Source organism: Lycium ferocissimum, chromosome 9 (genome assembly GCF_029784015.1).
Source record: "Lycium ferocissimum isolate CSIRO_LF1 chromosome 9, AGI_CSIRO_Lferr_CH_V1, whole genome shotgun sequence".
Classification (NCBI taxonomy): Eukaryota; Viridiplantae; Streptophyta; class Magnoliopsida; order Solanales; family Solanaceae; genus Lycium; species Lycium ferocissimum.
Genome location: NC_081350.1, coordinates 20,720,121 through 20,775,142, shown reverse-complemented (window position 1 = coordinate 20,775,142; position 55,022 = coordinate 20,720,121). Strand labels below are relative to the sequence as shown.

The window sequence follows — 55,022 nt, the reverse complement described above, 5'->3', positions numbered from 1 at the left end:
TTCGAATGATCAAATCGTTCTACAAAAGTGATGCCCAATAAACACTTCTCTTTTTTTTTTTTTTTTTTTGTATACTCCAGAAAAAGAGCTGATTCAATAGACAAGAACCTCTTGTCACACAGTAGATGTTGGGTCATTCACTTCTCCAGAAATAGATTTCTCGAATACTTAAAATAGTATGTTCGGATAATAGTGGAAGAGGCTTTTTTTTTTTTTTTTTTTTTTTTTGCGAGTCAGGGAGTGTGTTATATCAGTAACAAATGAAGGCATACTTGACCTCCCAACAGAAAAAGGAAAGAGGTGAACATTGGATATGAGAGACTCCTGTTTACACTTGAACAATCCATTCTCTACTCTTATCAGAATATACAGTTAGCTTACAAAAAAAAAAAATTTAGCTTTGTCATATTGTATCTTGGGAGTTACCATTTATCCGATTGAAAAGTTCCTTCTGCATCTCTTGGTAGCTGCTGAAACACAAATAGGAGTTTTGCTGCTTCTAGAGTTTTAGCATATTTTGCTAATCCATCTACCACTTAATTAGCCTCATATGAAGCAATGTGAGACACTTGCTTATAGTTCAACATGATGCGCTTATCCATCTATGTTGGCTCCAACTTTCAGTTACTTGTAATCTTACAACATATTGGAGATAATCAGAGTCCGGTTCAAGAATAAAAATCAGTGATGACTGATGCCATTTCAAACATACCATTAAGCTCCAAACTTGGCTGTATAGGCCTCACCATCTTGAGCAAAGGGCAGTTTCATCAGGCAGTGGAAAGGGCTGCTTAATATTATATCTTTAATAGATTTCTTTTACAAGTTTTTCATTCACAGGAAGGAGTTGCTTGTTTACTGAAGAATTCGCGAACTTGCTACTATTTGAGCCACATTTTTTGTGTACCAACAGGTGAACAAAATGCAACCAAAGTAAATGTCAAAAAATCACATCTAGACCAAGCCATGTTTCCCAATTCAGATCAGAGAGGCAAGGAGTAAGAACAAAATCACTATTTTTTGTTCACCCATTGCCACACAATTCTTATTTTCTCCCTGGATGCAGTAGCATTTGTTCCTGCAAAATGAAGCTTAAAGAAGGGCTTTGTACAAATTGGTTTTCTTATTTAACCAATGGGATTAAGCAGAATAATGTTTAATGAAATGATAACATCTAATCCATATCTTTTGACAAACAATTGGACAAGTATTTGTATAAGGCAAAAATAAAAAACAAAAAAATACACACAGGTATATCAATCTTATATATGTTACATCAAGAATTTCTACCCTGAAAGGACTTGCTGCTACCTGCAGCCTTTCAAGAGGTAGTAGGAAGAAGGACTTGAAAAGCTGTTGTTGCTTGTGCCAAAATTTTCAGTTGCCTTTCCCTTTCCAGGTGATTCACATTCACTGAAATCAAGCGTACGCCTCTCACTCTGCAAATCAACAGACAATAGAAAATGAGGAACCTTGAACTTGTTGGAGTAATATTTGTCAGAAAAGATTTACTACAAGCAAGATATTACTCTGGTCCAAATGCCTCAGTTCCAATTAATATGTGATGTTTGACTAGATACAGAGTTTGAGAAAGAAAAAACAGACTTTTTCCACGCACCAAAAGTATCCTTAGGACTTGTGGTCCTAAACATAATAGGGCATTCCTATGGATATAAATGTCGTTGAGAATAAAATGGGAAGTTTCAAGCTAAAAAAATTTACAAAGATAAAAAAGCGTCATTCTTTGGAACAAACTCTAAAGGGAAGAATAACAGTATTTTTCTTTCAAGTTCATTTTCCGAAAGGATTACGAAAAATTAAGAGGAAAAGATGATAACATTTCTGAAAAAATGCAATATCTGAAAACACATTAACAGAACTGCATAGTTATGACATCTGAAAACACTTCCAAAAATTAGCATAGGATATTAAAAAAAAAAAAAATCACAACTGGGCACGAGATTATTTTGCAATCATCTTGACATTGGGATTGGACATACCATAGCATTTGCGGACAAAAGAGAATGATTTTCATCTGCTTTCTGGTTTTTGGAGTTCCTCCCCCGTAGGATTGACTCTGGAGTATCACCTCCCAAGACCTCCTGGGCATCTGCAAATGCTCCTGCAGTCTGCTCACTCAATTGCTTCATTAATCCAATAGCATCATAGCTTCTGTCACCTGGGCTCATAAACAGCGCAAGATCCTACAAAGTTTCAAAGTACTTGAATATGAGCGCAGAATTTGAACAGAAGAAAAGAGCAAATATAAAGATATTAGTCTCATCGTAGCATGTAATTTCCGAAATCCTATTTACCTCAAAAGTAAGTTCATTATCAAGTCTCGGGCTTGACAGGAAAGAGTTGAGGAACCATGGAGATTTCCAAGCTGACGGAGATTCAATACTCCTTTTATAAGGTGTTTCTCCAGATCTGCGAAGAAATGGGGTCAATGGGCCGTTAATTTTGCGGGAGAGCAATGCTGTGGAAAGGGTATGAATCAAAAACAAAAGAGAGTAAAGAAACAACAACAATCTTACATGCTTACAGTCTCAGTTCCAACTACATTTCCTGAAGTCTCAGCTGCGTTCTCCAAGGCAGTTGATGTTGGAGCGGATTGCATTGATGTAGTGATGACAAAACTACTTCCATCCTTCTTTCCACGTATACGAGGAGAGCAAATAACAGAGAAACATGAAGTCTCAAATGAAGATGAAACAGAACCTTGATTCGATGCAGCTTCAAGCCGTCTAGCATACTGATTTCCTATAGCTTTATTGCTTAGATTTGTAGCTCTGTCAGACTTGGCTCCAAAACGATCAGGAGAAAAGAACAGGTCACTTGCGTTCAGTTCAACTAGAACTCCAGAAGGCTGTTTTATCTGAAACAGGCAGAGCATAAAAGTCATTTCCAACTAATGGATTCTCTGTCGAATCAGTTCAATGGGTCTTGCAAAAAGAATTTGAACGTCAACCCAAAATTAGATTGACTATAAAAGATGTTACAGTATCATGCAACAAGACTATAAAAGATTGTAGAGCACCAGCACATTAAGAATAATGGAAACAAAGGAAATGCAGATATTCAAGATCTTGAACGGAAAGGAAGGAATTTCTTAACATCGAGCCCCAGTTTTTTGGTTGTGTAAATTTTCCAATGAATGTTTTTTCACATATTGAATATCAAATGGTATTGCCAAATACTGACACCAACCACCACCACTCTCAGTCTCAGAAAACACAAAGTGGTGCCAAAGGAAAATAAAATGACTTGACTCACCTTTCCAACTGCTTCATTGGCTCCAAGCTTTTTTCCATCCCTTGTTCCTTGCTCTTTACAGTGAAGTTCACCTCCATCTAACTGTCTCTCAGAAGTTCCACAGCCCGAAAGTCCATTGCGTTCTTTGTCGTCCTCCTTTCGTCCATCTTCAGTTGGATTTATGTTTTCTTTATCTTCAGATGAAGCTTGAAGTTCCAGAGTTTGATCCTTAGTTAGGGAAGACATTGTTGCTTTTTCATTTGCAGAGTCGTCAAACATAACATCTAGTCGAGAAAAATCCTTAGCCAGACTAGAGAATGATTCTTGACGGAGATCACTTTCAAGCTTCTTTCCACATCTCTTTTCTGACAAAGGTGACACCAGATCACGGTGTCGCTTCTTTAATATAGAAGGTGTACTGGTGAAAGTTTTGGCAGCACTTCTCAAGACAGCATCTGGACTACCATCTCTTGATGGTGAATCCCACAACCTAAATGGAGTAAGACAGTTCATAGAACTCATCATCAACTGTCGGATGCCAAGAGGGCTGTAGTCTTGCTGTGGATCATTACCAGATTGTATAAGATCACAACTGAAAAATGGAACATCCAAGCTCGGAAAACGAGGAGGCTCATAGCATAAGGCTCCCCCATCCTTCTGATCTTCTTTTACACCCGAATTTCCATTCACCAATGGACACGTTTGAAAAGTATTTGAAGGAGTTGAGCCAAAATCATCCACAGAAACTAGCTGTGCAGAATCTTTTGTTTGATCCAGTGGGTCCTTCAGGAGAGGATCACCCATTATGTTGTCACAAGGAGTATCAGATTCAGTGGGATATAGAAGACCATCACATTTACTCGTTTCGGACTCCTGTGCTGGGTGTCCTTGTGAAGGATTATGAAACTGATTTGAGGCAATACCAAACATGAGTGAGCTTTGCTCTGAAGGAACAGAACATGGTTGACAGGATGAAGTTCCCATAACATCTGAACAGAGAGGATTTCCCTTTTCTATAGACATATTTCCACCTTCAGAGATCTGATAAATCAAAGAACCCGCAGTTTCATCTACACCATTCATACCAGTTTCAGAAGGAAAGCGTTGAGGAATTCCTGCCTCAGGGTATATCATCGTGCAACCCTCCACAGAAGTAAACATCTCATTCGGCGTATCTAAACCCACAACCATACTTCCGTCATTAGTCGTTTCGAACTTCATTGCATCTTGCTGTGGAAAGGTTACCATGTCATGATTCCCATTACCAGTTAGACACTGCATGAAGAGCCCTGAAGAATCCTGCATCAACTCTAGAGGAGAAATATTAGGTATGTCATCTGGATTAAACTGCCAATCTTTTCCCATGGATGCTGCCCAGCCACTGGGTACTTCTGCCATTGAAAAAGTAATATCATCAAAATTTGGGGCATAGTATTCAGAACATGGTGCTGAACTAGAGCTTGGGTCCTTCCAATAATTTGAATCCTCCAGCAATTTTCCCTCCTCTCTTGTATGTACAAATGCGTTTCCCATGTCACTTGTAGATTGGGAACAGCCAGCAAGATTTGAACCTTGACTGCATTCTGAAACTTCCTCCATTTCTGCTCCTTTACGAACACTATCATCTTCACTACTCTGTTCCATCTTTGTCGAAGAAGGGATTGATTGGATCTGATGGTTGAAATTAGGAAGAGAAGGGAACTGTGCAAGTAAACCTGATGCCAAATACGAGTCCAATTTCTTTTTGACAGAACTATTCCAGTGATTTTTAATTGCATTATCTGTCCTGAAAATCATAGCAAAATCTTTACATGTCATATAGAATAGTGTAGGAATTCTCAGCGTAACAACTCAAAGGGAAAAAGAAACGAAAACACTCTTGTTCTTAAAAAGAGAATGACCGACAGCTTCAAAGTACCTTCCAGGCAAAAATTTTGTTAACTCTGCCCACTTGTTCCCGTAAATTTGATGGGCACGAATGAGAGTCAACTCTTCCTCTTGCGTCCAAGCTTCCTTGTTTATTCCAGGATTCAGATGATTGTGCCACCTGAAAATATCACTCTTAAAAATTATTATAACATATTCACAAATAGAAGTGGAAGATAATGAGCTTCATATTAATAGAGAAATAGTACTTGCAATTTCAATTATGGTAAATAAAAGAAAATCGAACACAAATGACACCACAGAACTATTCTTCCATTGGCAAGAAATAGATGCCTCTACATTACCATGCCATTGACATATATTTCTTATATTTTACTGAGACTTGTCCAAACATTAGTTGATGAACAGCATCTAGCACTGGCTTTAGATGGAAAACAGCAATCAAGTAGGTTAAAAAAATTAATACTCATTAGGAGTGTAGAGCTCTAATTTAAACTGACTCAAAAAAGTTAGGAAGAATTAGGAAATTGAAAACCCACAAGCTACCTCATACAAGCTCTCGAAACTTTACTCACAAGAGAAAGTTGGAGAAAAACTGAAACCATATCAAAGTAAAAAAGCAAATACACACATACCAATTACCATTTAGGAAAACAAAAGAAATCAACTTGCTTACCTTTCCCGACATTGTTTTCCAATACGTCCTGGCAAATGTTGAGCAATGGTGGACCACTTTTTGGGTCCATATTTCTTTACTAATTCGGTTATTACTTCATCCTCCTGGAAGTCAAAAAGTAAAATAGTTAGTAGCAATATAAAAGACATGGATGCCAAGTTTTCCAGAATAGCCACGTATGTGTATTATTCAAGCACATGTATTTACCTCTTTAGACCATGGACCTTTGACAAGTTCAGGGTTGAGAACCTTCTGCCACCTGTGCAAGCATTGTACATCAGTCCGATCCTTAAAACATTCCGCTGCATGGAGTAAATTTCTCAAATCAGTGCATTCGAAATGCTGAAGTAGCAGAAAGCTGATATTATGTCAAATAGTTTCTGCTATAATGATTGGTTGTGTCATAGAACTTCAAAGACAGTTGTACCAATTCAACGTGGCATATATTATAACAGGAAAGACTCTGATGACAAAAACTTAATCCACCAAATATTTCTAAAGAAAATGATAGTGGAGAAAGGTTAAACAAACTGGGAAGACCAACTCATTTAACTAGCACATCTCTAACCCAGTGCACAACCAATTTATGCATTATTGATGTCTGGAAATATATGACTACCAGCTGCTGCATCCTCTTATCAAATATGGATACTGTGAATAAAAGTATGAGCAGAAAAAGTAAGGACAAGTGAGCAATGAACCGTTGATGCAGAAGACAATAGCAGTGAGTGGGAGCTATCAAGGTTAGAGTTGCTCCGAACAGACAAGGTTTACCTCATCCAGAGCAAATGTCATTTTTTGACTTAGTACTGCTATTAAGATGTGCAAAAGAAAAGTGAGTATGTAATGTCAAATAAAAAACAATGTGGACGCGACGAGTTAACTGTTACTTTAGAACTTGTTATGCGAAAAGTAGCATTGCAAAGAACCTCCATTCAAAGAGTAAAAGAAACATAATACAAATCAAGAGAAGTTGAACCCTTGGAATATGAAACGCTTTTCTCTTTAAAAGCTCCATTAAGCATATTCCTGCGGTGAATCTCAAAGAACTCAACCAAATATAAACACACCATATCCTAATTCCTAAAACAAAACTGCCTCCCTATGAGGACCTCTAGGTCTTATTCTTGAGCTATGATCAACTTCCAACTCAAAGTAAATGTTGGTTTCCGCAGGATTGACCAAAATTGAGCTAAGAGGATGTGTTTGGGCCAATTTTTCAGAGACTTGAACATTATTTCACTTATTCCATCTTGAAACAACCACTACCTGTGTCTTAAACTTCGAACAGCTGCCCTGGTATGGCCTTTATTTCTTGAACTACGATTGACTTTTTCCTTCAAAGTATATGTTAACTCTAAGCATAAATGTTAATGAGGTCTTTTGTCCTGAAATTATGGCTTAGCACATTATAGTAGGTCAAGACAAGTAGAAGCACTAGTGCGCACATCAAGAGAAACTGACATTTTACAGAAGCCGACAAATAACTTTTACTTCCTGTGTCTGTAAAATGACAACTCATTCAAAGAAACTCAAGTTAATGTAAAAACATCACACCGCTGTATAACCCAAGTGATCCCAAGTGGCAGGATAGCGTTTATCATTAGCATAGTGTGTTAAAGGTGAAAGATCAGCAGTGTGCCCCACAAATGTCAAGCACATTAGTTTCGTGTTTTTACCTATCTTTTTCCAGTTTTTCCCCTTAAAACGTTGGACTGCTTTGCGTAGGATTTCATCCTGAAAGAAGGGATTTATGTTGTTAGGACGATATAAAACAAAGAGTTGAAATGTATACTGAAATTGATCATGCCCCAGCACATGTAAATATGTATAAAACGAAAATCAAAACCTAGTTCAGAAGGAACCACAGAATTCAACAACTAATGCTTACAAAACTTTAAGTAGACGTCCAATCAATAGCCATCTACCACATAGGACGCTGATGTTTTTTCTACATAGTGACTTTTCCATCAAAATAAATTCTCTGCTATTATGTAGATTCAAATTGAGTATCGCTCATATGTATTGATCAGGATAATCAGCTATAGAATTCTCGGGGAAAAGGGAAATAAGATATTCTTGTCCTAAATTTATAACAGTAAAGGAGGCTATCAGCAGCTGATGCGTAGGAAAGTGAACAAAACACTCAGGCCCATATGATTCACTATCTCTGCCTGCATCCTATGTGATACAGTCATACAGGTGAACGAATGAAAGATGTTTTAAGAGCTCAGCAGCTGCAACGCTTACACACAAGTATGTAATATAGTTTTTTTGGACAAACCAATAGACACAATCTTGATAATCCTTTTGAGTTCTTACATAATATAGTAAGTATACCTGAACTGTAGGATACCTCTCTTTCTTTTATCACACTAGTGCATATCAGTATTTTCTTATTGCCATATCAATTGAGTTATGTTACTTACCAATAACAGATATTCCTGGGCTAACTTTACGAGGAAACAATTCCCAGAAGGAGTTTTCTTACAAATTCAGATGTTTTTATGAATACGAAACAAATACCATAAACCTATTTAAAGTTTCGAAATATGTAGCAGTTAGTAGTCAATCGCTAGTGCCGCTTAGCGTAGTATTCTTTTTTCTCAAAAGCATGGGTAAATCGACTATGCCACAGCGCCAAACTAGTTGAAAGCAGCAATATGAATCTTCCACATAATTCTGCTATATGAGGATTCATCATAATTTAATTATTGTTACACTCCCTCTTTTACTTTTACTTGGGACCTACACCTCATAGACGCGGACAAGAACTTTTTATTTAAGAATCACCATTCCCACCTTATTTATAGCGTTATAGAACCTGGAAAAAAGTCTCCATCCTAGGTATGGATTACCACCGTCTCCCAACGGAGGAAGAGTAAAGCTTAAGAGTAAAGAAAAAGGAACAAAAAGGAAAAACACATACATTAAAAAAGACAGTAACTATCCATTGCTTACCAAGAAGGAAGGCAATAAAAGAAATTTAAAATAAATAAATAAACAGATAAAGAATAGCTTGAGTGCATGAAATTTTGACTTGTTCTATATGGAGGAAGTGCCCACTTACTTCTTCAGGAGTCCATTGCCCCTTTGTGGAACGTCTCGTAGGACCGCTAGTTCTCCTGTTAATATTAGCACCAGATGAGTGAGTAGTTCAACATTCCACAGACTATTTGAGTGAGATTTACCGAAGTAGAGGATATCTGAACTCAAAACTCATCCACTAAAAGACTGAAGGATTTGTGTAACATAGCAGAAAATATTCAATAAGCAAAATGCACAAAATCACGTAATGGCACTTAAAATATATAGTATGAGAGAAGCAATGGTCCAGTGCTTTGAAAATTACCCATGTAAAGGTCGAACTCTTTGGAGACTATTGCTTTGGAGACTAGTGCTAGTGCCATCTGAAGGAGTGCTTATTCTATCACTTTCCATGGTTTTTTGACACAAAGGCAAATCTACATAACCCAACGCCGAAAGGTTGATAATTTTCTCCACAATGTCTTCCCCAATTCATTATATGCCACCCGAAGATGTGGGTTCTCCTACCTGATCTTATGACAAAATGAGAGGATAAGGTCAGAGAAAAAACAACAGCACAATGGTTGCTAAAAAAGCATGAGATAACTATTAAAGAAATAAAACCATTCAGAGAATTTCCTCTGTGGAAAAGGAGGAAGCAAAATATACAAAGAGGCCTCGACTGCCTCATTTATCATTATACCACATCTGATCTTTGATGAACAAACTAGAAGCCGAGTTTCAGCAATTAAAAGTCTGTTCGATCCTAAATTATTTTTAGTTTTGGAAGTAACTAGCTTTAACTTAGCGCTGTTCAAATTGTGAAACATTCGAATTGTGCTTTGTTTGAAAAAATCCATTTCAAGCGAAGCTTATTTTATCAGAAAGCAAGAAATTCGAACCAACAAAGAAAAGAAAATATGGCATATGAATTCTGACTGGATCAACAAAATCAAAGAAAACATCCACCCTACTCACAAGCCCTTCAAATATTCTAAGCCACATGGGATCAATAAATATTATTATTATCATGCAATCAGCTGATCCTTTTAGGTGTTATGATCAGAAAGACAAAAAGAAAGCTTACACTATAGTCTGATATAAGAAGCTTAAATAAACTAGGCGATAACAGCATTCAAAAAATCTGTTATCAAACTCATTGATCTTATTTTTTGTCTCTCTTTGAAGCCTAAAAATCTCATGTAGATTTTCTCACCTTTTGATTTTCTTTCTTCATCTTTTGATTAATAAATTTCAAAATCACCTTTACAACTACTAGAACAAAGTGAAAACACAGCTTCATTTAATAACTATAGCCAGCATACTTCAAACTCAAAAAGTGAAAGCAAAATTTTATAAAACATACATTATCATAGACACCACAGTCATTAAAATTGAGGTTTAAGTCAGAATTAAACAGAAAAATTTGGGCAAATAATACTCTAAAATGAACAAAAAGAAATTAATAAATGATCAAACTAATTGGGTTTGCTAATCCAAGGTGTCATTTCACATAAACATAAATTAGGGTTCAAGATACAACTTTTAACAAACAAGATTCAAACTTTACAACTACCCAAATACCAAGAATCATAAATTAAACAAAACCCACAACATAAAAGATCAATTTCATTCAACCAAACCCAAAAAATAAACATAAACAAAGAAAATTAATTACCCATCATAGAAAGAAAAAAATGCACTTACCAAACTCAACTTCAAAAAATTCAACCAAACCAATGGAATAATGAGAACAAAACACATTTGCAGATCCCCAAAACACAAAACAAAGGAAAATTCACAAATAAATTTGAAGATCTGCAAATGAATTTTAGTGAGAGAAAGTGTCTAGAGAGAAGTGGGTGTGTTTTTGTTGTTTGAAGAAAATAATGAGAAAAAAAAACGGTCTGTAAGGAATTCAAATGTTTAAAGAGGGCGGCCAATGAGGATTTAAGGTTTCAAAAACATATTAGGAAGTGATCTGAGCCGTTGGATTGGTTTTATATTTGGTAAGTTTTCAAATATTTTCAGCGTTAACGGGCAAGTTTCTACCTGCTACCTGCTTTTGTGGTTTCCTATCTCTTTTTCACTTTAAAGGCATGGAAATCCTTTTTTTTTCTTTTTCTTCTTTTTATTTTCTTTTTATTTTCTTTTTCAAGGAGGCTAGATTTAGTAAAAAAATAAAAATAATTCTGAGAAATGTCAATTTATAAGATTATTATATGTATTTGACCTCCCAAAAAGTTTCACTTCTGCAACATTTAGAAATTAACGTTTTCTATAGTTTTTATTATATCACTAGAAGCCGTAGTATACACGATGTGTGTGTGTTCATTAAAAATTTTAACTTTAATATTTTAAGATATAAGCTGCTAAAAATTTGAAGTGAGACTCATCTTTTTAATTTAAAAAATTGAGCAAAATAAGAGAATTATGTAGAGGAAAATCCTTCGATAACTAATTCAGTTCGGATATTGAGTAGGATTCACCAACCGCTAGATATAGCACGTAAGACTATAGTCATATGAATTTAACATGAATTACTCGGCCTCTTTTAAAAAACGGCCTTTCAGACAAGAAACATTGTTAATCCTGCTAATGGGAGCAAAGGAAGGTCTCTTTCGCCATGACTCATGAGCATTTGCACAAAGAAAGGAATTTTGTATAAAAGGTCGGAAAGAAAGCTTTTTATCTTATTTTAAGTGGTTCTTTGTTTTTGTGTGAGCGCGGATGCGGACTATGAGAAGACAGAAAGGACTGAATGATGTCAACCAACCAGACAAAGACATTCAGATATGAAAAAATTAAAAAAATAAGTGTATTAAGCTTGTAATTTCCTAGCTAGCTAGCTCATGACCGCCTTTTTTCTAATGAGAAGTTAGAATCCTTAAAAAAATAGTAGCATCTTGTAAGGTTTTTTAGTAGATAAAACGATTTCTTTCACTTTTAAATCTCAAACAATTTTATCTAGAGACAGTACATAAAGATTTAAGGTTATTTCTTCAAATTGCTCTCCATTTTGAACCACGTTTATTATAAAAACGGTTTTTCTTATGTCATATCAAATCATAATATTAGAAAAAGAGATTTATAGAGAATCAAAAAATAATTTTTCCGATAGTATAGTGTGCTCGCAAGATTTGAATAGTCCCATAGAATTGGATGGCTTAAGTACTAAAGAAAGATGTGAGACCTAGCTGACCATTCGATGATTTGCATTTTTATTAGCATCACAAATTAAAAAATAATCATCACTAATGCGTTAAATTGTGCTAAAAAACTGAAGTGGCTCTTTGGCGTATATTTCAAAAATATCAGACTGGGAAGTTTGTAATTTGTCCTCATTGATTCTAAACTTACAAAAAATGTTGACTGATGTTTTTTCTCGGCCAATTTTGAATAGAGTGATTATAACGGTTCAATTGGGATATATGTTGATAATCAAATTGCTATATTATTTTCTTATTTCAATAAATTGCTGAAATTTTCAAAAAAAATTAAGTATTATTTGGTATCCGGCTCGTCGAGATGAACTTTCAACAAATGAAAAATCATTCATAAATTGCAACGGCTTTTTCTACTGCATTTGGTGTATGAATAAGTCGGTGAAGGAATGAATATTTCCAATGACTGTTAATTGGGTGAAGTTCATGAAAAATTTATAACAGCTTAGTCATTGAGATATTAAAATGCTCATAATCGAATAGCTATATGATCTTCTTATTATATTTCAATAACTAAATTGCTGGAATTTTTAATTTTTTTTAAATAAATATTAGCTATCCAGCTCGTCGATCTGAACTTTCAATGAATGAAATGTCAGCAAGAAATTGTAATGGTTTTTTCAAATGCATTTGTTGTATGAATAAGTTGGTGAAGGATTGAATATTTTCAATGATTGTTAATGGGGTCACGGACAAATTTTTAACGGCTTAGTCATTGAGATATTAAAATGCTCATAATCAAATAGCTATATTATCTTCTTATCATATTTCAATAAGTAAATTGCTTGAATTTTTGAGTTTTTTAAAGGAATATTCGGTATTCAGCTCATCGAGATGAGCTTTCAATAAAATGAAATGTCATCAATAAATTGTACTAGCTTTTTCAACTGCATTTGGTGTATCAATAAGTCGGTGAAGGATTGAATACTCTAGACGGTTGTTAATCGGTGAAGTTCACAGACAAATTTTTAACAGCTTAGTCATTGAGATATTAAAATGCTCATAATTAGATAGCTATATTATCTTCTTATCACATTTCAACAAGTAAATTTTCGGAATTTTGAAAACTTTTAAGGAATATTAGGTATCCAGATTCTCGAGATGAACTTTCATCGAATGAAATGTCATAATAAATTGTAATGGCTTTTTCAATTGATTTGGTGTATGAATAAGACGGTGAAGAATTGAATATTTTCGATGATTGTTAATCGGTGAAGTTCACTGACAAATTTTTAACAACTTAGTCATCGAGATATTAAAATGTTCATAACGAGATTGCTATATAATCTTCTTATCATATTTCAAAAAGTAAATTGCTGGAATTTTTGAATTTGTTTAAGAAATATTGATATTCAGCTCGTCGAGATGAACTTTCAATAAATGAATTGTCATCAATAATAATGGCTTTTTCAACTGCATTTGGTGTATGAATAAGTTGATGAAGGATTGAATATTTCCAATGACTGTTAATCGGTGAAGTTCACGGACAAATTCTGAACGGCTTGGTCTTAAGGTATTGCAATGCTCAAAATCAAAGTGCTATATTATCTTCTTATGATCATATTTTTAATTAGTAAGTTGCAGGAATATTTTTTTTTTAAAAAAAAAAAAAAGAAATATTCTCTATCCAGCTCGTCGTGATGGACTTTCAACAAATAGAATGTCATTAATAAGTTGTAATGGCTTTTTCAATTGCATTTGGTGTATGAATAAGTTGGTGAAGGATTAAATATTTCTGAAGACTGTTAATCGGTGAAGTTCACGAACAAATTTTTGACGGCTTAGTCATTGAGATATCAAAATGCTCATAATCAGATTGCTATATTATTCTCTTATCATATTTCAATAAGTAAATTGTTGGAATTTTCGAAACTTTTAAGAAATATTTGGTATTCAACTCATCGAGATGAACTTTCAACAAATGAAATGTCATCAATAAGTTGAGATGGCATTTGGTGTATGCATAAGTTGGTGAAGTATTGAATATTCCGACGATTGTTAATCGGTGATGTTCCCGAACAAATTTTTAATGACTTAGTCAACGAGATATTAAAATGCATTTGTTTCATTTTCAACGGCTTGTTGTCGAGAAACAAAATGAATCTCTAAAATACCTTCCTTTAACTCTGTCCACTTGCTCCCCTTCACTACTTAATACAAATTTGCGACATACAATTTTTGGTGAAAATGGGATCTCTTGCCCTCTTGCAATTTGAATAGAAGAAAATGGCTTCCAATTTTTGTCTCTAAATTACAAAAGATCATTCTTAATCCTATTTAAGAAGGGATGATCAAAATTTTTTGTTTATCTACAAGTTATTTAACGACGAATTAGCAATAAATTTCGTAGCTAATTCTTTTTTCTTTTTGGAGTTTGATGGGCATGAATCAGAGTCGTCTCCTCCTCTTCCTCTTGAATATAAGCTCCTTGTTTATTGCAGGTTTATGGCACCTGAAAAGATCACTCTTAAAATAACTATAACAAACTCAACAATAAAAGTGAATAAATTAAGAGCTTGGAGAAACAGTCACTTGCAATTTTAATTATACTAAATAAAAGAAAATACAAGATAAATGACACCACAAAACTCCCATGAGAGTTAAGGACATAGTTAATGAACAACAACTAGCAGTTAGTGGAAAAGGTTCATAAACTTTAAAAAACAGAAATTAGGTACATAATATGTCGTTAATCGTTTGTAGCTAATAACATGTTGCTAATCCATCACTAAATAAGATTAGCGACGAATTTTATTGTTTAGCTAGAGTTTGTCTGTTGATAATCCCTATTTTTAAAGTGATAGGGAGAACAACAATCAATAAATAGGTTTAAAAAATTAATGTTCATTGCGAGATGGCTGCATATAGAGGAGGGGGACCTTATGAGGTTAAGAGAGTAGCTAGGAGTGTAGATTATTTAAACTGAATAAAAAAGTTAGGAAGAATTAGGAAGTTGAAAGCTCATAGTCAACAGGAAATTATAAAGTTGGAAGAATTATTATGGAGTTAAGAGAGTAGCTACGAGTGTATGAATGATCAATTGGTGAGAGTTTGAATATTTTTGACAACTGTCCATCTTTCATAGGTATGTGTGGCTAAGTTTCTTGTTTTACTGTTATGTGAACTTAACGTAATTGTTATGGATTTTATATTCTTTAATTGATTTTATCGTATTGAGCTATTTATTTAAATTTTGTTCTTAAGTGTTCAATTGCTTTCGTAACAATGGACACTATCATCTTTATTCGAACTTGAAAAAGGGGTTTTAGGATTAATGATGTAAGATCAAATTTATTGAGTCCATAAACCTTAGGCATTAGAGGGAATCATTTTTTTGCACGGATTGCCCTTCTTTTGGGGTGGTCTTTAAATTTCCCCCCTCATATTTGTGGTCTTTAAATTATGCCCCTCATATTGCTGGTCTTTAATTTTTGCCCTTCGCATTGGAACCCTGAGCATTCACGCAGAAATTATGAGGTTCTGGATTTGAACCCCCGCTCAAGCATAAATTAAAAAAAAAAAATTGCAAGGCAAAGTTTGGGTCGCGTGTATGCCGGATCCGGCATCACTTGTTAAGGAATTACCAAAGTTATGCCGGACCCGGCATACTCATGCCTTGGCGTACTTGGCATAAGTAGGCGGGTCCGCATCACTTTGCGCACTTAACAAGTTTATGCTCGGAGTCGCATACTGGGTTAGAACTTTTTATGGGCAAATTTTTAGTTAAGCCTTAACTAAAAGTCTTTTCCTAGTTATGCCTTATGAGGCAGACTTTTAGTTAAGGCACAACTAAAAGTATGCCCCATAAGGCGAAACTTTTCCTTAAGGCATAACTAAAAATTTGCCTTATAAGACAAAGTCTATATCTTAAGGAAAAGTTATGCCTTATGAGGCATACTATGTCTTGGAAAAGTTATGCCTTATGGGGCATGCTTTTAGTTATGCCTTAACTAAAAGTCTGCCCCATAAGGCATAATTCATAGAAAAGACTTTTAATTAAGGCTTAACTAAAAGTTTGCCCATTAAAAGTTTGCCCATAAATATGCCGGACCCAGCATAAACTTGTGAAGGAATGACCAAAGTTATGCCGGACCCGGCATACTTATGCCAAGTCTGCCCATAAGGCATAAGTATGCCGGGTCCGGCATAACTTTGGTAATTCCTTAACAAGTGTATGCCAAGAGCATAAAATTTAAACTCTGCCTTGCGAATTTTTTTAAAATTTTTGATTGAGTGGGGGTTCAAACCTAGAACCCATGGATTTTAGCCGAAGGGCAAAATTTAAAGATTTCAAATATGAGGGGCAAAATTTAAAGACCACCCCATAAGAAGGGCAATTCGCAAAATCATGTGTGAATTGTATATGGATATGAATATACCTAGTCATCTTAGCTAAGTAATACACGAATTCTTTATGCATAATTCTTTTAGATCTAATCCCATAATAAACCTATAAGTCAATAATCCAAATAAATGAATACCATTAATTAGACGAATTTAAGACACAAGATTGTCATAACCATCATTATAGGTTTGTTTGTTCATGTTCATATTGAGGAGCGGAATTAGCGTAGAGTTTATGAGTTCAGTCGAACTCAACATCTTTAGAATAAAGTTTGTATTGTCTTAAAAAAATTCATTGAATTTATACACATTATTAATTTAGAACTCACTAACTTAATAGAACTAAAATCCGAACCCATAAACTTCAAATCTTGACTACACCTTTATCATTTTTTTTTGGACGGATTGCCCTCAAAAGCGTTGGTCTTTAATTTTTGTCTTTCGCTTAAAAAAGTGGCCCGCTCAGTCAAAAAAAAAATGGCAAGGCAAAGCTTTGCAAAAAATTTGCCTTATAAGGCAGAATAAGGCCAAAAAAAAAAAAAAAAAAAATTACTCTGTTGAGCCGGATTCAAACCAAGAAACTCGGGATATTTTGAGCGAAGGACAAAAATTAAAGACCACCCCAAATAAGGGCAAGGGTGCAAATTGCCCCACTCAATTAATATTAGTTTGATGCTACTCATTCTTTGACACCTTAGCTTTCACGACTAAGTAATTATTATAATTATTTATAGCTTGATCACGATTTGTGGTTTATAGTCTGTTCTAGTCAGCCCTAATGGAAATAATACTTGTAACAATAATTACATGTGCAACCACGTATATTTGTTATTCGTTTGAAAGACATAAATGTAATGAAAACTTTTACATCGCGCCTCGTTCAACCTAATCTAATATAATAATTAGTATAATAGATGGGATAAGAGTCAAAATTATATACTAGCTCCAAACCGCATATCCAAACTAGGGTTGGGTATAAACACCGAGAAACAAAAGAATCGGACCAAATAGAATTAATTGAGTTTTTCAGTTTCGGTTTGGTTACAGTTCTTGTTTTTCTAAAAGTTCGGTATTTGCTTATGGGGTTCCGGTTCTTCAGTACTTGGGTTTAACTTACCGTTGTTCTTTCCTGTATATCAAATTTGCAACTGAGGAATAACGAAATATAACATGACATTGCTCTCCCTGTATACTTATTAACCATAAAGAAGTTAAGTCAGATATACTAAGAACGCAATTGTTTGTAGGGAGCTGCTACGACATAGTTGTCGTGCAATAAAATTATCATTACATACCCCAAACTGTAAGCCTGTGCAGAAAATATGTTAACAAGAAATGAAAATTGAGAAGTAAATGACTCCCGGTTTGAATTATACTTTGGAACACAACTTAAAATAGCTTTTTATGAATTAGAAAGCATAAGTAACCTATTTTTTAATTAAAAAAGTAACTTATTAATCAAGCCCATACCCTAAAAAGGAATTAGAACAGCCGAACCAAACCAAACCGAACTTCATACAACGCCCCTCCCGAACCGAACGCCCATCCCTAATTAAAACGGAAAAGTATCCACAATGTTCTTCAATATCTTTGTTGAAGAAACCTGTGAAACAAATTTAGGAACGTGTAAACAGAAAGAACGGACAATTTCTTTGCTAATTTTGTAAGAGGTATAAACAGAATCTAAAACAAACAATTTTCACTAATAAAGCAAAAGGTTGTACATATCTAAATAGTCTAAACGTTATAATCAACATCGATAATCAACAACCACTACAAGTTATCCTCATCAGATTCAATTTCATGAAAAATTCATAATCAACAACAATAACCACTGCAATTTAATCCTCATCAGATTCAGTGTCTTACAAACTTCAAGTCTCAATAATCTAAACGTGATAATCAACAACGATTACCAACAACCACTACAATCTAATTCTCATCAGATTCAGTCTCTTCCTCATCATCGGATTGTATTACTTAAGAAAAGATGTAAGAACTAAAAAATTTGGTGACATGCTGATTTTGCTCTGAATCTTGATGTTTTACTGGATTTTCTGGGGGTTCGGTACAGATATAATCGGATCCCTGGCAAGCTTTTCTAAGATAGTACGGCTAAGTGTTGTTCTTGGTGTTTTATCTGTATTGTCTTAGTACTGTGCTTCATTAATAAAATTACCCTATTAATAAAAAAAACTTACGTTGGTTTCAGTTCTAATTCGACTCCTTCGTAAACCAAGTTTTGGTTCACAATGTTAGCAGCATCTTCTTCACTGGAGAACTCAACCAGAGCAGCGCCACAAAACACCCTTTTGTCAGCTACATGACGAGGCAGTCTCACACTGTTAACCTAAAATAAGAAGCAAACAAAAAATCATTGACTGGCAGCACACATGTTACTCTCTTGGTTATCTTTTCTTCGTGCAGTCGCATTTTGGAATATCAATACAAGTAATGCAAAATTCACAGTGGTCAGGCGGAATTATGGATATGTCAAGAAGGATACAGCATAAATCAATCGTACTGGAACACCAAAACAATCTCAATAGCTGCTCATCATGCTAAGTTTCTAACAATGTAGAAATATTTTTTTAAAAGGAACAAGAAAACATTTCAATAGAAATGTTTTATTTCATCCCAGCCCACCCTCTATTCTCCCTTTTTACCAATAGGTCAGTTTAACAAATAGAATAAAGATAGAAAATTTCAATATAAGTAAGGCAAGAACAACACTTGAAAAGTAAGGCAAGAGCAAAGTTACAGACGTCACCTTGCCATGCTGACTAAAGGAGGACTCAACATCTTCAAGCTTGACACTGTATTCCAATGGAGAAGCAGCAATCGTCCTAACATCAATTTGCTCAATAACCCCCTCAGGCTTGGCAAGCTCGCTAACTCTACCAACTCTCTTCCCTATAATATAAACCAAGTATAATCAGCCAATTTCCTATTATGTCATCCAGTAGTGATCAAAGAGTACAAACATTAAAAGCAAAACCACAGAAAGAACCTACCATCGTCCGAAATCTTAAGAAAAGAAGAAGCTTTTAAAGCTTCAACAACAGATTGTATAGTATCATCTGATATATCTTCTGGCTTTGCATCCCCCAAACCCAAGTGACCCCTCATCCGTGAAAACGAACATATCAAAGCTAAATTGACCACTATAAAGCTTTAGTTAAGTACTACAATACATTTTACCTAAGAAAACATACAACAAAAACAATCATTAATATCCGTTTCACTTCAGTACCCAGTATTATGAGGATTCTTTGAAAATTGACTGGTTTTATTTTGCCAGTCTACTTATTACAGCTCTCCTTCAATATCCGGTTTTGCACCAACAGAGTTATCCAGAAATACATACAAGTCCATAGTTAGGTGAGTTTAAAAAAAAAGTACAAGTCTTGTGCATATACTTCCTGAATTTTAAAAGACTTGCACAACTTTCGGATCACATTATAAACAACATTCTTCCAATACCTCAATGATTAAAGAGATCATCTTTTTTTTTTAAGGTTAAAGAGTTCATCTTTAGCACGTATGTCAAAGAGCTCATATACTTCCAGAAATAAAAAAAAATTTAAGGTTAAAGAGTTCATCTTTAGCATGAATGTCAAAGCTAAAGTAACCAATATTTAGCCTTTTGTTCAGTACTAGTCATAAGTCAATTTTCTTGGAACACAACTTAAAATAGCTTTTTATGAATTAGAAAGCACAAGTAGCCTATTTTTAATTAAAAAAGTAACTTATTAATCAAGCCCATACCAAAAAAAATTAGAAAAACCCAACCAAAAAACCGAACCAAAACAAACTTCATACCCATTTTCAAGAAACCGAAGAACCGAACCGAACACCCATCCCTAATTAAAACGGAAAAGTATCCACAATGTTCTTCAATATCTTTGTTGAACAAACCTGTGAAACAAATTTAGGAATGTGTAAGGTATAAACAGAATCTAATACAAACAATTTTCACTAATAAAGCAAAAGGTTGTACATATCTAAATAGTCTAAACGTTATAATCAACAACGATAATCAACAACCACTACAAGTTAATCCTCATCAGATTCAATTTCATGAAAAATTCATAATCAACAACAATAACCACTGCAATTTAATCCTCATCAGATTTAGTGTCTTACAAACTTCAAGTCTCAATAGTCTAAATGTGATAATCAACAACGATTACAAACAACCACTACAATCTAATTCACATCAGATTCGGTCTCTTCCTCATCATTGGATTGCACCATGTGTTATCTTCATAAATTTCTGCAAATTTAGCTTCGAGTTTATAAATTTAGCTTCGAGTTTATCACTTTTGAATCAACTCTGCAATTTGACTTCGTATCGCTTCCATTTTTTGAGAAGTAGAAGCATTAGACTCCACGAGAGACGCAGAACTCCAAGCCCGTAGACTCTATGGTTAGGAGAGGGTGACGAGGTTCGTTGGCATCCGAGATTCGTGAATATTGCTAGGATATTGTCAGGACGAATGAATGCTTCAGATGTGAATTCATCAAAGCTCTCACAAAATCTTTTAATATCAAAATCTCAGTGACTCAAGATAATACCTGTAATAGAAGACATGACGGATTTTGTATTTGAGGTAAGACCGGAAATCCCCTTGCCTGAAGGATTAGTTGTGGAGATTTGGAATGGTTGTCGGGTTATGACATTCGATACAATGGTTACCGAGCGTCATTCGGGGGAAGTGCATCCGGGATACCCTATATGGCTCGAGAACCAACCAGTTGTGAAAGTTCAGCCCAAGAGATCCACAAAAGGGCCAATAGATTATGAAGCCGAAATGGACATAATGGACATAAACATCGTGATGGCGATGCAGGAGCACCATGCCGCTAATCAAATCTTAAAAGCAGATTTAGAGCGGCATCTATGACACAGCGTATGAAATTATTCCCTTTGCAAAGGGCTTCCCTTTGCAAAGGGCATCTATGACATATCTAATAAATTATAGAAGCCCAAATTCTTATACAAAGAAACCGCAGTCGAAGATCGATCTAATACAACAAACATAAGCAATCCGCAACATCAAGTTTTACAACATCCTTAAACTCAAACCAGAAGCTTAGACAACTCTCACCCTGAAATCCTAATTTGGAAAGAAAACGTAAGAAAGCCATTGAGGCGAAGTGGTCAGTTCTATGTGGAGGAGGCAGAGAAGATATAAATAGAATATAAACGTGTGGTTGCTAGGGTTGCTGACACATGAAAATTTGAAAGTAAAGCACCTCGAAATTTCTCAAATTCCGTAACAGCTCTATAAGTTTTACTAATGCTATAAATAATTTACGGAAAAGGGCCAAATATACCTTGTACTATTGGAAAAGGGTTAAATATATCCTTCATTATACTTTGAGTTCAAATATATTCCGTCGTTATACTTTGGACATAAATATACCCCTCCATCGTTAAATTTGACTAAGATGAACATTTAATCCTATGTGTCACTGACATTTATTTAGGTGAATGTCACGTGGCATGCCACCTCATCACCCCTAACACATTTTACTCATCTCCTCTTTCTTCACTAAAATTTCCTTCCCCTCCACCACCATTGCCACCGTACCGCCACTAATGTTGGCGTGCTGTGCATTATAAGGAAATAACAGAGTATTCTTAAATCACAGAGAAAAATTGGTTCTTTTTTTTTTTTTTCCTTTCTTTTAACCCATTTTTGGTAATCCTATGGAGATAGCCATTATTGATTGGAAAACCATTGATTCAAGATTCGTTAAGGACGATATGTATGAGCATTATAACGCTCCAAAATGGGTTGCCCCTGATGTTCCTGTTGATGATGCTTGGTTCTGCAGACCTGGTAAATTATAAATTTTAACCAATGAGTTCGATTTCTTTCTTTGTTCTTTCTAATTATTGATGTGACTTAATTTTGGGGCTTCTTGTTTTGGAGCAGAATATAATCATCCAAAGACAGTAGAAGATTTCTACAGAGTAGCTACCCCTTCCTCCTCCTCTAAGGTTTGTGCTTTCTTTCCCATTTTTACGTCCGAAATTTTGTTATTTAAGTTATTAATTGCGCTTCTCATCTCTCGGTTGATGAAATGTGGAAAAGGGTATAGTAATTTGAGTATTTCTGATAGTTTTAAGATAAATTCTTGTGGGGAAGGGTTAGTTTCTCCATTCAGTGTCAGAATCAAAGATTTGCTATTCTTTATGTGGGAGAGGGAAATTCAATAATCATCTTCATTTTCCTTTTAATATTTCCAATTTTTCTATGTGATTTAGGAATACTCTGTTATTTCCTTTTAATGCACAGCACGCCAACATTAGTATTGGTAATGGTGGCAATGATGGTGAAGGGTAAGGAGATTTTAGTGGTGGAAGATGGGAGTAAAATGTGTTAGGGGTGATGAGGTGGAATGCACCGTGGCATTCATCTCAACAAATGTCAGTGTCACGTAGGATTAAATGTCCATCTTGGTCAACTTTAACGGTGGAGAGGTATATTTGTGCCCACAGTATAATGGTAGGGGTATATTTGGACCCAAAGTATAACGAGGGGTGTATTTGGCCCTTTTCCAATAGTACAAGGGTATAGTTGGCCCTTTTTCGAATAATTTATACTCCCTCCGTCCATAATAAGTGTCCCCTTAGCCAAATTTTTTTGTTTCATAATAAGTGTCACCTTAAGAAACCAAGACATAAATTGATTAGTTTTTTCTAATTCTATCCTTAGACAATAAAGTAACATCTAAATGATGATTGGAAAAGCCACATAGTAACTTTGATATTGTTGGATTCTCAATGTCAAAAGGTTTACTTCTTGTGTATGCTCTAATCAAAAGGTAAAAGTAATTTATTTTTATTATATAGGGTAATTTAGTAAACTTCACATTGTATTATTGATTTCTTAATATGCGTGTTTTTGGCTAAGATGACACTTGTTATGGGACGGAGGGAGTATAATTAACCAGGCCGTATCAGATAATTATAAAAAATAAATTTTATATTAACTATTAATTAATAATCTAATAAAATAATTCATAACTAATTTATTATCACATGTTAAACTACTTGGCAATTGGCATAAACAGATCTTTAAACCTTTTTCTCTAATATTGTGCTTAAAAGATGTTCTTTTTCTTCTTCAACTAATAAAAGGAAGAGATCTATGTGTTGGTAATAGGGGTGTGCGAATCCCGGTTTAATCGATAAATTGAATTGGAAAAGGTGTTATTGGTTCATCAATATAGGTTATTGGTTTATCGATTTTTAAATTGCTATATATTTTTTTATAACGACCTATCTGATAGGTTATTAGTTTACTTAAATGTTAAATCGATAAACCAACATTGTCCTGTTATATTTATCTTTTTATCCCTTATTATATAAAAGTGGCTTTAGAATTCAAAACTCTATCCCGAATTTTCTATTTCCCTTTCCTATATTAGCTTGACTATAATAAATTGAAGTTTGTTATATAATTAAACAGAAATGTGGTTCATAACTTACCAAAGACTTACTACTCAGTGAATGATTGCATTGTTATCTCTTCAATAAAAGACAAGTGAAATTTACCATCTTATATGATCCATTTAGTAACACTAAATTTCCTAAAACAACTTCACCAAAACTAAACTAAATTGATGTTACAAGGTTGTGATTTTGCATTAGTTGTTTGTTGTGGTAATACATGCTAATGTGGAACCCAAAGAAGGTAAATTTGGCTTCGAGGTACACAATTGAAAAAAAGTACATATTAACATATGAAAACAAGAAACTAAAAGTACATTATCTTGAAAAGCAGATTGTCCATTGGCCCATACTAGACATCTTCTTATCGGTTAAAAAACAACCGAACCGTTAAGAATTCAGACCGATAACCAATACAAATCAACGAATAACTTATATTTTTTTGGTTCGATTGTCATGTAGCATATTTAGAAACCAAACCAAATCGACCAGCTAACAACCCCAGTTGGTAAAGCAAGCAAAGTTGAGATACTAAGGCGCTTTGAGATTTTGGATTCTACTACTCGAAGTCATTAGACTTTTTCATACTTACTGCTTCCAGTAGGTAACTTGTAACTGTCAAATGATAGTCTGCTATTTCAAACTATTTCACTTGATCTATGATATCCTCAGAGTGAATTTATGGGCAATTTCTTCATTCAAGGAAATAAGAAAGAACGAAAAACAGATTTAAGCAAGAAATTTCATTGAGAGACCTGTGAAAAATAACCACTTTATTCATGTGTACACATCAGACCAACTCATCTTCTTTCGTTATTGTTGTTTTATTTCCACCCTACCCTCAGAACAAGGGGGGTTGGGAATTAAAACAGGAGACCAACCTTACAGATCCCATACAAATTAGTTTGTAGTTTAGGCTTTTTCATAAGAAAATTTTATTTTTATACAAGAAATCTTAATAAAAAACAAGATCTTTCCAGTCATTATCTTCTATTCACATGATTATATAGAACCATTTCCTTTAAACGCCCCCTAGAACCCAACAAAAAAAGCATGGAGACACTATCAACAAAGTTGTACTAAATATATCACTTTAACTAAGGAACACAGAAAATGGGTAACAAAACCATTTTATGATATTGAGACATAAATTAAGGCACAAAATTGCTAACACATTACAACGAAGAGAGTATATCATCGTAGTAATGTGAACCTGGATAGGTTAACATGTCCATCGTAAATGTTACAAATGATAAATTCCTCATCCCCTAGCTTTCTGGAATTTGTTTGGACGTCCACCAAAATCGTTTCCCCTTCCTCGCTTCCCGCCTCTGTTGAACCTTCCTCCCCTATGTCCGTGAACAATAACAAGAGTATCAAGCAAAGCATACAAGCCCACATAAAACCTAAAATATTTTTTTTGCTCCAAAACGACTAATGATAGCATTAAAGAGAAGTTGTCAATTTTGGCTCTATACAACTTTCGCAAGTAACAGTATATGGGCATTACATTTCTTTTCTCTTCACCATCTTCTGGTACTTAACATCTATTTAGTATTTACTGCTTGCTTATCTTTTTTCAAGAGCCCACAAATTAGTGGGATCATATAACCTAACATGCTTTTTGAGAAAGAATACAGCAGAATAACCTTGTGACTACAAATGCGTGCCAAGTCAAGCAATAGACAGCGAAGGGCTTACCTTCCCCTGTTCCCTTTAAAGTCACGGCGTTTGTCCTGTTGGTTATTACGGAACATGCTCCAGTATTCCCTCTCAGCATCACCTGATAAAAAAGCCACACACAAGTACCTATCTTGTTAGAGAAGCGATTCACACACAAAAGGATTAAGATATAAATAATAAAATAAAGGAAAATTGTTATAATTAAAGTGCTAGGTCAAAAACAAAGGTTTATTCACCCAAAGAAACTATATATAGCTTTGACAATAAACATTGGCCAATTAATAATATTAATGCAATTCTAGATAGAACAAAAGCACCCACCAGTTACAGGGTCTAAGGCAGCAATGAAATTTTTCACTGCCAAACCACCTTCCTCAGCAAGTGCACCAGCAGCACGTGCTTTTTGTGCAGCCTCTTCATTTTCAAACCTTATATACCCTGATTCTGCTCCAATCGTGAAATCGATGAACTGCACAAGAAAACACATGAAACTAGAAATGTCACTCTATGCTTGCCTGAAGCATTTACAGTTCTATTTGACATAGATATCCTGGTCTTATACAACTTTCAGGAAAACAACCATTTTGGAGTTCCGACTATAGATAAAAATGGAATTGTGAACCAAAACCAGGAAACATGGTATCATGTCCTTAATATACAAATATGCTGCAACGAAAATCAACTTTATAACAGGTTCATTACTATAATATGTAGTCCCAGCAAACTGCTATATAAATTAATAATTTATTGGCATTGCTAAAAATCTTGTCATATTTTTCCAGTTAAATAGCAATTTTTTTTTTAGAGCGTGCAAGACCAACATGACACTGCTCCATACTTCTCTTCCGCAATGGCAACTGATTTAATAGGCACAAAGGGGTGTTTATCCAAGCAGGAAGAAAACAACTACATTCATTTTGTTAATCCAACAGAAGGATATAAATCAAGACATCAATAACTAATAGAAAGAAACGAACCTAAGAATAACATATTTAAAAAGAAAAATGACTTATCAAAAGAAGAACATCTACAGAACAAAATGATGCATGACTAGTATGAACAAGTATCAAACAAATAAAAAGGGGAAAATTTACCTTCACAGTGCCAAATTTTTGGAATACGCTCCTCAAGTCTTCACGCATAACAATGTCCTTGTTATCCTTGCAAGCAGCAATTGATAATTTTTCTTCAGCTGGAGCTTGCTCATCATCTTCAGTTGGACTGTCCATGGATTTCTCTGCAGCTTCAGGATTCTGAACATCAGGCTCCCCACTTCCATCCTCTGCATCTTTTTTTTCACCCTTCTCAACATTCTCATTGGTGTTCTCATCTTTAATATCTTCTGCCATCTTCTCATCTGTCACTTCGACATTGTCTTTTGTTGTATCTTTATTGCCTTCGGTTTCAGGCGCGCTTGCGCTTTCAGTAGCCGGTTTATGGTTACCATTCTGTTCCGTAGAGCTTTCAGCAGAGATTCTCTTCAACTTAAATGCAATGATCAAGCCCTTCGGATAGCTGCCACCATCACATCAATCAAGTTAACCAGATGGCAAGCATGCTAAAAGAACTCCAAATTAGTAATGACCATTTAGCAGTAGTATTATACTCACTCTGGTTCAGCCTTCGAATTATTTTTACTATTTGGACCACTACGAGGATGGTTAATCTCAACTTCTTCCTCCTCTTTGGCTCTTTCAACATCGAAATCTTTCCTGAGTAACCAAAGATCATAAATATCTATGAGAAACTATTGAAAGGAATACATGGATGGAACGCCTACAACTTAAATCTATGAAAACTTATAGTTCAAAGTAGTGGCCATCAAAATGAACTGTATCATCCACTGAAATCAAGTCATCATCATGATCTAGAATTGTTAAATAAAACCACATCTTGTTTACTTACTTAAAAGTGAGCTACCAGGTTACACAAGCGAAGTTTGGACATGTTTAACTGAAAGAGCACATTTTATAACTTATAAACCCCCTATTCTAGGACAGCAAAGCCTAGACAAATAGAATATAAGATCTGCCCCTAGGGCTCACAAGTTTGAGCGTTGTGCCAAGCAAACGAAGTTTGGTATTTAAGTGTGGAAGTATAGAATGCTGGCTCATTATCCCAAGTTTCGAGGTCTGTGGTTGACCCGACTTCTCGATCATAAAAAGATAGAATTTAAGATCCACGCTTTCCCAGAACAAAGAAGTTAATAGATTATACACCATAGATTTCTAAGCCCTGGTGACGACAATGAACATCCCCTGCTGCCCGACCGGGACGAAAATAAATATTATCCCCCCCCCCCCCCCCCAAATTTCATTGTATTAGTGTTGGATTTGTTTAAACAAGTTATTATGTATGAGTTTGATAAACAGATGTTAAATATTGCCAAAGTTGGGTTTTAGTTTAAAAGATAGATAAATCTTTGACGGTAGAAATCTACCAATGTATGGGAAGAGTTTATCATGCTAGTTCATACAGACGATATGCCACTAGAAGTTGTTACCTTGTAAAAAAATGTCACTAGAAGTTGTTAACTCTAAAATAACATAGAAACCAAAGTACCCCAATTGTCACGGTATTACAGGAAGTAACACCAAAGAAAACATCATTGAACTCCTAACTTACTTTGGTTCCAACCAATGTAAAGCAAGCTTTGCGTGGCTGGCAAGACCAGAGGATCATAGAAAAAGAATTGGAAGACCACCACTCTTTGCATTATATGACTGTTTGGTTTGAAAGGAGCCATAAACGTTTCGAAGCAAAAGAACGTATTGTATTACTTCAGAAAAGATGTCAGAACTAAATATTTGGTGTCATGCTGATTTTGCTCCAGATGTTGCTGTAATGCTGGATTTTCTGGGGGTTCATTACAGATACAATAGGATCCCCGGCAAGCTTTTCTAAGATAGTACAGCTTAGTGTTGTTCTTGGTGTTTTATCAGTATTGTCTTAGTACCGTGCTTCGTTAATAAAATTGCCCCACTAACCAACAAAAACTTACTTTGGTTTTAGTTCTAATTCGACTCCTTCATAAACCAAGTTCTGATTCACAATTTTAGCGGCATCTTCTTCACAGGAGAACTCAACCAGAGCAGTGCCACAAAACACCCTTTTGTCAGCTACATGGCGAGGCAGTCTCACACTGTTAACCTAAAAGAAGAAGCAAACAAAAAATCATTGACCGGCAGCACACATTTTACTATCTTGGTTATCTTTTCTTCATGCAGTGCCATTTTGGAATATCAATGCAAGTAATGCAAAATTCACAGTGGTCAGGCGGAATTATGGATATGTCAAGAAGGATACAGCATAAAAAAATTGCACTGGAACACCAAACAATTTGAATAGCTGCTAATCATGCTAACAGTGTAGAAATGTTTTTTTAAAAGGAATTATGTAACCGTTTGCAAAAAAAAAAAAAAGGACTAAGAAAACATTTCTATTGAAATATTTTATTTCATCCCAGCCCACCCTATTTTCCCCCATTTTATCAATAGTTATCGGTTTGAAAAATAGAACAAAGATAGAAAATTTCATTATAGGTAAGGCAAGAACAACACTTGAAAATTAAGGCAAAAGCAAAGTTACAGATGTTACCTTGCCATGCTGACTAAAGAAGGACTCAACATCTTCAAGCTTGACACTGTATTCCAATGGGGAAGCAGCAATTGTCCTAACATCAATTTGCTCAATAACTTCCTCAGGCTTCGCAAGCTCACTGACTCTACCAACTCTCTTCCCTATTATATAAACCAATTACAATCAGCTGATTTACTATTATGTCATCCAGTAGTGATCAAAGAGAACAACACATTAAAAGCAAAACCAAAGAAAGAACCTACCGTCTTCCGAAATCTTAAGAAAAGAAGAAGCTTTTAAAGCTTCAACAACAGATTGTATGGTATCATCTGATATATCTTCTGGCTTTGCATCCCCCAAACCTAAGTGACCCCTCATCCGTGAAAACGAACATATCAAAGCTAAATTGACCACTATAAAGCTTTAGTTAAGTACTACAATACGTTTTACCCAAGAAAACACACAACAAAAACAATCATTAATATCCATTTGGATCCGTTTCACTTCAGTAACCAGTATTATGAGGATTCTTTGAAAATTGACTGGTTTTATTTTGCCACTCTACTTATTACAGCTCTCCTACAATATCCGGTTTGGCACCAACAGAGTTATCCAGAAATACATACAATTCCATATTTAGGTGAGTTTTTTTAAAAAAAAAAAAAAAAGAACAAGTCTTGTGCATATACTTCCTGAAGTTCAAAAGACTTGCACAACTTTCTGATCACATTATCAACAACATTCTTCCAATACCTCAATGATTAAAGAGTTCATCTTTACCACGTATGTCAAAGAGTTCATATACTTCCAGAAATAATTTTTAAGGTTGAAGAGTTTATCAGTTTTTATAAGGAAAGTTAAAGAGTTCATCTTTAGCACGAATGTCAAAGCTAAAGTTACCACTATTTAGCCTTTTGTTCAGTACTAAGTACATTTTACTGACAAAAAACATATAATCCCATATTTAGGTGAGTTTATAAACATACAAGTCCTTGTGCATATACTTCCTCTCAACAAATAACTCATTCACAAGATAAACAACACTCTTCCAAGACCTCAATAACACTAATTAATTTCTTTCATCATATTTTTTGGTTAAAGATTCAATCTTTAGTACAAATGACAAATAAAATCAGCAAATAACGTATTCACAAGATCAATAACATTCTTCCAAGACCCCAATAACTCTACTTAATCTTTTTCATCATTTTTTTGGTTAAAGATTCATTATTTAGAACAAATAAGATCAACGTGGACACAAAAATAATGGCGTAAACCGTCAAAAAAAAAAGGATTTACCCAAATAACTTATTCACAAGATGAACAACATTCTTCCAAGACCTCAATAACTCTATTTTATCTCTTTCATCATTCTTTTTTGGTTAAAAATTTAATCTTTAGTACAAAAGATAAATAAAATAAAGTAAAAATGGAGTAAACCGTTAAATAGCGTACATAGGGGTTAAAAAGGATACACCCATCTTCACTTTCTTCCACAGTTTTCCTAAGAAACCCATCCTTTGGTAGATTACTATCACTAAAGTAAAACTCAACCTTCAAGGAAAAAATGGTTAGAAAAAACAATCAGATAGACAAAAAAAGTGCTAGGATTGTAATAGCTGATATTATAAGATTGAAAGAAAAATGGATAAAAACTAAAATACTAACCTGTCTAATGACCTTCTTGACGGTTTCTTCGTCCAAAGTTTTGGCCATTGTTGTAAAGGGACAAAGAGAGGAGAGAAAGCAGTAACTAGGGTTTTGGGTTTTGGAAAAAAGGAGTTGAGTTTTTATTTTATGTTGTTTTGAAGTTTGTATAAATAATAACTTGACCCGCAAAACCGGATGTTTATTTGGGCTATTATTGGTCGGGTCCGGATCAAGCTATCCCCATGAGGCCCGGGCTTATACGTAAATTTAATTAAAAAAATATAACTTATGTCACTTTTTTTTATTGCACAATTATTTTAATCTAATGTCACATTAATCATGTCTCGTTGGTAAATTTTGATAACTATTAAAATTTCTTAGTCACATAATTGAATAACTTTTAAAAAACAAATTATTTATGAGAAAGGAAGTTTGGAAGGAGAATTAGCAAATAACAAGGGACACAAGATTTGACATTCGCTAAAGAAGCAAAACTTTGGAGGTTTAAAACAAAAAAAGATCGTGTTCAGTATGGATTTTTCAATTTTCTAATGTTTGGTTGGTTAAATTTTTTAGAAAACATTTTCTCTAAGAAAAATAATTTCCTTAAAAATGAAGAAAATCACTCCCCTAGTGGTAGTAAGAAAATTAAGTTCCACACGTGGCATGGCATTTCAAAAAGTTGCACGGTTTACCCTTCAAATGGGTTGGCCTTTAATTTTTGCCTTTCAAATGGAACTTATGTCTTCAAGGCATAAGTTGTTTAAGGAATACGCACAACTTGTCTGGGATCCTTAAAGAACTTATGCCTCAGAAGGCATAAGTTCCATTTGAGGGGCAAAAATTAAAGACCAATACAAAATAGGGGCAAACGTGCAAATGACCCATGGCATTTCCACATTCATTATGTTCCCCCTGCCGTCCAATACAACTTATCTTCACCCCGACTCCCTTAGTCCCCATCCCTACCATTCACCACCCCATAATGTGGCACAAAAGTTTTGAGAGTCAAACAGTTTAATTTTGACAAAACAGTTTAATTTTGACCATGAATACATGCATATAATCTTTATTTTTTTTTAATAAAATTTATATATTTCAAAGCTATGTAAAAAGCAAAATATTCAAAAGTAATAAAAAAAATACAATTAAAAAAGACTTGTTTGAATCTGAAAATCCGAAACGTATCACATAAGCCAGAATGAAGAGAGTATATATAGTTCAATATAAGTCCAACAAAGGCCCAAATGAGAATGATCATAAGAAAATGAAATGGGGCAATATGCAGGGAAAAAGCAACACCGCGTGTATTAGCCTGATAGGATCAAACAATGCTGTGAGGACGACAAATCCTTATGGTTCGCGCTTATATATAGTTAAAATAGCCAGTTTTAAGTATTTGGGATTTTGGAGTCGTTTGGTTGCTGGTTAGGAGTAAAGTTATTCATGTATTGAATTGTGTATTAGTAGTATCATATTTGATAGCATTCTTTTATTATATATAAAAGTCGACACATTTAATGCGGTGTTTGGTTTGCAATTTAGAAACTCACATAACTAATACATATAGAAATTATGAGAAATTTTATACAGTATGAAATAACATAATACTTATAATCCTTCATAACTAATCTCTGCATTATCACATGCATAACTCTAACCAGCTACGAAACAACCCCTTAAAGTATAGCTAGTTTTTAAAATGTATTTAGAATTCAACCTCATAGAGGAAACTTTAGATTGCTTGTTACCACTTCTCCTCCTCCTCCTCACAAATAATGATAATTGTGAACACCTAATTTTGACCATACATAAACAATATTTACCGTTTTGATGTTAGATATTTCTTTTAGGTCTAATCGTGGCATTTTCATTTTTATGTCATTTCTTTGATAATTTTACTTAAAAAGAAAATTAAAAACTACAGAAGTAGAATCATGTTTTGGGATATAAGTTTTGCTTTTATTTTCTAAAGAATAGAATTTGCAAGAAAAAGATTATATTCTATTAATCTAGGTTTAGACAAGCAAACTAGTGACTTCAGTACTTTTCTCAGTTACATTTTATTTTAGTCAAGTTTTTTAGGTTTTTTCCATATTTTTATTAGTCTAGAATTTGTTAGCTAATATTCTTATTTTTGTATTTTATTTTATTTCATTTACTATCTTTAAATTTAAAAAAAAAAAATACACACAAAAAAGGAAAAGGCAAAAAATAAAACAAAACAAAAAGAAGAAAAGAATCTATCCTAAAAGGCTAACCTGCCTGTAATCACCAAACTTGCCCATTTTCCCTTTAACCGTATGCACGTTCCCATTCCCATTTCCCCAATAACACACGATGCGCACATTGAGCACTCAAAATGCATACATAAAGAAGACTCACGAGTCAGGCACAATGGGAAAGGGAATGAATATCAAACATTAATCATTTCTATGAGGTAGAAAATTAATTTGGTACAAAATTAAAATGATATAGCTTGAGACAAACATTGCAACACAAGTTGTTGGTGGTTAACACAAAAAGAGGTTTGTTGTTAAGTGCGCCATAGAATTGAGGGGCCATGTCAAAGGCTAGATCATAATTTTACATGTTGAGGTGCATTTTGAGTTAAAACGCAACGCACAAAATCATGTAGTCTCAAAGGTTGAACTAGAACGGACAATATCTTGACACTTAGTTCTAAGTCATTCAAGTGTGTCATAACTATAACCTTCCCTAGCACTTGGTGGCGCAAACTTCAGTGAGAACCCATAATCTTTAAGGGGAAATGGGTGAGGTAAACACCCACAGCTAGAGGTTGAACTAGAAAAGGGATTCACTACGCTTGTCTTATGTAAACCCCACCTCAAATGGAAGAGAAAGTTGGGAACAATATAACGTGAGATTACATATTCAATTGTTAAATGGAAAAAGGACATACAACGGCCAACCGGCCAAAGGAATCCCACATTTGAGCTTAATACCGTGAGCTGGCCGGTCGTGATATAATGGCGAGCGCTTACCGGCCCAGCTCAAGGCAACAACCAAATTTCATTTTTTTTGCGCGGATTGCCCTTCTTTTGGGGTGGTCTTTAAATTTTGCCCCTCAAATTTGTGGTCTTTAAATTTTGCCCCTCATATTTGTGGTCTTTAAGTTGTGCCCTTCGCTTGGAAAGGTGGGCGAATACATGAAGTTACGGGTTCGAACCCCGCTCAAGCATAAAATAAAAAATAATTTCGCAGCGGGAGTAGGGGAGTGTATGCGGATCGACATACAATCTTTAAGGAAAAGCTAAAGTTATCTTGGATCCGGCATAACTAAAAATCTGCCAATAAAGGCGAATTTTTCCTAAGACATACTTTAGTTATGCCTTATGGGGGGCGAAATTAGTTAAGGCATAACAAAATTATGCCCCATAAGGCAAGAACTTTTCCTTAAGGTATAGACTTTGCCTTATAAGGCAAAGTTTAAGTTATGCATTAAGGAAAAGTTCCGCCTTATAGGCATACTTTTAGTTATGTCTTTGCGGCATACTTTTTAGTTAAGGCATAATTAAAAGTTTACCTTGAAAAGTAAAAAAAAATAAAAGTATATATATATATATATATATCGAAGGTAAAAATACGCACCAGTGGACTTTTAGTTAAACATAACTAAAAGTACGTCGGAGGGGAAGATATAAAAATTTAAACTTTGCCTTATAAGGCAAACTTTTAGTTATGCGTTAAGGAAAACTTACGCCTTATGGGGCATACTTTTAGGTATGTTTATGGGGCACACTTTTAGTTAAGGCATTACTAAAAGTTTACCTTGAAAAAGTAAAAAAAAAATAATATATATATATATATATATATATATATATCTTCAAGGCAAAGTACGCATACCTCCGGCGAGTTTTAGTTAAACATAACTAAAAGTCTGCCGGGGATAAATAAATTTAAACTACGCTTTGCAAATTTTTTTTTAAATTTTTTTTTCGAGCGGGGGTTCGAACCGGAGCACTATGGGTTTTTTAGCGAAGAAAAAAAATTTAAAGACCACAAATATGAGGGAAAATTTAAATACCACCCCAAAAGAAGCGAATTGCCCACCAAATTTTGGCCTTTTCTCCCTTCCCTATGTTTTGGGCTTCTTATTCAAAGAGTGAGGAATTGAAGAGAAGTTGGGCTGAGGGTTGTACGTCTTGTATTATTATTATTATTATTATTATTATTATTATTATTATAATAAAAATAATATTGTGTTCAACAAAAAAAAAAATCATATTTAACCTTAAGAAGATCCCAAAACATGTATAATATGTGTATAATTAGTAAGTATATGTTAATTGAGCATTCAAGAAATATCCCAAAATATGTATAATAAGTGTATAATTAGTAAGTATACATTAATTATACATTTATTAAACATAAATTATACGTTGATTTGTACATTTATTATACACAAATTATACAACAACGATACATTTTCTACACTAATACATTAGTGATACATATTTTATACAACAATGATACAGTTTCTATACTGATACATTTTCTATACATATACTTCAGGGATACATATTCTATACAATAATGATACAGTTTATATACGTGTGATACATTTTTCTATACATATACAATAGTGATACATATTCTATACAACAATGATACAGTTTCTATACATATGATACATTTTATATACATATATAGCAGGGATACATATTATATACACATATGATACAGTTTCTATACACATGATACAGTTTCTATACATATACAGCAGGGATACATATTATATACACATATGATTCAGTTTCTATACATATGATACATTTTATATACATATACAATAGTGATGCATATTCTATACAATAATGATACAGTTTCTATACATATGATACATTTTATATACATATACAGCAGGGTACACATATTATATACACATATGATACAGTTTCTATACATCAAAGCTTTTTCAGTCCTGCAATGGCGTCTTCATATGAATCCTCTGCCATTTTCGTAACCTGCAACTCACAAAAAACAAGGACAATCATATTAAAAACAACAACAACAACAACAACAAAAACGTTGTTGCACACAAAACCTTATGTTAATTTCACCAAAACATCAAATCTTTTTTTTTTTTTTTTAGGGGAATAGGATGGAGAAACCTGAATCTGTATCAAATAAAATTGAAAGGTGTCCTCTCAGGGCATCAAATAAAATTGGAGAAGAAGGTGGAAGAGGAAAGAGGAGGGGAAGATGGAGAAGAAGGTGGAAGAGGAAGAAGAAAAATGGAGAAGGCAGAAAAAGAAGGGAAAGTGGCTAAGGGCTGGAATTATTTTAGTAGCTATAATTTGGGTTTGTACAAACGTGGGTCATTGGGTGGGATAAGTTTGGGCCGAACGGCCATTTGTGTCTTTTTCCCTTGATAAATTGCCTTTTGGGTAAAAGTAAAACCCAAGAAGACAAAACCATAAGGCCCCAAATATTGGATCAGAAGCACAATAACTTAGAAATCGAAAATGTATCATATTATCAATTCTATATTAGAGCATATTAATTTGTAAATAAATATATCTATCACAACTTATAGATGCTCATGTATTTGCGATTACATACTCGACATGGTCGATAGATAAATGGGAAAGCCTAGACTATAATTTAGGGGAAAGAGCGCGTGTGCTCTCTCAAATCAAAATATTTATCCGTCCATACCCTCATTAATTTCGTACCCCCAGGAAAAATCAAAACTATTTACCCATGATGCCCCTAAAATTATGATACTAACATGATATATAAATATACTGAGATGGTATTATGAATGATCATGTTTATTTATTCAAAAAGACACACTTTACTCGAAAAAAACCTCTATGATACCATCTTCTTATATACATATACTGTGATGGTATCATGGAGGAGTGCTTCAGTCCTTCAATGAGACACTCCTCAGGACTATGGTACCATCGTGGTATATAAAGATTCTCATATGGTATCATGTAGGACTGTTTCGGTCCTTCTATTAGTCATTCATAATGATATATAAATATACTGCGATGGTATCACGGAGGAACGGGTTTGGGCGAGGGGATATGTCAGATAAATATTTTCTGTCAGCTGGGGTAGAAGCGAAATTACTTTAGAGGGACATGGAGCGGATAAATATTTTATATTTTAAGAGTATTTGGTGTTGTTTGCCTTATAATTTACGGAAGTAAGGCTCATAACTTCATTTAATCCTCGATAATTTGTCAATTGAAAATTTGAAGCTATAAAGTTTGATTTGTTTAACCAGCTAGGCTAGGGAATGATATTTTTCAGTCACATAGGAATGTTGCATGCGTTAGAAAAGAGTAAGGGAGAATTGGCACAGGTGTACAATATTCTCACCTATTTACACCCTTTTAGCAAATAAATACATTTTGCGAGAAAAGGACCAAAATAGTACATTATCTTTGGGTTTAGAACTAATACCATACATGTTCTTTTGCATGGAGCATTAATAGTCCATTATGTTTGCATAAGTGGTGCACTTTTAGTCAACTCCGAAATAATCTGTCAAAAAATTTAACGAAAAAGGCAAAAATGCCCTTGAACTATTAGAAAGGTCTAAAAATACCCTTCATCAATCTATTTTGCTAAAAATACCCCTTAGTTCAACTTTTTGGCTCATTTATGCTCTTAGACAGTCAGCATTAAATTTAAAAAAATTATTTAAATCACACATGGCATTTTATTACTAGTCCGATTTCCTAAATCTGAAAAAATCGGATTTTTATAAAATCTGGAACAACTATTTTTTTTTTTTAAAATGAGGTAAGCCCTTTTTTTAAAAAAAAATAATAATAAGGATTGGATTTTTATTAACAAATGTGGAATTTTTTAAATCTGAAAAACTATTTTTTTTTTTTAAAAAAAGGGTGGAAAACCTTTTTTATTTTTTTTTATTTTTAAAAAAGGATAGAAAACCTTTTTTTTAATATGGAAATTGCATTTTTTAATTAAAATTTGGATTTTTTAAATCTAAAAACTGTATTTTTTAAGTAAAATGTGCAAAACTGATACTCCATAATTTTCTTCTAGATTTGTTATAAAAAAATATTTTTACGGATATTTTTTTTAAACACAATTTTTCCACACTTTCTGTAAAAAATTCATTTTTTCCAGATTTTATACAAATCCAGTTTTTCAGATTTTGAAAAAAAAACCACTTTTTCCTTCTTTTTTTTTTAAGTGTCCTAAAAATAAAATCATGAAAATATAAAAATTTTAGGACAAAAAAAAATCAATATTCCTGATTTAAAAAAAAAAAATCATTTTTCCAGATATTTTAATTTAAAAAATCCAGTTTTCCAGTTTTTTTTTTCTAAAAAAATAGTTTTCCTGATTCTAAACCATTTTCCAGATTTTTTTAAAAACAAAATCAATTTTCCTGTAATAAAATGTCATGTGTAATTTAAATAATTTTTTTTTTAAATTTAGGGTTGACCGTTAGTCAAAGGGCATAAATGAGCCCAAAAGTTGAATTGAGAGGTAATTTTAGCAAAATAGATGAATAAAGGGTATTTTTAGATCTTTTCTAATAGTTCAGTGGCATTTTTGCCCTTTTTCGTTAAATTTTAAATAAATATTTGGGAGTTGACTAAAAGTGCACTACTTATGCAAATGTAACAGGCTATTAATGCTCCATGTAAAAGAACATGTATGGTTTTAGGTCTAAACCCAAAGATAATATAATATTTTGGTCCTTTTCTCTACATTTTGCACTAGCCATAGGAGCTCTCGAGTCAATTCTCATATGGTCACTCAACTTAAGGAAATTATCTAGTAAAGTCATTTATTTTATGTTTGTTCAAGTTTATGCATTTGCCTTATAAAGTAACAACGGCCAAAAGTCATTTTAAAAAGAAAAGAAAAAAAGGTCAAAGTAGTCCCTTAAGTTTGGACTTTGAGTTTAAATATCCCTTACTTTTTAACACCGAACAATAACAGTCCTCCGACTATTTTTCACTTTCTTACTTCGTAAATTAGATTGCGTTCGTCCTATAGGTAAGTTCATAATATGGATTAAAAAAAAAAAAGAAACAAATCATAATGTTTAAAAGAAAAAGAAATGAAGAGTGTTAACGTAAAGGGTAAAACGTAAAGGGTAAAACGTAAAGGGTAAAATAAGTACTAAATTTTTTAAATGAGATAAAGGGGAGGAACAACTATTTTTCAAAATCGGGAGAGATATTTAGATTTTTTAGCAGGGTTGGAGGGGGGAAATAATTTTCATCCAAATAATATTACAAGATTGACAAAAATGATATTTTAAAACTTAAAAAAAAAAAAATTAGTACACAATGATGATATAGAATCTCCTCATTTTATGTGGTCGAATAATTTATATTATTATTATGATGTCCTTCAATATGTATGAATTTTTTTTCTTTATGACCCTTTATGGTTAATCTTTACATATCATTTTTTTTTTTTTTTTTTTTTACTATTAGGACCTAATATTTTTTTTTGTTTGAAGGAATTCATCGTCTTCCTTATTTATTATGAATTTGCTGGCAATACTTTCTACCGTAGAAGAAACTAACAACTAATTTAAACTATTTTATCAAAATAAAGATTACTCATTAAATGAATAAATAGAAAACAGTATTTTATTGTTGAACTCCTAAGTTCCAAGCAAATAGAGTACATAGAGGCTATTTCATATTCTTTTTTTTAGCAGTGATAAAATAAAAAGTTTTTCTTTTTCATTTCTAAAGTTATCAGTCTTAATTTTTGCGAGTTTCGTCACTTTTAACACTTTTAATACCACAATTAGAGTTTTACTAAAATTGTATTATTTTCTATCATTAAAAGGTTGTGAGTATTTTATGTTAAAAAATAAGGGATATTTTAACTCAAAGTCCAAACTTGAGGGACTACTTTGGCCATTTTCTTTTATTTTTAAAGTGACTTTTGGCCCGTATTACTTTGTAAGGCAAATGCATAAAACTTGAATGATCATGTGAGAAATAAAATTAAAAAAAAAAAAAAAGATAAATGATTTTATTAGGTAATTTGCTTAAGTTGAGTGACCATTTGAGGAATTGACTCACGAGCTCTCAAACTAACGAAAAAAATACCATCACTTTTTATTCCTCATCCTTCTTTTGATATTCTCTCTATCTCAGACTTTTACGCCACAGACTCTTCATCTAAATAGGCCTGTGGAGAGATAACACCATGAAGCGAGTGTTCTCTTCTTCGTTTTGGTACCTTTGATTGAACATAAAATGTCAATACTCTAGGATTTAACGAATAGTTGAAGAAAGTCTTGAAGAACCACTACTAATGGCTCATTTGAAGCTTCATTTACAAATTTGAATTTTTTAGCAGTTGTTTTGAGTTGGTATGGCTTAAATTTACTGAACACCTGGACAAGAAATTTGAGGACGATTCATTGTGATTTGGATTGGTTTGAAGTCAAACTTTAAAATTGAAAAAGGGCACCTCTACACTGTATATAAGGTGTATATCATGTATATCACTATGTATCACAAAAAAATATACATGGATATGCATAGATATGTAGGTGTTGTGCTACACGCCCTACGTTCTATCCTAATTAATATCAGATTTTTTTCTATGGAATAGAACACGTTACTCTACATTTTCCAAGCTAGCGTTTGCCGAATAGTAAAGAACAGTAAAGTAAAAGACACAACAATTTTTACGTGGAAACTACCAGGCTCATGTCACCCCCCGAAACCCACCCTAAACGTGACCGGCATCCGACGTCATGAACAACATCGGAAGGACCTAAAAGATGCAATAACGACAGTTGAACCCGCCAGGTTCAACATTCGCCTCTAACAGTTTAATAAATAAATTTAAACGAATCATGATATAAGAATAAAATTAGCGGAAGTCTTTATAACGTAAACCTCAATCAAAACGTAATCACATGCCCAAGAGTTAAACAACTCAAAAACTACCCACAAGAATGAATGCTATGGAGCTTCTAATATAAAGAATGACTGTCTAACACATCGGGACGCAGCCCGCTAAAATGCTAAACTAATGAATAAATATAATGAGGGTGTCCCACGAATGAACATGTGGGCTCACCAAGTCAGCAGCAACAACAAGTCTTTCCTAAGCGCCTAAAGTATCAAAAACACTTCTTTCTTATAAGTTACCTAACATACCATAAAAAACAACAATGGTATGCCTGAGTACTTCGTACTCAGTGAGTGCCTCGGGGACAACAAGTAATATGAAAATAAAGTACAATAATACGTAAAGAAGTCAGTTTTGAAAACCGTATGAAATCAATGTAAAAACAGATATTCAACTAATGTATCTCAATAAGCATTATCAAAACCAATTAAGAAGCCTCTTGTCAAGTCGCAACTTTCAAATATGCCTTTAAATTGATCATGATTATCAACAACAATTCCATGAGAGAATAAGAATATCACACATGCCAATACAGGCCCAAGAATCAAGCATGTCGAAGGGATGACCGTAGAGGTTCCCTAGTCACAGCGCACCACATCGGAATATGTAATTCTCGGTGGCTATCCTTCCTCCCGAATAGCTAGGCATAAACCGCACTCCAAGTCGCGAACCCGGTAGTGGCCATTCTTCCTCCCGAATGGCGAACCCGGTAGTGGCCATTCTTCCTCCCGAATGGCTAAGCAATTACCATACTAGGATCCATAGTGGCTACCCTTCCTCCCGAGTAGTTAGGCCAAACACAACAATAAAGTTCATAGCATAAAAGCCGATTCACAATTTGTCTCAAAATAGTCACACCATCAATTAGCATTAAAGTTCATTATGCTATATCGTAAAGATAAACCATTTCAAAGAACGTCTTGAAAACGTTTACACTTCTTTAACCAAGATTTCAATGTCATAGTTCAATATGAAAATATTATCACCAACCCTTAGCCATCCTCATTGACCATCTCTTATAGAAGAAAACGATTATGATTTCATATACATATATAGAGGATAATACAATCAAGGTTTAATGTGGGCTTGTCCCCTCACGCACACTAACCACAAACAAAACATGAATTAGGTTTTTTTTTAGAGTATGAGATGTTCACCTCTCTATTCAATAAAGAACATTTGAAAAAGAAGACATACATCCAGAATAAGGTTTTTAAAAGGGAGACATACCTTAATTAAGCGTTACGTAATTCAACAATTTACTTTTACAACAAAGAGCATCCAAAACCCTAGCTTGAGTCACCTTGAGAAGGATTACTTTGCAAACCCTAGGTTTTTCATTCAAGAATCATGTTAAGAGTCATGGGTTTAATGCTAGGATTGATTAATAATGTTAAAGATGCTCTTACCTTTATGTTTGGAGACGTGGAGAAAAGATTTTCGTCCTTAGGGTTTATGGGAATGAGAATAAGTCATAAAAATAACTGAATCCCGCTATTTCTATACACAGCTGGCGGCGGGTGAAATACGGCCAGAAATACTGACCGTATTTCAAAATATGGACTACGGACCGTATTCTGTGGCCGTAGTTAAAGATTAACAAAACAGTGAGCAGTCTAGGGAACGAGTGAAATACGCCCAGAAATACGGGCCGTATTTCAAAATACGGGCTGTAAACTCTAGCCGTATTTTATGGTAGCAAAAACAGTGAGCAACCTAGGAAAGTGGTGAAATATGCCCAAGGAATACGGACCGTATTTCAAAATACGAGCCGTATTTTACATTTAACCAAAAACAGTAAAGTCCAACCCTCCAATACACTTTCACACTTAACTCGGTTATACGGAGTGTCACAGCTCACAAGGGTGAAAAAATCACGACCTACACCTCTGTAGGATTTTTCCCAAACTCCACTACAACTGTGAGCTTGTGCAAATTCAAGTAAAAAACTATATAATCTAGGAACTAACCTCTAATTCCTATCTTACTATTCTCCCTAGACTAGCAAGCACCCTTCAAGTTATCCCAATTTGAAGTTGAATTTGACTAACTGTTTATACCTACAATTTATGTTTCTATGAAAGCAGATAAAGATACAACTCGATAAACAAACCTAATACACAAATCTGGACTCAAGAACTATAAAACATAAACTCTGTAGAACAACGTCTTCAATCTTCTTTGTAGTATCAGGTGGCATTTTTGGAATCAGAACATTCAATATAGCATTGACTGTTTTCTCTCAATATTCCAATTTCTCTCTTTGTAAATGTGCAAACTTTCTTCTTGGTAAGACTTGGATATATATAGGATTGAGTGCGCAGCAGGTTGTCAAAACCTAAACCCTTCGTGAATCGGTCCATTAGTTATAATAGGGTTTTAGTTGACTTAGGATTCTTGCCTTTCCATGTGGCTTCATTGTCCTTGTAGAAGTCTAAAGTATCTTGATAATTATGGCAAGGAATCTTGCAAATCTTGACCGCCAAGTCTTTACCATAAAACACAATTCTACTCCGAGTAAGACTGTGATCTAGACATGTTCTTGAACCTGGTCCATGCACCTGGTTCTTTCTTCTCTGAATCTTCTCACTTGTCTGAGATGGAATATGTCCAAAACCTATTTCACTTCCCATTGTTCTGCATCTGTCTCTGACTCATCTTCTCCTAGCTCATCTTTGCTTACTCCTACAAATTTCTTCCCCCTGTCTTCTATACTTGCTCACTTCTGCACATCCTGGTTTACTTGCTTTTGTTCATTTGCTTTGTTAATCATCAAAACTCACATGAGTTATGCCAATAGTAGATGTTACCTAGATATAGAGTGTGGATACACAGAGACATACACCACCCCTTCCCTTCAAGATCACCAATACACAGTGATCTCTCCACCTAAACTACCGCAACGCCATCTTCCCACTACCATTAGAGTACTAACACATCACCAACAATTCTTTTTTTCAAAAGAAAATTATTATATAGGGGGTAGGGGATTTGAACTCTCACTAACAAGGTGAAAGTTCAGGTAGTCAACCTGTTAACATTATTTAGGGAAATTAGTTGGCTTTCCTTTTGGTGTAGATCTGTTTTTAAAGTATAAATCAATTAGAATATTCTGTGGGATTGTAGTAGCATATTCTTTGGGATTGTAAATATCTTCTCATATCTTTGTAATCCTATATATTGTACAGCCTATGCATAATGAAAAGTATTCAATTCTAACCATTTAATTTGGTATCAGTAGCAACTGTTTATTCTCTGATATTATCCTTTTGTATCCTAAATATATTCTACCATTGGTGACTCTTCTAAAAATACAAGCATCGTTTTAGAACCTGTAGCCATTCCTTTTGGTGTGAAACTCAATGGAAAAAAAATTATTCTCTTTGGTCTCAACTTGTTGAGATGTATGTTGCAAGTCATGAAAAATTGGGATATTTGTCGGGAACAATTAAAGAGCCTACCACCAGTGATGCCACGTATGAAAAGTGGAGCATGGATAATCCTATTGTTAAAAGTTGGCTCGTCGGTGCCAAGGAACCCGACATTATGAGTTTATTTGTTTGTCTTCCGACAACCAAGAATATTTGGGACACTGTGTCTCAAACCAATTATGACGGGGCTGATACATCAGTTATTTATGATCTATCTTGTCAAGCAATGCATATGAAATAAGAGGGAAAATCAGTTTCCACATATTTTGCAGATTTGCGCAAAATATGGTAAGAACTGGATCATTGTAAGCCAATCTCTTTCACCCAACCTGATGTTGTTAAGGCCCGCCTGAAGGAAATTGAAGAAGAACGTGTGTATGTCTTCTTAGCTGGTCTGGATGATATTTATGATCCTGTTCAAAGTGATATTCTTCGCACAGATCCTTTTCCCAATCTAGAATCTGCTTTTGCTATGGTTCGAAGTGAAGAACAACAGAGGAACACTATGTTAAACAATAATACAGATCCCATCATGGCTATGGCAGCAAAAGTTAATTCTTTGACCCATAATAGAAATTACCATTCAAAAGCTCATAGCAATGGTGAAAAAGGTTGTACTCATTGTGGCAATCTTAAACATGTTGTTGAAAATTGTTTTAAATTACATGGCTATCTAGATTGGTGGGATGATTTTAATGAAAAGAAGTCTCGGGAATGATGAAAGGATGGTAACAAATATGACGGGAAAGCTGCTGTAATGGTTTCATCTAACGCATCATTGCCAACTGAAAATGACTTTGGTTTCAAGCGTGACCAGCGATTCTGATTTACATATGGTCAACCACTCATCAGGTAATATTGAATTAGCTCTCATTAATATGGATTCTAATAAAGATACAGGATGGTTATTGACTCCGGAGCCACTGATTATATGACCTTTGATCAGTCGCTTCTACAGGCTCCTAATAAACCACTTCGTTCACATATGTACAATGCAAATGGTGTATCATCTCTAGTTACTAGTGTTGGAACTGTTATTTTGACACCTTCCTTATCTCTAGAGCATACATTATATGTTCCTTCACTATCAAATAATCTTTTGTCTGTGTCTCAAGTAACTCAACAATTAAATTGTCGAGTATTAATATATTCTCATTTCTGCATTTTTCAGGACCTCAACAGCAAGGATATTATTGGGCGTGGTACTAATAGAGGAGGGCTTTATTATGTTGAGGATATATGTCATGGTGTTGCTTTAACAAGTCAAGGTTCCTCTTCTGCTAAACAACACCAAATATGGATGTGGCATTGAAGATTTTGTCATGCTTCTTTCGGCTACGTTAAGCACTTATTTCAACTTTATTTTCAGATGGCAATCTCTCTACTTTGCATTGTGATGTTTGTGTATTAGCTAAAAGTCATCGTGCTACTTATCCTTTAAGTACTAGTAAGGTGACTGAGCCGTTTGCATTGGTTCACTCTGATGTGTGGGGTCCTTCTCCAGTTCCTACTTCAACTGGATATCGGTGGTTTGTAATCTTTGTTGATGATTTTAGTCGTTTGACATGGCTTTATCTAATGATAATAAAAGTAGTGTTTCTGAATGCTTTCTCTCATTTCATAAGATGATACAAACTCAATTTTCGGCCAAAATAAAAGTTCTTAGGTCGGATAATGGTAGAGAATTTGTTAATCAAATTTTGCAGTCTTATCTCCAAAATCATGGCATCATTCATGAAACAACATGCTCTTTTACACCTCATCAAGTGTCTGAATGCTTTTTCTCATTTCATAAGATGATACAAACTCAATTTTCGAGAAAATAAAAGTTCTTAGATTGGATAATGGTGGAGAATTTGTTAATCAAATTTTGCAGTCTCATCTCTAAAATCATGGCATCATTCATGAAACAACATGCTCTTTTACACCTCAGCAAAATGGCGTAGCAGAGAGAAAAAATCGTCATATATTGGAAGTCACACGTGCATGTTTGATTAGTTCTCATATGCAACCTGCATCTTGGGAGGATGCTATTTTGTATGCTGTTTATTAATAAATCGCGTACCTAGTAGTATTCTCCATTTTAAGACTCCCTTAAATCAGCTCTCCAGTTTTACTAACCTCTCATCTACCTTAAACTTGGAACCTCGAATTTTTGATTGCTTTGTTTCTGTTCATCTCCCTAAACACAAACGTACCAAGCTTGATCCATGTGCATTACGATGTATCTTTGTTGGGTATTTACCTCATAAAAATGGCTGCAAATGTTATCATCCCCCTACCAAAAGGTTTATGGAGACGTGACTATGGATGTTACTTTTTCTGAGACAGAGATGTATTTCTCTCCGAAGATATATTCTTCTCTTCAGGGGGGAAATAAGGTTGAAGAGCATAATTGGATGGTGTTACTACCTGATAACAGTGGTACAACTTCAGATAATTAATGGATTAGCTCAACAACTCCGGACACGGCATTACGCCATGGAAACGGTACAAAAAAAAGTGAAAGAATCCCCCTACTGCCGGTACCTATATTACCCCCCCCCCCCCCAACGATCTTCGCTGACGATGTTGTTAACGAGGTATGTGTTAATTACGAGGAAATTTAGTCCATAAGGATCGGACACCCATATTCGGGACCATCAAGCTCGTTACATGAAATGCACCAAAACCAAAGTAAGCCACCCACGAGAGAAATAAATGAATTCCCAAAGATCTTTGGCAAATCCAAAAGGGTTTTCACCGTTCATCACAAAATATTTCTAGATCCCAATACACCCAATGCCAGATAGCTGCCAAAAAGCATAAGCCAGAAAATACAATATGTGCTCCAGCTACACCTTCGTAACTCCAAATACCCTCGAGTGCAAAGGCAGAAGGGAGCTTGACTGCAATACTAACAATTTAATTAATGAAACTACACCAGTGTTTTCTAGTGATGATAACAGGAATAGGTATCAGTTACCTCCTCGGACCAATCGAGGGAAAACACCAGAGAGATACTCCTCTGATAATCCAAAGGAAGTCAAATATCCTATTGCTCATTATGTTTCTAGTAGACACTTACCAAGTGCTATCCAAGGCTTTGTGAATCAGATGTCATCGGTTAAAATCCCTACAAAATTTGAAGAAGCATTGAAAGATCCCAAATGGGCAGAATCCATGACTGAGGAGATGCGAGCACTAAAGAAAAATCAGACATGGGATATCGTGATGTTACTAGAAGGAAATAACCCAGTCGGATGCAAATGGGGTTTTCCAGTGAAACACAAGCCGGATGGTTCAATTGATAGATTCAAAGCAAGACTAGTTGCTCGTGCCTTTACCCAAACTTATGGTGTTGATTATCAGGAGACTTTTGCGCTTGTGGTAAAGATAAGTACTGTTTGTGTTCTTTATCTATAACTGCTAATCTTGATTGGTTTTTACAGCAATATGGTGTGAAGAACGCATTTCTGCATGGAGATTTATCCGAAGAAGTTTATATGAGCATACCTCTTGGTTACAACACTTTGGGCCATACAAATGTGGTGTGCAGCTAAAAAAGGCATTGTATGGTTTGAAGCAATCGCCTAGAGCATGGTTTGGAAGGTTCCGACTAGCGATGAAGAAATACGGTTATACTCAGAGCAACGCGGATCATTCCTTATTTTTGAAGAGACAAAATGGTAAGATAACTGTTCTTATCATCTATGTTGATGACATGATTGTTACTGGTAATGATGTTGGTGAGATGACAAAATTGAAGACTTGCTTGTCCAATGAGTTTGATATGAAAGATCTAGGCGGATTAAAGTATTTCTTGAGTATTGAAGTTATTAGGTCCAAACAAGGAATATTTTTATCTCAGCGCAAATATGTTCTTGATTTGTTAAAGGAAGCTGGTATGTTAGATTGTCAACCTATTGATACACCGATTGAACAAAATCATAACTTAGAGGAACTTCATGATCAAGTTCCTACTAACAAAGCGAGATATCAAAGATTAGTGGGACGCTTGATGTACTTATCACACACACGACCAGATATTGCTTATGCGGTTAGTGTGGTAAGTCGATTTATGCATAATCCAAGTGAAGTTCATATGAATGCAGTTATTAGAATCATGCGGTACTTGAGTCAGCACCAGGAAGAGGCCTCATGTTTTCTAAGAATCACCATACAAAAATTATGGGTTATTGTGATTCGGATTGGGATGCAAAAAGAGAAAGACGACGCTCAATAACCGGGTATTTCACTTTCGTTGGAGGTAACCTAGTTACTTGGAAGAGTAAAAAACATAAGGTTGTCTCATTGTCTAGTGCGGAAGCTGAATACAGAGCCATGGTCAAAGGTATCCAAGAATTACTGTGGTTGAAACGACTTATGGGGGAGTTTGGTTTTCGCTCGATGAACCTATGAAACTGTTTTGCGACAATCAGTCAGCTATTAAAATTGCAGAAAACCCAATTCAACATGATCGCACTAAACATGGAGAGATTGACCGTAATTTCATATATGAGAAGTTTGAGGATAAAACAATTGAAGTTCCATATGTGAAGACCTTAGAGCAGCTGGCTGATGTTCTAATTAAAGTTGTATCCAGACAAGCCTTTAATAACTCACTTGTCAAGATGAGCATACATGACATTTATGCTCCATCTTGAGGGGGAGTGTTAGCATTATTTAGGAAAATTAGTTGGCTTTCCTTTAGGTGTAGATCTGTTGTTAAAGTATAAAACAATTAGAATATTCTGTGGGATTGTAGTAGCATATTCTTTGGGATTGTAAATATCACCCCATATCTTTGTAATCCTATGTATTGGACAGCTTGTGCATAATGAAAAGTATCCAATTCTAACCATTCAACTGAGCTACTAGATCCCTACACTCACCAACCATTCGAGTTCAAAGAAGAAGAAGAAGATGTTTCCCTCCCCACAGATGCCCGAGTATTGCTGTTTTGAGAAAGGCGGTCGGACTTAGGGTTGTTCTAAGAGTGAGTGGTGAACCGGACAGGGAAGGAATGTGTTGGAGATGTGCCGTAGACCAGGTTGATTGATATCAACTATAATAAACTTTTTCACAAAGTTACAGACCTGAGACACCAATGCAAGTTAAGACCTTCATCATAGTCACGTCAAGGTTAGCGAAGGACAACCGGAAAGGAAGTTCATGAAAATACATAAGTATTTGATGAAACTTTGATGTTGCTGTGTGAATTATATAATCAAAGACTGGATTCAAGAAAAGAAGAATACTCGGGTTTTTGGGAAAGGAAGGCATGAAGACGTGGGAGCGAGAGATAGAGAGAGAGAGAAGGTGGAAGAAGCAGACTTATGGGGAGCTGCAGAGTGCAAGAGATATTTTATCAGTCAACCAGATGGCCATGAGGTCATTTTTTCATAGCGTAATTGGATACTCTTTCTTTCAAAGCTGGAACATATGCAAGGCAGCATAGAGAATGAATGTTGAACCCTGTAAAAACTGAAGGACCAAATCTTTTCTGATGACTGTCATTAACCATTATAACAATTGAATCTTTGGTTCTATAATATTCCTTTTCCAAGATGTACCAGGTGAAAGACCAACGCAAGCTGACTAATAAGAAGCTGCTCTTAATATGTAATTCAAAAAAGAAAAAAGAAAATCAATGAAATGCTCCTCATCATAACAAGTCATCTTCATCAGCATCATTAAATTTAACACTGGTTTTACAAAGTAAGCTTCTCCTTGAACTCTAAACCCATACTCTCCTATACCCCTTATTAACAAACAGGTTCAGGCCTACAAAGATCAATATGATCATGTTTTAATAAGGACCATAATTGTTTCAAAAGAACACACAACAACAAAAAAGATTACCTCAACCCCATGCCCCAGCCCCATTCTCCCTTTTCTTCTCTGCATTCTTCTTAAGCAGCTTTCTCATTTAGCATTTCCTAAACAAGGCAGCAATTGAAAGAATTAAATCCAGTTGATTTTGCATTCACATGAAGTCTTCCTCCAGCTCTTGCAGGGACTTGTTAGCTGATGCAACGTCTTTGTTAGATGTCATCTTATCAGCAACCATCAAATTTTTGTAGCTCCTCATCTCCAACTGTCTTTCCTTCTCAAGCCTATCCATCTCCTCTCGTCGTTTCTGGTCATTCAAAACCGAAAAATATGAGCTAAACATGTGCTTCAGTGAATGCATTAAAATATTCAAAGCAGGATGAAGAAGTTTTGACTGCAAAAAGTGAGAAACTACAGCAGCAGGAAAAGCCACAACGTAAAGAAAACATGGCATGAAGTAAAGACAAAAGAACCTACCTAAAGCACAGGATCCTAAAAATCAAAAGGCTCTAAAATTGTTAAGAGGGTGTTTGGATTGGCGCGTATAAGCTAAAAGCCATAAATTGGGAAAACAAAAATTCCACATAAAGTGGTAGCATGCTTTATATGGTTACTAGCTAAGGAGGCAGTGTTGACACAAGAAAATTTAATGAAAAGAGGGTTGCCACTATGCTCCAGGTGCTTTTTTTGTGGTGATAATGCAGAGACAGTTAACCATCTATTCCTACGTTGCAAGGTAACAGGACAAACTATGGAGATTATTCTTAAATCTTAAAGGTATATCTTGGACTATGCCTGGAAAGATTACAGAGGCACTTCACAGCTGGGAGGAAGCAGGGTTGCAAGCAAAGAACAGAGGTAGATGGAGAATTGTCCCTGCAAGTATTTGGTGGACAATCTGGAAGGAGAGAAACTCTAGGTGTTTTGAAAATGTAGAAAATAGTATGCAGAAAAACAAGCTGAATTATATTATGTTATTATGTTTCTGGTGTAATCAGGTCTATTCCAATGATACAGTCTCCATCATTGATGTATTAGATTCAATGTAGGAGTAGGATCTCAGAAAGTTTAACCTGGAATCTGGCACCTACTGTTTTGATCAGGATGAAATATAAATACAGTTACCAATTTCAAAAATAAGTTGGAAATACCCAACTTTTGGCTTTTGGCTTATTTTTATACTTTTTTGGCCTAAAAGTGTGTGCTTAAAAGCACTTATTATCTTTCCCAAACACCACAAAAAGCCAATAAACACTTATAATAAGCCAATCTTATAATAAGCCAATCCAAACACCCTCTTATATCTTTTCTTTCTTTGACTTTTCTCATTCTATACTTAATGGCGAACACAAAGTACCCTATCACTCTAAGAAAATCCACGGGAAAGTACTTAAAGACTATAAAGATGTGAAAAGATAGGCTATAATCATATTGATCAATGATCATTGAAGAAAAAATATAATAATCAGCAATCTAGTTCAGTCCTTAAAACGGATCCCAATTACAAAATCTACATAAAACTAGACAACGTCAGTTTTTAACCAAGTCAGGTCCACACATTTAAAAGACCCAGGTTACACTAGGTGCCAGATTCCAGGTTTGCAGGTCAGCCAGACTGCGTAAGGGTTTCTATTTCTGTGAATATTTCCCCACTATATCTTAGTAATTCCTACTAGATAATAATACATTAACATGCCTTGTGATATAAAGTTCCCATGTTTCAATTTCGACAAGCATAGTTGACCCTTTTTTCTAAGAGAGGATACTTACTTTCTCCCTAAGCTGCTGCTTCCTCTCTGCCCTTTCAGCTGCATTGATGGCCTCCCGCTCAGCTAAAAACACAGACAAGAGGGTTAACCTCCTGAACTGTTCCACAAGATAAATATCTACACTCTAATTCAGAGGAAGGGGTAGGGAAACTACTGCAGAGAAACCATATTTCCGATAACAAGAAGGTAATGTGTTTATACCAATCAAAAAAAAAAAGATTATGAGTTTCTTCCCTGTATTCCACTTTTTTTTTTTTTTTGATAACCGTGTTTCCTCCCTGTATTCCACTTTACTGAACGCAGTTCAACTAGGAGAAACCTTAAAAGTTTAACTTTGATAGATTGATAGTATACTTGACGAGGACATCGAAAGTTTAACTACTAATGCGTAATAAGTCTCAAATCTTAATATTTGCGAAAATTGCATGGAATACTATTATTTGTCAAAGTGCATCAGAAATTGGGAGGTCCTAAGAAATGGAAACTGTCATGCATAGAAGTAGAGAATTTTTTTTTCCCAGCAAACGATTTAGTATGCCTTTGTAGGCTACTCAATATAAAGCTAATATTTAGAGTGCAGATTACCTTTTAAGTCGGGCGTCCTTTCCACCTTTGTACGGTTTAATCGATTGACTATCTCATTTATTCGCTTCTCAACCCTCACGGTACGAACCTAAAAAAGAATTATGACATATATTAACTTTCAAATCCATAGTCAAAACAAATCCCCACCAAAAAAAAATCCACAACCACAGAGAAATATCCAAATGTCAAAATCAGCAGACAAATAGTTAAAGCACAAACACGTTAAATGCATGAAAATGCTCACCATTTTTGGGTTGTGGAAACTAACTTGCCCAACATCCATGGAAGCAGTCTTCTTAAGGTTTTGCCATGGAGTATAAACAACATCGACATTGTTTACCTTGTTTCCTGCCAAAATGAGGTCAAATAGGCCAAGATGGTGTCATTTAGATAAATAGACAAATGAGGAAAAAGACAAGTTCCCCCCAACCAGCAGCCTCGCCAGATTCTTCAAACCTAGATTATTGATTTAAGTGAAATTCGGCATTTCATGTACAATCACTAGCCTGTACGCTGACAGTATCATTGCAACAGATTAAAAATTAAACTAAACATTTGGTAGCTGTTCACCTTCATAGAAAAGCTTAACCAAAGTCTTCAAACCCCATCCACTAGAAAAAGGATCAATCAACAAAGCCAAACATGCCAAACTTTAAAATATGCTTCACCGCACATGAATAGCCATCATATGTGACTCTAAGGTAGACCTCCCATTGTGCACCTCTTTGAAAAGAACTCAGACAAAGAACCTATTGATTTAATTTGGAAACAGTGTATGGGGAGAAACTCATCTATATAGTACTCCTAGGTCACTTGCAATATGATAAGTTGTTATTTTCCACTCTTTTTTTTTTTTTCTCTTTATCAAGGTAGTAAATATTTTCTTATCAAGGTAAGTAAATATTTTACTGTCAAATACCCCTAATATTCTACGATATCCATATAATGTAATTAAAAAAAAGGCAGCCTGGTGCACTAAGCTCCCGCTATGCGCTACCCTTCAAATCCATATAATGTAATATTCTGCAAATTTTCCTACTTAAGTTCAAGGAACTTAGATATTTTGTGAATCTAGATATATTCTAAAAGCAACTTGATTAATCCTCTTGACCATCAACATACTACCTCAAACTCAAGGTGGGTAAAACAACTAGAGTTATATATCTAAATTGGAAAGTGATTTCCCACTAGGAAACAATGTCATGCTGGAGGAGCATCGATAGGAAAAGTAAAGTGTTGTGAAAAGACATGAATCTGACAAGGTGCTGACTGAACAATCACAGCGATGTGACTTTACCAAGATGCTGACTAGAGAGAATCACTGCATTGTGATGTGGTGCTGATAAGACTAATTGGATATGTGTCACTAGACAGTCGACATAAGCTGGATGGTGATTTTGACATTTCAACTGACTGGACAACGACACATTGCTTGACTTGAGGACGACGTGTCAGCTGACTAGATGCTAATATTAAATGTGGCATGAGTTGACTAGACTATGACATGAAAAATCACGACGAAAGATTGAATACTAACTTGGAAGAGACGAGAAAGAGAGGTAAATCCGAAATGATTAGAAGAAAAAGACAACAGGCTAAATGCTGCTGCTGGAGCAGTTACCAAAAATGACAATACTAGCAAATCTAAGGAAGAACAAGAAGTTTTAACACGGGTACACAGGCTTAGGCAAAAGCTACTTAAGTCTTCACAGAAAATCATAGGGGTCCTGATATCATGTGAAAAAAGAAAACTTCTTATTGACTTAATCTATTAAGCACAAGAGAGAAATTTCCTTTGGGATGCGGCGGATGGGACAAAAAAAGTTTCACTTGGTGTAGTGTTTTAGGGGAGGTGTTGGAGTTAAAGATTTGAAAGTTTTTAATAAAGCTTTATTAGGCAAATGGTTGTGAAAGTTTGGGGTGGAGGTACAAGCTTTGTGCAGGGGGGTGAGAGTTGATAAATACCTAAGTTGCTCGGACTAGGGTGCGGGTGTCCAACACGGGTGCAGATCTACAGGTCGGATCCTTCATGATCTAAATTTTAAGATTCGGGAATACGGATCCAGGTATGGACACGGGAGCGGGGATTCGGCTAAAAATAATTAAAATATCTAAAAATAGAATTATAAAACCTAAATTATGAGATATTATGTGGAGAACTTGAGGAGAAAATATTGATCAAGAGGAGAATCCGGAAGGAGATAAAAGGAAAAGGAGTGACATAGAAATTTCAATATACAAGGTATTCCATTTTCTTCAAGTCCACCTTAGCTTTGGTTTTGATTATAGAAATCATTGGATCTATCCGGAACTTCTTCGTCGATTTTGGTCAAAGTACCCAAAAACGGTTGACCAGGTCGGGTACGGATCCCACACCCACACCGACACCCATGTCATGTCGTGTCGACACGGGTGTGGCACCGAAAGTGAAGAGTCCGAGTAACTTAGATAAATACGGGACTATAAAAGGGGGTTGGAAAACTAGAGATATCGTTTTGCCTTTTGGTTGTGGTTTGTGGAGAAATATCAAGAAGGGATGGGATTATTTCGTGGAAAATATCTCACTCAAGGTTGGAGATGGGAGGGAGAGTAACTTTTTGGGGACAGATTTGGTGTGGGAACATATTATTGAAAAATGAATTCCAAAGTTTAAATAGAATATCTTGCCAAAGAGACTTGACAATTCAACAAATTAGGGGGACACGAGGTGGAGAAACTTTTTGG

At 34.7% G+C, this 55,022-nt stretch overlaps 5 protein-coding genes across 7 annotated transcripts in view; 1 reads left to right on the top strand and 4 right to left on the bottom strand.

The window, feature by feature from the left end:
* Nucleotides 1–1,104: 1,104 nt before the first annotated feature.
* On the bottom strand, nt 1,105–10,781 carry LOC132029854 (transcription factor MYB3R-1-like). Of its 2 annotated transcripts, none has more exons than XM_059419238.1 (12): nt 10,553–10,781; nt 9,171–9,378; nt 8,889–8,943; nt 7,498–7,555; nt 6,026–6,120; nt 5,819–5,922; nt 5,174–5,302; nt 3,277–5,041; nt 2,538–2,878; nt 2,316–2,430; nt 2,001–2,204; nt 1,105–1,439 (listed from the first exon to the last, which is right to left on the bottom strand). In XM_059419238.1, exons 2-12 carry the CDS (start codon nt 9,257–9,259, stop codon nt 1,308–1,310), a joined length of 3,087 nt encoding a protein of 1,028 aa, XP_059275221.1. In that variant the 5' UTR covers nt 9,260–9,378; nt 10,553–10,781; the 3' UTR covers nt 1,105–1,307. The 2 variants fall into 2 exon arrangements, with proteins under 2 accessions (XP_059275221.1, XP_059275220.1); XM_059419237.1 differs by having other exon boundaries at nt 9,171–9,373.
* Nucleotides 10,782–17,950: 7,169 nt separating this feature from the next.
* On the bottom strand, nt 17,951–20,358 carry LOC132029853 (la protein 1-like). 2 transcript variants are annotated; one of them, XM_059419236.1, is made up of 4 exons: nt 20,236–20,358; nt 19,184–19,326; nt 18,615–18,763; nt 17,951–18,016 (listed from the first exon to the last, which is right to left on the bottom strand). In XM_059419236.1, the coding sequence occupies exons 1-4, from the start codon at nt 20,237–20,239 to the stop codon at nt 17,995–17,997; spliced, it is 318 nt and encodes a 105-aa protein (XP_059275219.1). In that variant the 5' UTR covers nt 20,240–20,358; the 3' UTR covers nt 17,951–17,994. The 2 variants fall into 2 exon arrangements, with proteins under 2 accessions (XP_059275219.1, XP_059275218.1); XM_059419235.1 differs by lacking the exon at nt 20,236–20,358 and adding an exon at nt 19,428–20,004.
* A 4,585-nt stretch (nt 20,359–24,943) lies between these two features.
* Nucleotides 24,944–30,957, bottom strand: LOC132029852 (la protein 1-like). The gene is made up of 10 exons (XM_059419234.1): nt 30,809–30,957; nt 30,616–30,694; nt 29,404–29,553; nt 29,159–29,301; nt 28,563–28,711; nt 27,172–27,273; nt 26,656–27,076; nt 25,883–26,030; nt 25,580–25,661; nt 24,944–25,227 (listed from the first exon to the last, which is right to left on the bottom strand). Exons 1-10 carry the CDS (start codon nt 30,854–30,856, stop codon nt 25,140–25,142), a joined length of 1,410 nt encoding a protein of 469 aa, XP_059275217.1. The 5' UTR covers nt 30,857–30,957; the 3' UTR covers nt 24,944–25,139.
* Nucleotides 30,958–47,028: 16,071 nt separating this feature from the next.
* LOC132029851 (uncharacterized mitochondrial protein AtMg00810-like) lies at nt 47,029–49,759 on the top strand. The gene has a single exon (XM_059419233.1). It carries the CDS (start codon nt 47,735–47,737, stop codon nt 48,353–48,355), a length of 621 nt encoding a protein of 206 aa, XP_059275216.1. The 5' UTR covers nt 47,029–47,734; the 3' UTR covers nt 48,356–49,759.
* Nucleotides 49,760–55,022, bottom strand: part of LOC132029850 (uncharacterized) — a 10,402-nt gene continuing 5,139 nt past the window's right edge. Inside the window, exons 3-6 of the mRNA XM_059419232.1 lie at nt 52,543–52,646; nt 52,299–52,386; nt 51,715–51,776; nt 49,760–50,251 (exon numbers count right to left, since the gene is read on the bottom strand). Coding sequence (XP_059275215.1) covers nt 50,099–50,251; nt 51,715–51,776; nt 52,299–52,386; nt 52,543–52,646 — 407 coding nt within the window. The 3' untranslated portion in view covers nt 49,760–50,098. The remainder of the gene's footprint in view (nt 50,252–51,714; nt 51,777–52,298; nt 52,387–52,542; nt 52,647–55,022) is intronic.

Coding starts and splice junctions, on each gene's coding strand:
- LOC132029852 (XM_059419234.1), bottom strand. CDS start 30,856: ATGGCCAAAACTTTGGACGAAGAAACCGTCAAGAAGGTCATTAGACAG. Junction 27,274..28,562: donor GAATTAGAACTAAAACCAAA/GTAAGTTTTTGT, acceptor TTGGTTACTCAG/GAAAGATTTCGATGTTGAAA. Junction 25,228..25,579: donor TTTAAAGGGAACAGGGGAAG/GTAAGCCCTTCG, acceptor TCACGGACATAG/GGGAGGAAGGTTCAACAGAG.
- LOC132029851 (XM_059419233.1), top strand. CDS start 47,735: ATGAAGAAATACGGTTATACTCAGAGCAACGCGGATCATTCCTTATTT.
- LOC132029854 (XM_059419238.1), bottom strand. CDS start 9,259: ATGGAAAGTGATAGAATAAGCACTCCTTCAGATGGCACTAGCACTAGT. Junction 6,121..7,497: donor GAAAAACTGGAAAAAGATAG/GTAAAAACACGA, acceptor TACTCCATGCAG/CGGAATGTTTTAAGGATCGG. Junction 5,923..6,025: donor AAGGTCCATGGTCTAAAGAG/GTAAATACATGT, acceptor TTTGACTTCCAG/GAGGATGAAGTAATAACCGA.
- LOC132029853 (XM_059419235.1), bottom strand. CDS start 19,542: ATGAGGGGTCACTTGGGTTTGGGGGATGCAAAGCCAGAAGATATATCA. Junction 18,764..19,183: donor CCTTTAGTCAGCATGGCAAG/GTGACGTCTGTA, acceptor TTCTTATTTTAG/GTTAACAGTGTGAGACTGCC. Junction 18,017..18,614: donor GAATTAGAACTGAAACCAAC/GTAAGTTTTTTT, acceptor TTTGTTTCACAG/GTTTCTTCAACAAAGATATT.